The sequence below is a fragment of the Hibiscus syriacus genome, unplaced genomic scaffold, assembly GCF_006381635.1.
Source record: "Hibiscus syriacus cultivar Baekdansim isolate YM2019G1 unplaced genomic scaffold, ASM638163v2 tig00013680_pilon, whole genome shotgun sequence".
Lineage (NCBI taxonomy): Eukaryota > Viridiplantae > Streptophyta > Magnoliopsida > Malvales > Malvaceae > Hibiscus > Hibiscus syriacus.
The window spans coordinates 18,445-88,504 of NW_024062306.1; the positions used below are offsets into that span (position 1 = coordinate 18,445).

Genomic DNA, 70,060 nt, shown 5'->3' on the forward strand with positions numbered 1-70,060 from the left:
TGTCACAAATAATTCAGTGATGAAAGAACTTTGAGCTAATAACCAGGTAGCCCAATGTTATCAATGAGTTTGGTATCTGTTCAAGTTTAATAAGTATGTTTGAACACTGAACCAAAAAGGACAATAAAAATAATAGAAGAAAAAGAAGTTAAAGCAAGTTTCATGTTAAAACTCATCAGGAAATGCCATACACTGCAGTTCTTGATTTGTTTGCCCAAGTATATAGAACTCAATGACAACGTCAAATTTAGTCTTAGTTAGAAGGTCTCCAAAGGTAAAAAGAAATATTAATTTTTTAGCGAATAAAGAGAATATAAATGAAAAACTGGGAAACAAAAGGAGTACATAATGAACAACAGAAAAAGGAAGATGAAACTTTATGCACAAGTTTGTTCGTAGAAGAGGACAGAAGAATGAGTTTGTTTGAATTAATGTGTTGTAAAACCAGAAAAAGAAATGAATAATTCACATTTTGTGAAACCAAAGCTTCAACGGTGGGGTAGTTATTCACAAATAGATGAGATAACAAATGAGATAAAGAAAATGAAAGATGAATTAAAAGCTACTAAATAATGGGAGGAGCAGAAAGGTATTCTGAAAAAAATCAGGGATATATAGAGTATTTTGCAGATTCTAAGAGGCAAAAATAGAGATCAATCAAGTTCAAAGAGCAATCAAAAGACTCTAAATTAGGTGAGAGTATCTAATCCAATAATATCAGAGAGTAAGAAACTAGTAATGGTTATTATAATGGATAAAAAAGGTAGGTGTTCTTATCAAAGATGGACAACAGCATGGGTGGCACTAGCCATTGTGCTAATGCTCTAGAACAAAATAATAAGGAGAAGAATTTCCAAAATTTCCCTTTTGGAAATTCTAGAATTGTGATGCCAAGACCAAAGGTGAAATTACAAATCTTTGGTGGAAGTAATCCCACGAGTTAGATTAAAAAATACCAAAAGTACTTCAATCTATTCAGCATTCCAAAAGAAAAGAGATTAGAGATGAATTCAATGTATTTAGCAAAAAGCAAGCATATTATGATCATTTTCGAATTTAGTAAAAAGCAAGCATTTAATTTGAGTTAGCTTTCACAATTATCGTTTTCTAGAACTTAATTCCTTCGATTTTTTCCATGGAGAATATTATGGGAGTACAGGGAAATCAAAATTTATAATAACCAATAACAACTTCTATAAGAGAAACAACAATCGAAGATAAAAGAACAATCTGAAAGTTATTCTTTAAAGGAAAAACAACTAACCATATTGGGGTTTATGCAAACAGTGAACGACAACACTGTGTGAACCTAATTGCATTCCCTTCTATTTCGTAAACCCTAAAAGCTAGCAATGGCTAACTCTGGGTAATCACTCTCCTGAAAGCAATAGAAAAAAGAGATTAACATTGCATACAAATATACTCGAAAGCATGAAACACGAAGAACCCAGATAAGATATGAAAAATTTAAGATAAAACCAAAATGAAAATCAAGTAATCGAGATGTAGCTGGTGATTTTGGACCAAAAAAGCTTCAAAATTACAATCAAATCTAAACATATGAAGTCAACAAAGGATAAAAAATATTTGGGAAGAAATGATGGAACTTTACAGTCAGGGAAATAATAGGAAGAGAAGGCGATGAAGAAATAGATTTGAGAGAAGATATACTTCAAAATTTGAAGAGATACAGAGAGACGATGAAAGAAAAAGAGGAAGAATATATATAAAAAAAAGTACAGAGAGAGAGAGTGGCGTGTCTGAGAGGAGGCTAAAGTGTTTTTTTGAATTTTTAAAAACTTAGTATCACGCTAATTTAGTGGCGTTTTAAGCACAAACGCCGCTAAATACTCGTGCTTTAGTGGCGTTTTAAGCACAAACGTCGCTAAATACTCATACTTTCGTGGCGTTTTTTATATAAGTGCCGCGATGGAGTAATACTTTAGTGGTGTTTGTGCTTAAAACGCCACTAAAGTACGAGTCTTTAGCGGCGTTTATAGAAAAATGCCACTAAATCACGAGTATTTAGCGGCGTTTTTCGCTAAAGTACTACTCTATAGCGGCGTTTGTTTAAAAAACGCCGCTAAAGTATCATTTTGTGGCGTTTGGATTGTAAACGCCGCTATATGTTTAAATTTTGTGGCGTTTACTCTCCAAACGCCGCTACATAACAGTTTTGTTGTAGTGTGTGTGGTCATTAGAAATCGGATATACAACGAAACGAACATCGACAGTTCATTTGCGAAGGCAAGGCAAAGTAACTGCTCGATAGCGAGCGGCTCAGTGGACAACAACCTTGCACCCTTAGATGTGGAAACCCCAAATTCTTTTGATTTGAAATACTTCAAGAACCTCTTGAACAACAAGGGTCTGCTCCACTCGGATCAGATACTCTTAAATGGCGGATCCACCGATTCGTTGGTTAAAACATACAGTAAGAACGTGAAGGCATTTTATTCGGACTTTGTTACCGCAATGATGAAGATGGGAGATATAACGCTGCTCACCGGATCAAATGGTGAAATCAGGAAGAATTGCAGGAGGCCTAATTAGTTATCTATACCGTAATGTTGAAAGCCAAGCTTGATTTAATATTCAATCTCTGTGGCATAATATACATGGATAGAAATTGTGTAGAAGTCTTATGGATTATTGAGAAAGTTCATGAAGCATTATGATAAGATAAAATAATAAAAAGATAATATAAAATAAAATAATATACGAAATTGTGAGTTAAATAAGTTTAATAAAGTCGTGAGAGTTTGTGTAAACTAGCAGCTACTAGTATATTGTAAAAATATTTACACTTCTATTTTGTGTGGTAGTAATTATACTAATATTTGTTAGTTATAAACTCATATTGTGTGTTCATTATATGTTTTTAACAAATGGTATGAGAGTTTACTTCAATTCTACGTTATTAAAAAATAATAATTATGATTTAATTAAAAATTACGAAATTGGAAAAACAAATTATGTTAATTGATGTATTCAAATAAATGTCATACTTGATCTATAAGATTGTTGAGATTTCATCGAAGAAAGATACGTCAAGCTTGAAAATATATCAGTAGAAGTAGTTTTAATTAGTGAAGATAAAAGGACAATGAAGGAAGATCATAAAAAAATAAGAAGAAGCTTTTTTTTTTTTTCCGAAGAGTAGATGAATATATCTTTTAAAAAATTTGGATGCGAAAACCGCAAAACAAGTCTTCAAAACGTAGAAAAAGCTAAAACAATTATATCTACATCCACTTAGAACAATGTTTGAGATTTTGAAAACGAAAAGTTTAGAAATAATCAATGAGTACGTTAGTTGTGTGAAAGTTATAGTAAATAAAATGAAATGAAACCGAAAAATTCGTGATGAAGTCAAAATGATGAAAAATATGTTACAGTCGTTAACATGAAGATTTTACCATGTAGTTGTAGTTATTGAGGAATCAAACGATTTCTTTTATATATAGTTAAAAGTAAGTTGAACGTCAACAAAGGTGAAGTCAACAATAACTACAAACGAGACAGAAAAATTTAAGGTGGATATCATGGAAGATACAAAACTAGATGAGAAACACATGGATATGACAATCAATCACATGGAAGACTCCAAACAAGTGAAAACTATCAGACACCTATCTATGGACAAGGTTTTAGAGGCAAAGACGAATTTCAATAAGAAAATTAATCTTAAGTACATTGTTATAATTGCAACAAATAAAGTCATTATAGTTAAAAGTGTAGATCATGTCTTAAGTATGAAGTCATGCAACAACAATTGAAGAAAATGTAAAGAAAATTAAAAATTCAAGGAAAATATTTGATATTTTGAACATTGAGTCGGTTCACGTGTATGGTCAAAAGGAGTTATTTATGGAGTTAAATAAAATAATTAATGGTCGAGTATATTCTAGGATGACTTGTACGTAGAAGTTAAAGACAAGTGAAAATTATATGATTACTCAAATGAATGGAGAAAGGAAATGTATATCAAATGTTTATTATGTACCATTTTTGAAAGACAACGTCATCAATCTTTGATAACTTTAAAAAGTGATATAAAATTTATATAGAAAAAAAACAAAAATAGAGAATTAATTACTCAAGTTGATATGATGCGAAATTATCTCTTTGTTATTGACTTCGAATATATAAATTAAAAGATATAGTTTGAAAGAAAATCTCTTACACATGAAACATCTGCCATCTTAAAAAAATTTCATCTAAAATCATTCCCACAAATATACGAGTATCGAAAATCTACCTCTATTGTTACAATCATATATCCCATCATCTCTAAAGCTGAAATCTTATATCTTCTGTCAATATGTCATGACGTCGAGATACATTTATTGAACTTTCATAGTTGAGATGTCTTCTTCATAACCGATTGCCTTGGGCTGTCTCCATATTAACCGACTAAATGAGCTCAGATGTCTTTGCTATCTAAAGAAAATGAATATGCCTCCACCTCTAGACACCGTTGAGTTACTTTCGTCGAGATCGAAAAGCCTTCACCCCAAGCTTACGACTTATATAAACCATTCAAGAGGTTGGAGAGCCCCTGCTCTAAAAATAGGAGTGATTCCGTTGCGTTTTAACTAGTGTTGAGGTGTCCTTTGTCCTAGCGAGAGATATCACGACTCTTTTGTTTCTACCAAGATAAGATGTCTCAATTATACTAGCTTAATATAAAAAAGTTGAAGTTGCCTTCACTACACCTGTTATGTATTTTCATAGATTGAGTTGCTATATCTAAACCGATCGAAATAAGAAGCTTTTGGGTCATGACACAAGGCCCAACATGTGGACCTAAGTGAGTTGATCTTATATTAAGTTGTTCTATGCTTTTGGATATTGGTGAAGGGAATCGAGCCTTTTTAGCATGATTGCCATCGAGTCTAGGGCCTAAAGAACACATTTATAATAATAATTATTATCATTTAAATTTAAAATGGTTGATAATTCCACCTTTGGCCTAAAGAAGTCGATACCGAAATTTGGTGAAGTCCGAATAGTGTTGCTGCTAAAGCAGTTGACTTTACAAACAACGCAACACAAACACAACTCCAGAAAAACAAACTGAGCAGAAATGAACTCAACGCAGCTTCCACAGACGCGTGGGCGCGTGTTATCCCCATCCGAGATGACCAAATCCCGACCCGGCGCAGGAGATCTTGAATTCTTTAATCCAAATTTACCACTATCACCATCAGACTTCACTCCAGCTCCGGGATCAGGCCGGTCCGGTTATTTTCTCCTTTCCCCCCTGTTAATTTCAGTTTTGCGGTTCCAAATTTTTAATTAAGTAATTTATTAAAAATGAATTTGATTGGAGCAGAGAAAGCGAAGAAAGATGCGATTAGGAAGGCGGGGAGAGTGTCGGATTTGTTGGTGGAGGTCGTGAATGGCGGTGTGCAAGAGCCGTTTATAAACGAGAAGCGAATCGAGGCGAAAGTTCGTGCTTTGGCTTCAACCATTGCTTGTTTCATGAAGCAGACCGATCAATGGCTTGCTGCTTCTCACGACATTAACACTGCTGTTAAGGTTTTTTTAGCCTTTTTTTTAATCGCACTCGTCCTTCACTCTTTTTACTTAATTACGACTGGTTTCTAGGAAATTGGAGACTTCGAGAACTGGATGAAGAGCATGGATTTTGATTGTAAGAGTATCAACGCGGCAATTCGCAACATCCATCAAAGATGACATAAGAATACGAGTACGCGATTTTATTAATTCCTTACATTTCTTTTTCAAGTTAGCCTCAATCAAATCATAATGTACCCTCGCTACTACTACTGTTTGTTTCTGGGAATTAAATGGGATTCTGGTATTTACTTAGAGTACATTTGACGATGAAAGTTGAGCTTGGAAGTTAGAAGGAACCATAGATCATAAACGGTTTGATGCTGGTTCTCTTGGGGTATATGAGCATGGCTTAATATGTCTATGTGATTGCTTTGCAAAAAAAAAATGTTACTTCTATGTAATTCTGGGGTTCTCCGTTCTCACATCCTATTTGGGAATGTGTTTTTTAACGTCTGGAGCATCTTCCACAAGCGGGAAGAGCTTTTTTTCTCTTCTTTTCTTTGGATTATGTTAATTTATTCATGATGTTTTAGTAAAAGACTGGTACAGTAACATACTCTCCGCGTGCGTTTGGTTCACGTAATGTAAGATTACCGATCAGAGTAAAAGATTATCAGGGAATATGATTACTAGGAATGTTATATTTTGTGTTTGGTTGATTTAGCGGGAATGTAAGATTACCGTATTTGGTTAAATGAATAAAAGATTATTGGAATGTATATTTAACTAAATTATCCTTATTATATATTTGTTTTTTAACAAGTTGGAAAATATTTATATATATTTTCTTTATAAAATTTAAATTCATAAAATTTATATAATTTTTTTTACAAAATTGAAAATATAAAAAAGTTTAATGAAAGGGTAAAAATTTTATTTTAACCCCTGAACTTTATATAAAATTTTAATTATAGATTTTTTTTGTAAATCTAAAATAGTTTAAGGATAAATTTGTAATTTAACATTCGTATAATTTTTATTATTCAATGAAAGAATAAGAATATTTAAAAAAATTAAGGGTATTTTAGTCTAAAATGTCGGTAATCTAACAATACTTAAGGAAAAGGAGGTAATGACATTCCCGATAATATACCCAAAAAATCCACTATTGATCATGTAAAATTACTGTGAATGACATTCCCGGTCAACCAAACGGAGAAATGTGGATTCCATTCCCATGTGAATCTAACATTCCCCCAACCAAACACACCCTCAGGGTGACCTCAACCATACATGTAAAGTTACATAATAAATGGCTTGTGTTGGATAATCTTGGAAATTGCTACATCTTCTACTTGGACTTAGGGGCTGTTTGTTTACTTCAAAATGATTAAGCGTTGAATGATTCAAATGTTGAATGATTCAGAAGTTCTGTATGAATTAGCTCTGAATGTGACATGCTGTTTGATAATGGCTCTGAATCATTCAGAATGTACTTCTGTGCTGAATTATTCATCACTGTTTTGCTGAATCAGTCAGCACTGAATCATTCAAAGGTGAGAAACAAACAATCTGAATGCTGAATTCAATGTGAAATAATTATTGCTACATAATATCAATAACCTCGTACCTCTCTCTAAGATTAAAATAAATTACATATTTTGAGCACTTTGTTTATATTTATAGCTAAAGAATTGCTTGTTTTACTATCTTGAAGAAAATGAAGGATATTGCACCTACTATACGGATTGTGAAAATTGATCTCCATCCTTACTTCTCCTTTTATCATGGGTCATTTGCTAACTTTGCAGGCAGGCAGGCTCCAATTGAAGTCCATGCTTCTTCTGACAAGCTTTGCTTTCTTACTGAGAGTCCTCCGATTTCACTTGTTCGTTTGATAACAAAGAAAACTATACCATTAGATATTTCTCGAACTCCAGTGCTTGGTCCATTGGTGGTGGGTGTTCCCCCCTAAGATTAAGTCGCAGGAACAGTTTGCTTGTGGTATGTGCGTGTGGCAGTGATTTGCTCCAGCCAAGGTGGTGAGATGTAAAAAAGATCTCTAATGTTCATGTACCTTGCATCCAATTTCTCCTTGTTGGAAAATCAATGTGACAACCAACTATTTGCTTCCTATATGCAAATGACAGCGACAGTGGATCATTTTCTTTTTCAGAAGCTAGCAAAGTTCTTTAGGCATATATATACAAATATAATAGCAGATAATGATTAATTGTCTCATACTATTTGATTTGCATTAACTAATGATTTGGAAGTAATTATCACTTTGGGTGTCGGAGGGTGAGTGTGTGATCAAAATGGCCAATGTTTAGGAATTCATAAATATAATAAATTAACTACTGCTGACTAAATTTGAAGTTGATTGATATTGTTATACCGTAATAACCAAGAGGGTGTAGTTTCAACGTGCAATTTCTTCATCTAAGACTTTAAGGGACAAATAGTACCACTTAAGGACAAGAATCACACGTGTCACGAAATCATCATATTGAGCTTCTTATTATATATAAAAAGAGGATTATCTTTTGGGGGAAATGCCCTTCTCCTCATCCAGTACAAATAATGAGCGTCAAGGAAAACATAGATAAAGCAAGAAAAAAGAAACAATCAAGATCAAACATCTTTATACTAATCCTACTACTCTTCTTTCTCCTTTCCACTTCATAATATAAAAGGCCTCTTCAAAAATGAACTTCCTAAACAAAAAGGTTCTACATTTCAAGCAAATACTCAAAACACGAAGTTTTCTTCCTCTGCTCCGACTGATGGTGTTCCATCTCCCATTTCTTGGGCAGCTGTCGCCACTGAATCACTTATGTCAAGCAGATATTGCAAACGTGACAACTTTTCAGGATCCGGACTACTTTTTGCATATACACCAAAAAGATCAGCTACTTCCTCTGGAACCTCCCATGATAACGGCTCGGAAGTCACTGAGGAAACCTACAAAACAAGCAACAAAGAACCTTAGAATCTAGCCTCTAGGCACTAATTGACCTTGTTACAAATACAAGTATGTTAACAAAAACTATTGCACATGAAACCAATATTCAATGTTCCTTTCCACTCCCTCTCGGTTTCTCTGCCATAATAGTGCCACAGCTTGAATAAGTGAATTGGACAATCTAGTTCGTGCAAGTTCATGAACAACCCCTTTTGCCTTCTGAGGATTAACCTTGAGATCTACTGGGATTTTCTCAGACTTCTTCCTCGTTGAACTCTCCAGTGCCTGATGAGAAAATCTCAGCTACAGTTTTCTTGAAGAGGTTTTCTCGCAAGCTCTCTGAGATCATGTTGTCTAAATCAACACCTGATTCCTTAAGTTCCCTTATGTGCGATGTTGAGTCTCCCTTGACCAATAGATGTTTCGATGGCAGCTGCCATTTTGGTAGTTGTTATGCTCTTTATTATTTTTTGTGCAAATTGTCCAGGCAAGCCAACACTCTTCTGCAGCTCATTAAGCTGCTCAATCCTAGCCTTTGTTAACTGTCCATCAGCTAAAATCACCTCAGCTTGTTGCCTAAAGGCCTGCTCTGCCAGACTACGATGGACTTCCACTGTCTCCTCACTCGTCAACCCAAGGATCCCACCAAGCTGGTTTAGTAGAGCATACTCCGAATCATACTTCTTTGTGGTTATTTGAGCACCAAAAGGAATCCTGGTGACCTCTCTTGTCAGACAATATAGCAAGTATGTCTTGTAGAGATCCATCTGGTCTGTTTCAGAGAGGTCATCTTTGAGTGTTATCTCTGTTTGGCCAGGCTTGCCCAACTTTTCCGGAAGTTCCTTGTTAGGTTTTATTTTCCCAAGAGTCTGAAAGGATTCCCATTCATCCTCATCATCATCTTGTTTTTCTTCCTCTTTAACAGGTTCTTCTGGTGGAGCATCAGAAGATTCCCCTTTGATGTCTGCCACCAATTCTGTGACAACCAAGGTGTTAAAGGCAATCATCTTCTTAAGTTCTTTTGTGGACTCTGTACGATTATCAGCTGATCGAGACAGTTTCGCATAGTTCAAGAAAAACTTACGGACCTGGGCACATATATGATGATTTCAATCAGAGAGATGTTAAACCTAAAGCTGAAATTTAACAAAATGAAAATAACCATTGACGCAAAATAATCAGTGTGTACTCACAGCCTTGCTGGCAATTGACATAGTTGCTTCTCTAGTTAATCGCAAACTATGTGCAGCTTTCCTCACAGCGTTCTTGACATCAGCATCATAGCCATCAACACCAGAAGAAATAGCATCTGTCACAGCCTGAAGCATAATTTATAATTAAAAGAAGAAAAGGAAGGTCAGCAAAAAGACACACCTAACAGTATGTTTTGGTTCCAATAATCCACGTGAGATTTTTAATTGTTCCCAGTTTTCCATATCAACATGACAATCACAAAGACTTCAAACATTTAACTGGTGCATAATAGTTACAGATGTGCTGATGCCACCAATAGTTCCAGTTTTTATCCAACCTCCAGAACTAATGATACAGTTCAGCTGATATGATGCTAGTGCAATATTAAGTCTGAGCATGTATTTATTCCAATTTCAAGGGTAGAACATACAGCAAAGAAATAACCGTTCAGTCCAAATTCTGAGAAATCTAGTATTATCATAATGAACATCTAGGCCGAGGAGACACAACTTTACCTTCTCAAACAAGCTGCCACAGATATCTGAGTGAGCTGCATCAACAGTTTGCTGAGGAATACAGAGCATGACTCGCACCTTCAGCAGTGCAGCAAGATCACTATCATCCAGCTCCCCATCAGCTACAACATTTTTGAAGCTTTTTCCGGTAGATTTCTTGAAACAAAATAGACATTTCAGATACTCCAAATAATATGCTAATGTTGGAAACAGAAACATGATACCCTAATAGGGAGGACAAAAAGTCTCGGCTTTTCCTTTTTCCCAACCCCGCTTCTAATACCTTCATGGATCTCACTAGCCTTTTCAGGGTCAAAGTGCAATTCTGCACAAAGATTTTGGAGCCATCTCTAGGTCACTACTCTGAAAAGCCTGTGAAAGTCGTTTCTGATATACTTTCGAAGTGACATCAAGTATGATAGCTTCTGCTTCTTTATTACCCAAACCAAGTATGTTCCTCAGTTGGTTCAATGCAGTGAGCTAAAGATTGAACACAGACAACAAACGAAACAAGCATTAGACAACTAAAAGACAATGTGCAGACAAATTACAAAGATAATGCACCAAAACCTAGTAAACCAAGACAAAGAAAGACTCTTATCAGCCAGTATATGCACTAGCAAGTTTAAAGTTTTCATGCATTCGCGATTCATAAGTTGAATCAACAAAAAGGAGACCAGACTGAGTTCCCATAAAATTAACAGTTATATATGGGCAATAAGAGAAGCCTCCTAGGTTCGATGCTCTTAGGTTTTGTCAAGAGGTGGGAATAGAGAAACTAAAGGGAGGCAACCAGATGTGCTTTGCTTTCATGTGCATTGAGAAAAAAAGTAATTCAGAGTAATATCCTGGATATTTTAAACTTCACCAGAACCTTCATATTTTCCATGCTACCGAAAGGTCAGAAAGTTTCAAAGTCACAAAAAAATAATAACCATACCAGTTCTACAACTATAGTAAAAGAAAAGCTTATAGAATTTACACCTGAACATACATAGAAAGAATAATACCAGCACAAACACCAACACATAAAATAACTATGCAGGTTTACTGTTCCAGCCTCCTTTACACCCTTCCTTTGAAATCATTACTGTCGTAACCGGTTTTCGTCCGGGCACGAAATATTTATTTGGCGAGAAAATTGATGTGAATAAATGGTTTTGAAAATAATTTGGGAGTCGCCATCGGCCTTTTGGGTCAGGTAGGTTGAATACCTAAAAATTATCTTTTAACAGAGTTTTTAAGAAAACATCAGTTAAAAGATGAACTGATCTGCGTTTATAACCAAAAATTCTTTCTTTTTAATAATAAAAAGGGATTCGTCGGTTACGTTTAGGGAAGGATTAGCACCCTACAACGCCCAAAATTGATACTTTTTAATTATAAATTGTCTCTTTTATTAAAAATTTAAAAATTCAAAATATATTTAATTTATAATCCTATTATTTCTAAATTATAATTATATATAAAAAATATTTATTTATTTAAAAATATCAGAAAAGGACTTCTAGGTACCTTAAGACAGCTCTTTTCTTCGATATATAATAATTAAATTTTTTTATAATATTTAATTTTAAAATACCAGAATAAGACATCCAGTTGTATTAAGACTGCCCTTTTCTTTGATATTGAAAAAAAAAATAAATATTAAAATAATTTATATAAAAAATATAAAATATTTATATATATATATTTATATGACTATGTAATAAAAAATATTTAAATATATTAACAAGTAAAATTAAAATAATAAAAATACAATTATATATTTAAAAGCAGTAAAATAAATGAAAATATTTAAAATTAGTGACTAAATTATAATAAAATTAAAATTAAATACTTAATCCTAATTAATTATTTAAAATTATAGGGATTAATCATGCTATTTTCCTTATTTATTAATTTAGTGACTAAAATAAAATTATATAAAATTCGAATATCAGATTAAAATAAATTAAAAATATATACTCAGGATTAAAATATTATTTATTAAAATTAAAGGACTAAATCTGTTATTTACCCTAAATATATTATTTTAATATAAATGACTAAAATAAATAAAATTAAAATTAAAGAACCGAATTAAAAGGATTATAAATTTGATTTAATGACTAAAATGTAAAGATTACAAGTTATGATGGTTGCGGACGGGATTTAATAATTAAAAATTACACAAATAGCCCTCCTTGAAACGACGTCGTTCGGGAAGGGCTATTTAAGCCCGAAACCGGCTAGCCCTTTGGGCCAGCTCTCTCATTTCTCCCTTTATCATTCTCTCTCAAACTGAGAGAGAATGAAAACGCTCTCCCTTATCTCTAGCTTCCCTCATCGGAGGGAATGCCGGTCACCGGGCGGCAGCCGTCTGCCGCCGTAGTTACCACCGCATCCGGTGGCCGAAAAAATTTATTTTTACACCACAACGTAGATCGGACCGTCCTAATGACGGTTCCGGTGCTCTTTTCTCCTAAATAGCTCCCGATCGGAGCAAATCTAAGAAAGTACCTTCGATTTTCGAAGGTTTTGGTGACGTTTGAAAAGGTCCGGTGGTCGTGGCTTCCTCGGTAAGCTTCTCTCCTTTCCTTTCTTTTTTTTTATTTTTGCTGGTTGTTGTGTTGTTTCTGGTTGTTCTATCTTTGCAGGTTGGGTGATGGCTTTATAGCCATCACCGGCGCTTGTCTCGGACCGGTCAGAAGGGTGGAGTTCGGTGAGTCACCGAGCTATAGTGGTGACTCACTCTAGACTTCAACGTGTGCGGTTGCTCTGAGTCTTCTGGAGTCTTCATCGGAGGCGTGGCACTGGTGGAGCGTCGGCAATGGTGTTGGCAGCAGAAGAGGCGTCGCGTGGCCTTCTGGAAGCTACGGCGGCGGCTGGGACGTGTCCCTAGGGTATCATCACCCTAAGGTTTCATGTTGGAACCATCTGGACCTTTGGATCTAAGTTAGATCCAACGGCTGAGAAGCAAGGCGGCGGCTGGCTGAGATACAAACCCTAACCGGGTTTAGGGTTTCTGCTTTTGCTTCTGGATCTGGGCCACCAATTTTGGGTCACTGTTGGGCCATCTGGGCTTCGGGCTATTGGGCTTTGGGTTTGTAAAATGTAATTTGGGCCTGTAATAATATTTATTAATAATAAAATAATAATAATTATAATTATAATAATAATAATAATAATATTAATAATATTAAAATGAAAAAATGAGTATCTTGAGCTGCCCCTCTTTGCTTATTCTTGTGTTAATAAGAATAGAGCAAAGACGAAAAGATAATAAGTTTTTTCATTTGACTTCACTTGATTAATATGGAAATATTGAATAAATTCTTCTCTTTCTTCAGATGAGTTCTTCTCATTATGAACTTTCCACTGGGGATGATGTTGACCTATTTCCTTCTGTGATAAAGTCATTCAAAAGGTTGAATAAGCTCTTCTCATTATGAACTTCTTCTCCTCTTTAGATGAGTTCTTCTTATTATGAACTCTTTCTAGCAATACTGATCCATCGAATGATGAAATCGAGCAAAAATTTGAACAAATTCTTCTCATTATGAATTCATTCTTTCTTCTTCAGATGAGTTCTTCTCATTATGAACTTTCTCTGGAAAAGCTGATCCATCAAGTGATGGATTTGAGCAAAAGGTTGACCAAATTCTTCTCATTATGAATTTCTTCTTCCTTCTTCAGATGATGAGTTCTTCTCATTATGAACTCTACCTGGAAATTTTAATCCATCAAATGATGAATTCAAACAAAAGGTTAAACAAATTCTTCTCATTATGAACTTCTTCTTCCTTCTTCAGATGAGTTCTTCTCATTATGAACTTTTTCTGGAAAAGTTGATCCATCAAATGATGAATTCAAGCAAAAAGTTGAACAAATTCTTCTCATTATGAATTTCTTCTTCCTTCTTCAGATGATGTGTTCTTCTCATTATGAACTCTACATGGAAATTTTAATCCATCAAATGGTGAATTCAAACAAAAGGTTGAACAAATTCTTCTCATTATGAACTTCTTCTTCCTTCTTCAGATGAGTTCTTCTCATTATGAACTTCTCTGGAAAAGCTGATCCATCAAATGATGAATTCAAGCAAAAAGTTGAACAAATTCTTCTCATTATGAATTTCTTCTTCTCTTCTTCAGATGAGTTCTTCTCATTATGAACTCTTCTGGAAAAGCTGATCCATCAAATGATGAATTTGAATCTTTGCTAAAAATCTTTGAAATTCCTGTCAAAATTCAACATGGATGAGAATGAATGAAAATGCACCTATTTTTGCAAATGCCTAAATATGATGCATGAATGTTAAGTTATTTGATTTCAGATTGGTGAACTGAGTATTTCTTCAGTTGTAGAAACCCAATAAATCTTTCTTCTTCAAATCAGAGAATCTATCATCTTTGACAAATGTAGATGTAGATATAATGTCACAAAATCTCTTGAGAATAAAACTCAATAGTATAGACTCTTGAAAAGCTCGCACTTATGCAACATGTTGATTCTGATAACAACTCATCTGATTATGAAAAGATCTTTCAAGATGATTTCGCAGATATCGATAGTTCTTTTGATACCGAGAAAATCTTGAATTCTGATTCTGATGAGGAGAGTAAACTGCTATACTTGAAAAGAAATGGGATTCTCAGAGGCTGAGGCTTCAATAGCCATGAAGAGATGTGGTTCATCATCAATTGCAAAATTGACAGATTTTATATGTGCTGCTCAAATGGCTAAGGCTGCTGACGCATTTCTTCCGGTAAAAGATAGGAAACCATTATGCAATGATCCCAATTACAAGAAAAGGCAAAACCTGGGTTATGATTTTTGGGAAAGGAATAAGCAGAAGAAGCTTGAAAAGAAGCTTCTTAATGAAGACGATCATGCAGTTCATCTTTTAATTCCAATAATTGGTTCTATGGTTCCTACCGAACCAGATCAAATAACTCAAAGAACACTTCCAGAAGATGCTATGAGCACATTCATCTTCTAAATTTAATGATTGGTTCTGTGGTTTCATACCAAACCAGATCAGATAACTCAAAGAACACTTCCAGAAGATGATATGAGCACATTCATCTTCTAAATTTAATGATTGGTTTTTGGGGTTCATACCAAACCAGATCAGATAACTCAAAGAACACTTCCAGAAGATACTATGAGCACATTCATCTTCCAAATTCAATGATTAGTTTTTGGGGTTCATACCAAACCAGATCAGATAACTCAAAGAACACTTCCAGAAAATGTTATGAGCACATTCATCTTCCAAATTCAATGATTGGTTTTTGGGGTTCATACCAAACCAGATCAGATAACTCAAAGAACACTTCCAGAAGATGTTATGAGCACATTCATCTTCCAAATCTAATGATTATTTTTTTGTGGTTCATACCAAACCATATCAGATAACTCAAAGAACACTTCCAGAAGATGCTATGAGCACATGGAACTTGTTCCACTTGAATCTGATGAGGTGGAAATGCTTCTAGGTTTCCCTAAAAAACCATATACAAGGATCTGTATAGAGACATGTTCCATGGTGGTATCAAAGTCCTGTCTCTTTTCTCTGGGATCAATGATGCAGAGGTTGCCTTTTACGGTCTTGGCATACTTTTGAAAACATATGTGCAAGAACTGAATGATGATCGGTTGGAGCAATTGATGAGTAGTTTTAACGGCCTCGACCTTGTTGTCGGTGGCATCCAGTGTAACAACCTTATTGGAAGAAATAAACATCATTCATGGGCTTGAAGATTCTTGTTGGTGCATTTACTTGCAAGGATTGCTACAACAAACTGTCTCTTCTGCTGCTCCAATATATTCCACTCTTTTCGAATCACGGAACGATTTAGTTGACAGTAAAACTTGTCATCTTCACCTTTTGGAATACTGTAACCAATGTTACCCTATATAACCAGAGTGCAAATAATGACTTGTTCATGGCTTTATGATGGTGATGATTTGCTTACTTTGTATTCCATGCCTTTAAAAGTATTAACATAAAGTGATATTCAGAAATCTTTAATTTATTTCAAAATTATGTTAATTCATAGAAGAATAAATTGAATTTTTGAAAATAAATTGAATCTCAAATAAATTGAACTTGGAATTTGTTAATAAATAGATAGAATTGTACTCAAAGTTATGGCAAGCATAAGAATGATAACAATTCAAATGACTCAACAAATTATTAGCATAAGTATTTCTAAATTAATCAAATTGACACAATTTAGTGTAATGATGTAAGCTTTTGTCTAGAAGATCTCAAACGTTGTCAAAATGCTTGTAGATGTGAAGTTTCTCCCAAACTGTCAAAATCTTAAGAGGGTTCAATTGCCAGATGTCTAATATCAACATGCATTTGAGCCGCCCTTTCAGGTTTTCAACTCAAATCCTTCTTTTGGTTACAAGATGCCCTTTGCGGGTTTTCATCTTGACACCCTTTTTTCTTTTTTCTTTTTTCTTTTTTTTCTTTTTATTTTTCTTTTTATTTTTTTTTCTTTTTCTTTCTTCAAGCATAATATTTCTTGACAGAATCCGAGTTTATTGGATTTTTCAGAATTTTTCCATCCATTTCTGCCAAGATCAACGCTCCTCCGGAAAAGGCCTTTTTTACAACGTATTGCCCTTCCCAATTAGGCATCCATTTCCCACGGAAATCTTTATGTATAGGCAAGATCTTTTTTAGTACTAGATCACCCTCTTGGAATTCTCTTGGATGTACTTTTTTGTCATGAGACTTCATCATCTGTTTCTAATACATCTGTCCATGGAAAATAGCTTTCAATCTTTTCTCCTCAATAAGGTTCAATTGATCAAATCTAGCTTGGATCCATTCAGATTCATCCAATTTTGTTTCTCTCAACATTCGAAGCGATGGAATTTCAACTTCAATTGGTAAGACTGCTTCCATCCCGTAGACTAAAGAAAAAGGTGTTGCCCCCGTAGATGTTCGAACAGTGGTTCGGTATGCATATAAAGCAAAAGGTAACTTCTCGTGCCAATCTTTGTAAGTTTCAGTGGTCTTTGTAATAATTCTTTTGATGTTATTATTTGCTGCTTCAACTGCCCCATTCATCTTTGGACGATATGCCACTGAGTTTGCATGTTTGATCTTAAACTGTGCACAAAGTTCGGTCATCATTTTGTTGTTCAGGTTCAGAGCATTATCTGTAATGATCCTTTCTGGTAGGCCATACCGGCAAACTATCTCTTTCTTTATGAATTTGCAGATTGTGGACCTCTTAATATTGGCATATGAAGCAGCTTCAACCCATTTGGTAAAATAATCAATTGCCACAAGGATGAAGCAATGTCCATTCGATGCTTTTGGTATGATTGCACCAATGGCATCTATTCCCCACATAGAAAATGGCCAGGGTGCTGTCATTACGTGTAAAGGAGATGGGGGTACATGAATCTTGTCTGCATATATCTGGCATTTATGATATTTCTTTGCATAATCAATGCAATCTGTGTGCATGGTAGCCCAATAGTATCCATATCTCATTATTTTTCTGGCCATGGAAAGACCATTTGCATGTGTTCCACATATTCCACTGTGTACTTCTTCATTGCTTCTTCTATACATAATCTCGCCATCAAGAAAATATCCAGCAGCCATTCTTCTCAAAGTTCTTTTATCAATTTCAGATGCATTTTGTGGATAACTTTGATTTTTGATATATTGCAGGATATCATGATACCATGGTTTACCATCTACCTCTTCTTCCACACTATAATAATGTGCAGGAATTTCATATACTTGCATTTTGATTGGCATCATATCAACTTTCTTAGTTGCCTGAAACATAGCAGCTAATGTAGCCAAAGCATCTGCCATTTGATTTTCTTCTCGAGGAAGATAATTGAAGGTGACTCTCTCAAATTCTTTCACTAATTCGAGGGTAAAATTTCGGTATTCCAACAATTTGGGATCTTTTGTTTCCCATTCACCTCGTAATTGATACACCACTTACGATGAATCTCCATATATCTTGAGACATTTGATTTTTCTTTCTATAGCTGCTTTTAATCCCATGACACAAGCTTCGTATTCCGCCATGTTATTGGTGCAAAAGAACTCCAGTCTACTTGTAAAGGGATAATAAATATTTTCTGGAGAAATTAACACTGCCCCGATTCCTCGTCCCAAGGCATTGGATGCTCCGTCAAAGTAAAGCTTCCAAGATGCAGATGTATCATTTGTTCTGACTTCTTCATTCATGGATATGCAAAACAAATCTTCATCGGGAAAATTGAAACTCAAAGGCTGATAATCATTTGATACACGACTGGCCAGAAAATCAGCTATGACACTTCCTTTTATCGCTTTTTGGTTGACATATGCAATATCAAACTCAGATAATAACATTTGCCATCTAGCCATTCTGCCTGTCAAAGCTGGTGATTCCATTAAGAATTTCAAAGGATCAAGTTTGGATATCAACCAAGTAGTATGGTATAACATATATTGTCTGAGTCTTCGAGTAGCCCACACCAAGGCACAACATAATTTTTGTATTGGTGGATATCGAATTTCACAATCAGTAAATTTCTTGCTCAGATAATAAATAGCTTTTTCTTTTCTTCCAGATTCATCATGTTGTCCCAGTACACATCCCATCGAATTTTCAAAGACCGTCAAGTAGAGAATTAATGGTCTATCAGGCATTGGTGATACTAAAATGGGGGCATTGGATAAATATTTCTTAATAATATCCAAAGTTTCTTGACATTCATCATTCCAGACTTCAGGATTGTTCTTTCGAAGTAATTTGAACACTGGATCACATTTGTCAGTTAATTGAGAAATGAACCGAGATATATAATTTAATCTTCCCAAAAAGCCTCGAACTTCTTTTTTTGTATTGGGTGGTGGAAGATCTTGAATTGCTTTTACTTTATCTGGATCAATCTCGATTCTTTTTTTGCTGACCACAAATCCCAAAAGTTTCCCGGAAGTTACCCCAAAAGTGCATTTAGCGGGGTTGAGCTTTAATTGATATTTCCTCAATCTCTGGAAAAGCTTTCTCATATTTTGAATATGTTCTTCTTCAGTTCGGGATTTGGCAATCATGTCATCTACATATACTTCAATCTCTTTGTGCATCATGTCATGAAACAAAGTTATCATGGCTCTTTGATACGTTGCCCCTGTATTTTTCAATCCAAATGGCATCACTTTATAGCAGAATGTGCCCCACATGGTTACAAATGTTGTTTTTTCCATGTCTTCAGGATTCATTTTTATCTGATGGTAGAGCACAAGGTTCTTAACCTTGAGGTCATGGGATCGAGTCCCACGGAGGGCATTTCATAATTCGGAGGTCTCTTACGGAAGCTGCTCTCAACCTGGTGTTGGGGGTGGCCTACTATCTTATCTCCTCCTTACTCCATATATATGGGAAAAAGGGACAGCCATTTCTATATCCTGAAAAGCCATCCATGAATGAAAACCATGCGTTTCCTGCAGTATTGTCCACCAAGGTGTCTATGTGGGGTAATGGAAAGCTATCTTTCGGACTAGCTTTGTTGAGATATCTTTAATCCACACACATTCAAACTTTCCCATTTTTCTTTGGTACGGGAACAATGTTGGCTACCCATTCTGGGTATTTAGCTGCCTGTAGGAAACCTGCATTAATCTGTTTCATTACTTCCTCTTTGATCTGTAACAACATTTCTGGCCTCATTCGTCTGAGCTTTTGTTGGACCGGTTTATATTCTGGATTGATTGGAAGCTTGTGCATCACTATATCTGTACTCAAACCAGGCATATCTTGATAAGACCAGGCGAAGATATCTTTGAACTCTTGAAGAAGATTTATCAATTCTTGTTTTATCTGGATTGTTAGAGTAGTACCAATTTTCACCTCTTTCATTTCTTCATTTGTTCCCAGATTCACATTCTCAATCTCTTCTTTGTGAGGTAGAATTTGTTTATCTTCTTTTTCTACCAGTCTTAATAATTCAGTAGGAACATCACATTCCAGTTCATCCTCACACCCATTGATTTCTTCCAGACATATGGGATGCTCTAAATTTATCTCTTGATTAAATTTAGGAATAAACATGCTATTAACGTTGTGACACCTGCAAATTTAAGTCGGACATATTTCTGAAAGAAATATAGTAAATTTATGAAATAAATAAATGCAAAAATGTAAGAAAATGTAAAGAATGATTGCCATCTGAAAATTTTAAAGAAAATTTCTTATATTTAACCTAATTTTCTTTACAATATAACAAAAAGTTTTCATACTTTTGAGCTAAACATAAAGATTAGTTCTGAATATTACTATGTGTTAATATTAAAAACTATAGGAAGGTCTTCAGTGGTCCAATTGTTGAGTGTTTCTCCAGGAAAACATGGGCGAATCCTATCCAAGTATTTGCCAGTCTTATTGTCATTCATGATCATGTTGATAAATAATTCATTCATAGCTTCTTCAACTATGCTTTGATCTTTCGTCAACTTTCCTTCTTTAAAGGCCTCAACAAGCTGTTGTTCTACATTAATTGTTCCCCCTGATCTTAATGTGGTCTTCAATTGTGGGAAAAACATGTGTTCCCAAAAGATTTCTTCTCCTTTCAACCTTGCCTTTCTGTCTTCACATCTTCTTTTCATCTCTTTGTTCTTTTGCTGAAAATTGGGCTTAAATCCAAGCCCAAAACGATCTTTCTTCATCTTTATACTTACAGGAACTAAAATCCCTTGAAGATTCTTTCCTAAACCTTTCCCAGCTTTAGCTCCGATGCCTAAAGTTTGTCGTACTGTCATCTTGGTATAATCAGTTAATCTGGGATATGGAATTTTGCTTCCTTCTGCAATAAAGGTTGCATTGACAAATTCAAGAGCTCTGAAAGAGCATTCAAGAGCATCATCATTGGTTTCAATATATGGAACATCACTTGTTATAGACGCAATGATTTCTTCTTCAGCTCCGACGCATATTAGTTGTCCATCAACAACAAATTTCAATTTTTGATGTAATGAAGAAGGAACGGCTCCTGCTGAATGAATCCATGGCCTCCCTAATAAACAATTATATGTAGGGTGGATGTCCATCACCACAAAGTCAATATTGTACACGATTAGTCCGATTAACAACGGTATTTCCATTTTCCCAAGCACCTCCTTTTGAGTACCATCAAAAGCTCGTACTACATTCTGATAACTCTTCATGTGTGATTTATCCACAGGCATTCTTTGAAGTGTGACTAGAGGCATCAAGTTGAGAGCGGATCCATTGTCAATCAATACTCCTGGCAAAATATGACCATGACAATGTGTCTTGATATTCAAAGCTTTTACTGACCCCATTCCGCCTTCAGGTATTTCATCATCCGTGAACGTTATGTAATTGTCAGCGGCTATATGTCCCACAATTCTGTCAAGTTTATTGAGGGATATATCTTCAGGGATAAATGTTTGGTTGAGCATTCTCATCAAAGCATTTCTATGTGCTTCTGAATTCATCAATAGATCAAGAATAGAAATTCTCGCTTGTTGTTTGTGTAGTTGTTCAACCACACTATACTCACTATGTTTCAGGAATTTCAAAAATTCTTGCGCTTGTTTTTCTGTTACAGGCTCATTGAATGCTGGAAGGGATTCATCATCAAATACCTTTTGGGGTAATACCATGGCTTTTCCTTTTTCTTTCACTTGTTCTGAAGCATTGGATGTTTCGGGAGAGTAACATCTCCCACTTCTTGTAAAGAAACCGACTTCACTCACTGTTTCAGATGTCGAACCCAGACTCTGTATTTTCTCTTCTGTTTTTTCTAGAGAAACAGATCTTCCTACCATTAAAACATTAGTAGTATAATTCCAAGGTACTCTGCGAGTATCCTTGTATGGAAATGGTAGAGGAGTGGTGATAACTACTTTCGGCTTTATTGGTGCAGGAATCACCGTAGATGATTTCACATTAATGATCACAGGATCACTTGTTCTCTGACTAGGTTTAGAATCCTCTGATGAACAAACATCATCTTCTTTTTTCCCTGGTTCTTCTTCAAAGAATTCTATCTCTCCGCTATTCATCAATTCTTGTAACAAATCCCTAAACTCAGGACATATTTAAATTTCATGCCCCTTCTCTTGATGATATTCACAATAATTCTTGCCTTCATTATGCTTTGGCCTGAATTGTTGTGGAATTATACCGGCTAAAGAGAGTTGTTGAAATACCCAAACAAAAGGAGATTTAATTTCAGAAATGTCAGTTTTTGCTTTCTTTCTGTTCTCTTCCTGAATTGCATTCACATTTTTATCTCCATGATTTGGAAATGGATGATTTGATGTAGATGGTGAATTGAATTCCAACTTTCCAGTGTTGATCAAATTTTGAACCACCCTTTTGAATGCCAAACAGTTTTCAATAGAATGACCCGTAATTCCTTCATGGTAAACACAGTGTGCCTTTACATCATACCATGGAGGGAATGGTGGTTGTATGGGAACCAAAGGATAAGGCTGTATGACATCTGCTTTTAACAGCGAATCATAGATCTCAGCATATGGTACTGGTAAAGGTGTAAAAGACAACCTTTCATTTTCCTTTCGAGATCCTCTGGACTCTGCTCGATTAGTGCTTGTTTCCTATTTCTTAACCCTTGGCTGGGTTATTGTAACACTTTTCGATGAATCCTTGTTGTAAGAGTTTGCATTGTTGATTTCATTCTCTTTTTTTCGGTACATAGGTCTTTTGGAACTAGACCCTTCATTTGATTCAATTTTGCCACTTTTCAAGACATTTTCAATGAGTTCTCCAGAAATGACCAAATCTGCAAAATTTCTGGTTGCATTCCCCATTAGATGATTTAAATAAGGAGCTTTCAATGTATGGACAAATATTATTGTGGCCTTTTTTTCTGACAAAGGTGGTTGAACTTGGGCTGCCGTGTCACGCCATCTCTGAGCATACTGTCTGAACGTTTCATTATTCTTTTTCTCCAAATTTTGGAGAGTCCATCTATCAGGGACCATGTCTGTTACGTGGCGGTACTGCTCTAGGAATGCTTTAGCCAGATCTTTCCAAGATCTAATGTTGGCTTTGGTCAATTGAGTATACCATTTTAAGGCTGGTCCTGTCAAACTATCTTGAAAGCAGTGAATTAACAATTTCTCGTCTTTCACATATCATGCCATTCTGCGACAAAACATAGTAATGTGGGATGAAGGGCATGTGGTACCATCATATCTATCAAATTCGGGAGCTTTGAACTTGATAGGGAGAATTAAGTCTGGAACCAAACTCAACTCACTAGCGTCAAATCCATAGAATGATTCAGTTATTTCCACGGATTTCATTCGTTCTTCTAAGTTCTTGATCTGTCTGGTCAATTCTTCATTTTCTTTTTCTTTCTCATTCAGCTCATTCAAATCTGGGATTAAATGTTCAGTATTAAAATCCCCTATTTTCACATCTGATATAAGTGGATTTTTGCTTGAAGATGCAGGATCCACTTGTCGATTTTCATGTGGTTTGGCTTCTTGAAATGCTGATGTGCGGGCATTGATTTGTATAGGTGTAGTACCATAATGATAAATTGGTTCTGGTGGAAAACCTAAAGGATACATAGGTTCTTGGTCGAAAGATACAGGATTTTCATGCATTTTTCCAATGATAGCCTGCCTTTTAAACATGTCTTCTATCATGCTGTCTTGTGAATTTGCAATACTGGCTTCAATTTTCTCCAGCTTCATTCTCATTTCTGCTTGTTCTTTATTATGTTGTTCCTCAATACGTTGTATTTTATCCTCCATAATTCTCTTAGTAACTTGTCTAGTACCGTAGTGATGTTGTATTTCTCTTTTGGCCAGAATAACTGCGATTGAAAAATCTTCTGATATTATTACATTTTTTTTCAAATTTTAATTAATGAATTTTATCTTAATAATAAAAATTATACATAAAGAAAATCATGAAATGAATAATGAATGTATGCAAAATGTATGTATGCAAAAAAGGTATTGATCCCAAAAAGTTAACTGTCATAGAACAACTTTCATCGGCATACAAAAGTTTCTTTATAATAGTTCATAACTACAGATAAGGCGTAGCTTTCCTATTAAGCTCTATAATTTCTTTCATTAGCCATGACACCTTCTTTCCGAACTTATAAACTGGATCCACGTAATGCTCAATTATTTTAGCTTCAACAGCTAGTTCCCCAACATATCTAGCAACTTCGCTCATTTGTACCATGTCCTCGAATACCATATTACTTCTTTCTTCACTTCTTTCTACATAGAAATCAGTTAACTTTTGCCATTGTTCATTAGTTCCTTCAAGAGTTTGCTCTAACTCAGTGATTCTGACTTGACAATTGTGCAGAGTTTTTTCAAGATCTCTAATACGTCTTCGCAGTGAAGCACTTTCCTCATTACTTTCTTTGAGATCATTAGGTCCTAGACGAACCTTTTCTTGAAATAATGACTCTTCAAGTTGCAAAATGTAAGCATTAAACTCTGCATTTTTGTTTCTAGACTGATCCAGATCTTCTTCAATTTTTGTTCGTGCTTCTTGCGTTCTTTGATTAAGCTTCTGGATTTGAACATTCTTGTTTCTGCATCTTTGCATCCAATTGCTAGCCATTTCTTGCTCTACCTCAAGTTTGGTGTTGAAATTCTTTCTTTCCAGCTCCCATTTTCCTTTTTCAATATTGGACTCTTCAATCTTTTGGCCTCTGACTTCAAGTTCGGCAATCAGATGGTTCATTTCAGATTCAAATCCCTTGAACATGATATTTTTTTCACCTTCAAATTTATCAAAGATGTCATTCTTCATCTCTTCTAAATCTTTGGCTCGATCCCTTTCTCTTTGCATTTCATTCATGATCTCGCGGTGTTCAGCTTTGTGTTTTATAATTCGCTCTCTTCTGTCAACCTCAAAATCTTCCATTTTTTGCTTTCCTTTCTCAAGGCTTTTGAGTAGACGGCTATTCTTTCCTTTCAAATCTTCAACTCGACTTTTCTCGATGTTCAATTCTCTGGTCATTTGTACTGTTGATCGGCTTGGTCCTAATACTTTCCGGGATTTATATAACTTCTGGTAATTTTTCTTTAATGCTCTGAATTCACCATCAACTTTTTCTTTGTTTTCTCTCAACATTGCACATTGTGATGAATGAAAGTCAATGTCAACACCCAACATAGCTTTATCTTGTCTCATTTGCTCTAATTCTCTTGACCAGCCTTCTCTTTCTGCTTTAAACTTAGCTCTCAGGATTTCAATCTCTGATGGAACCACCTTAATGCGATCTTCCATAGAGATATCCTCAGTTTGGTCTGGTAGAGGAAAATTTTCATTTTTCCTGACAGATCTCCATTCTTCATAATCAGGAGTTAACATTTCTTTTGCTGCTTTAGCTCGGATACAAAAAGTTGTTTTCCAAGCCGTAAAGGCTTCCATAATATTTCTTTTATAATTTTTGCTGTGGAATGCGAACTCAGATGAATGTAATCCAGCAGTGACAGGTACAAATTGACGACCTTCATACTGTCTTATGACCAGAAGTGGTGCATATCCAATTCCTCCCCACAATCCGAGCAGCATTATCCAGTTGTAATCACCACATTTGTAAAAGAATTCCCTTTGGATTTGCCACGGGGCTCGCCAAATAATGTCATTGCTTTGCAGATTTTGAAAGGCATTAATCCACATATCTTTCTTAATTTCTTTCGGCCATTCTTGCTCCAGAAATTCTTTTAATGGTGAGTAATCCGTATTAAAGCGCCGGTATGAAACCTTTTCTGTCCTCCAGAAATGGCTACGGATCCAAACATATAACAACTGGGTACACCCTGAGAATCGTCCACCTTCTAGCTTTCTACAAGCATTTAATGATCTGAAAGTCTCTGCTAGAATTGCAGAAGCATGATTAATCTTTTTTAGTAGCTGCTCAAACAAATCTACTACTGCAGCTTCAATATATCCCAATACTTTTGGGAAGATGACCATACCATACATACCCAGAGCAAATAGATCGAATCGTACTTTAGTGTCTGGATGACTCTGAATAAGTTCTTTAATGTTAGTCCAAGCAATGCCTTCGCTTTCGCCTTTTTGTTTTGTACGGGATGCCACCCATTCTTCTCGTACTCCGGCAATCTTTGCTAATTTAACTCGAAAGGGTTGAGTTTTAATTGACTTTGAATAAATTCGATTTTCCAAAGCCCCTTCTATATGTAGCAAAGTTGTGTACTCTTCAATAGTAGGGACCAAGTCCTCCTTATTGAGAGTGAAGCAATTGTACCCTGGATTCCAGAATTGAATTAGGGCTCGAAGTAAGTCATCATCAACTTCGACATAGAGCAAATATGGGATGTCTCCGTAAGTCTGATAAAACTGCAACTTTTTGTTTGAGTCCCAACTTTCCCAAATGCTTCGCAAATCTTGCATGTCATTTCTTTTTAGCGAAACTGGAGCATAACTGGCCAAGTCCGATACATAATCATCTTGCAGACTGTCTCCTCCTTGTCTTTGTAAGTCCTCAGCCCATTGTCTTACTTCTGAGTTTAGAATTATTTGATTTGAACACTTTTTATCCATGGATGAAGGCTTTCCAATGAGACAATTAACACGAGGATCAATGCCTTTTATCCTGTATGATGCTATGCAAACAGAAGAAATAAAGAACACACAAAAAGAAATGAATTAGTTTACATAATAAAGAAATTTAATAATAATATCTACCTAAATATCTTTATTTAAACATGCTTTTTCATAATAATTTAAATAATTTAAATTTACATGTAATTTAATCAGTAATAAATAAATAAATTAAAAGGAAAGTTAGAATTCATTTTTCCTGTGTGTACACCTATTTTGGATAAAATTTTGGCATGGCTTCAGATTGGAAGAGTTTCTAGGGTTTATTATATGTAAGGTTTCAGATCTAAGAATAAAGGTACCCGAATTGTCCTTGTTAGTGCCCCCTTGGGTTGCTAACCCTCAATCCTAGTCCATCACAGACTAAAGTGAATCGAGTTCAATTCGAGGGGATACATTTCTCTATGCCTGACACGGAGAATAAATTCTCACGAAGACATAGAGCATATGAACCCCGAAAGTTACTTGCTAGGTCTGACACGGAGAATAAATTCTCACGAAGACGTCGCTTTCACTCCCACTTAAAAGGGACAAACTCAATTATAGAGCTTTATGTTATGCAATGCAAGTGTTGTGTGTGAGGAGAAATGTTCAAACCTTTGACAGAAAAAATAAATAATGAAATAAAATATTTGCAAATAAATTGAAATATTAATAAGAAAATATATAAATACTATGAAAATAATAAGTACATAAAAAAATTTGAAAAGAAAGAATTATAAATTAAATATATGAATTTTTAATTTTCTAATTGATAGAGACAATTAATAATTGGTTTTAAAGTTTGACCAATCCCCAGCGGAGTCGCCAAGCTGTCGTAACCGGTTTTCGTCCGGGCACGAAATATTTATTTGGCGAGAAAATTGATGTGAATAAATGGTTTTGAAAATAATTTGGGAGTCGCCATCGGCCTTTTGGGTCAGGTGGGTCGAATACCTAAAAATTATCTTTTAACAGAGTTTTTAAGAAAACATCAGTTAAAAGATGAACTGATCTGCGTTTATAACCAAAAATTCTTTCTTTTTAATAATAAAAAGGGATTCGTGGTCGGTTACGTTTAGGGAATGATTAGCACCCCTACAACGCCCAAAATTGGTACTTTTTAATTATAAATTGTCTCTTTTATTAAAAATTTAAAAATTCAAAATATATATTTAATTTATAATCCTATTATTTCTAAATTATAATTATATATAAAAAATATTTATTTATTTAAAAATATCAGAAAAGGACTTCTAGGTACCTTAAGACAGCTCTTTTCTTCGATATATAATAATTAAATTTTTTTATAATATTTAATTTTAAAATACCAGAATAGGACATCCAGTTGTATTAAGACTGCCCTTTTCTTTGATATTGAAAAATAAATAAATAAATATTAAAATAATTTATATATAAAAAATATAAAATATTATTTATTATAAATATATATATATGACTATGTAATAAAAATATATTTAAATATATTAACAAGTAAAATTAAAACAATAAAAGTACAATTATATATTTAAAAGCAGTAAAATAAATGAAAATATTTAAAATTAGTGACTAAATTATAATAAAATTAAAATTAAATACTTAATCCTAATTAATTATTTAAAATTATAGGGATTAATCATGCTATTTTCCTTATTTATTAATTTAGTGACTAAAATAAAATTATATAAAATTTGAATATCAGATTAAAATAAATTAAAAATATATACTCAGGATTAAAATATTTATTTATTAAAATTAAAGGACTAAATCTGTTATTTACCCTAAATATATTATTTTAATATAAAAGACTAAAATAAATAAAATTAAAATTAAAGAACCGAATTAAAAGGATTATAAATTTGATTTAGTGACTAAAATGTAAAGATTACAAGTTATGATGGTTGCGGACGGGATTTAACAATTAAAAATTACACAAATAGCCCTCCCCGAAACGACGTCGTTCGGGAAGGGCTATTTAAGCCCGAAACCGGCTGGCCCTTCGGGCCAGCTCTCTCATTTCTCCCTTTATCATTCTCTCTCTAACTGAGAGAGAATGAAAACGCTCTCCCTTCTCTCTAGCTTCCCTCATCGGAGGGAATGCCGGTCACCGAGCGACAGCCGTCTGCCACCGTAGTTCCCACCGTCGGCCACTGCATCCAATGGTCGGAAAAATTTATTTTTACACCACAACGTAGATCGGACCGTCCTAATGACGGTTCCGGTGCTCTTTTCTCCTAAATAGCTCCCGATCGGAGCAAATCTAAGAAAGTACCTTCGATTTTTGAAGGTTTTGGTGACGTTTGAAAAGGTCCGGTGGTCGTGGCTTCCTCGGTAAGCTTCTCTCCTTTCCTTTCTTTTTTTTTTTTCTATTTTTGCTGGTTGTTGTGTTGTTTCTGGTTGTTCTATCTTTGCAGGTTGGGTGATGGCTTTATAGCCATCATCGGCGCTTGTCTCGGACCGGTCCGAAGGGTGGAGTTCGGTGAGTCACCGAGCTATAGTGGTGACTCACTCTAGACTTCAACGTGTGCGGTTGCTCTGAGTCTTCTGGAGTCTTCATCGGAGGCGTGGCACTGGTGGAGCGTCGGCAATGGTGTTGGCAGCAGAAGAGGCGCCGCGTGGCCTTCTGGAAGCTACGGCGGCGGCTGGGACGTGTCCCTAGGGTATCATCACCCTAGGGTTTCCTGTTGGAACCATCTGGACCGTTGGATCTAAGTTAGATCCAACGGCTGAGAAGCAAGGCGGCGGCTGGCTGAGATACAAACCCTAACTGGGTTTAGGGTTTTTGCTTTGGCTTCTGGATCTGGGCCACCAATTTTGGGTCACTGTTGGGCCATCTGGGCTTCGGGCTATTGGGCTTTGGGTTTGTAAAATGTAATTTGGGCATGTAATAATATTTATTAATAATAAAATAATAATAATTATAATTATAATAATAATAATAATAATATAAATAATATTAAAATGAAAAAATGAGTATCTTCAATTACCATTTCGAATCCTTTGCACTGCTCAATACTCTGTAGAAGAAAAGGAGCCGCCCCTCCCTCTCTCCGCCTCCAAATGGGAACCTTTTCGCAAGAAGAAGGTCGTCATGAGGGTCGGCTACGTCGGTACCGGCTACAGAGGTCCTTATTCGCCCTTCCCTTCACTTTTTATCATTATATAAACATAACCCAATCATTGAAATTTGTTTTCAATCTGTTCCCAATTCATCATTGACACTGTATTTTCTTTTTTCTTGTCTTTTACAGGTCTTCAGTTGCAGCGAGATGAACACGAACTATCTAGTAAGCTGCTCTTCCCCCTTTTTTTCTCCTTTTCCTCATTGGTTGGAATTAAATATATCTGTTTTCTTTTAAAAATATTGTCTAATTTCTTCTTTTCGGATAGCTTGAAAAAAAGGGTTTTTTTTTAAGTTTGGAAATTAACTAGAATGAGGTCTGGAACATACTAAAGATTGCAATGATGTAATGTAGCTATTGAAAAAGAACTGGAAACTGCAATTTTCAAGGCTGGAGGAATCCGTGACAGAAACTACGAGAATCTGCACTATATTGCCTGGGCCAGAAGCAGCCGAACCGATAAAAGTTTTTCGTTAGCAATTTGCATATGATTGATTTGAGGTTGCTGGCGCTGAAACTTGTATTGTCTATGGATATTTTAAGTTCACTCTTTGGCAACAATGATCTCCTTTGATACATGCATCACAAAGGCTGAGGAAGAAATAATAATTTTTCCAAATGATTCATTCATCCAAGTCTTGGAAAAGAAGACCAGAACAGCAGCAGACTTGCGACGAATTTTTGAATGGGATTCTGATCTTATTTGATCAACATGTCTTTTGTATATACAACCGTTTGTCTCTTATCTTTCCAACAGTTCTTGAATCGCATCAATCTGATATTGGAAACTCAAGATACGTTCATTTTAGTAAAGACACCGCATGCATAAATTCATATATGAGACTAATACGTGATTTTATAAATATTACGAATTTTCAATATTTATATTGATTATTTGTAATATAATTTAATATAGGATGATACATTATATTTTAAGATTAGATTTATTATTTTATTAGGAATTAATGTTAAGTTAAAACATTATTTTTAGTTATTATTATTTTATTAGGAATTAGAGTTAAAACATGTTTAGTTTGTTATTATTTTATTCATTAGTTATTTAGGATCTTTGAAACCCATCCGCTATATAAAGGAGACTTCATTAAACTTTCTAAATCAGAATTCCTTGATTAATAATACAACGAGAGTTCTTTTTGCAAGTAATGATTGTCTTGTGCCTTCGAAGCTTATTCTTCTGGAGTTCTTTCAAGTTCTTGTGAGTGAGATTAATCTTCACACTCCAATTTGTATTTTCATCGCGACTAGGAGGGTTGGTTAGAGCCATATTATCGAGTTTGTCTTTTCATTGCGACTAGGAGGGTTCGATAGGACTCTTAGAGCCATATTATCGAGTTTTCCTTTTCATTGCGACTAGGAGGGGTTCGATAGGATACTTATCCATCTATTTTTCACAAATCCATCCTCACCATCATCATCTTTACCGTTCACCTTCATAAGGGAACCACCTTATACTATTCATCTCCCTTTTGTTCTTCATCGAGTCTAGAGCTTTCTAGGTTTGATCCTTCAACAAGAGCAACGTTCATTAACCCGTCACCGCTTCCCTATCAATTGGTATCAGATTTGGGTCGATTCTTGGAAAGAATCAAGCAATCTTGCTTGTTCTTGCACACAAAATTGTCAAGGTACCCCAACGGAGCTAGTTCACAAAATATTCATCGTTTCATGTTCTTTTTATTTAATTTTAATTTAGATTCAAATCATTCTTTTAGTTTGATATTTAAAAAAAATTATAAAGCCAAAAAAAAGTCATAAAAAATTGAAAAATTGCAAACGAATTTATTTAGAGCTAATTTTATACATATCTCATATTCATCCTAAGAGTAATCTTCAGTCCAAAATTCACCCCAATTGGAGTTCATTAGAGCCTTCAAATACATCGTTCAAGTTTCATCGGCAAATTCGGTCTAGAATCTTGTCGAATTTCTTGAAAATTATACAGGAGGAATTTCGTGGTGAAATTTCCAGATTGAAACTAAATATATTGAAGATCATTAACACAAAAATCAGAATTTTGGAAGATCAATAACACCTTCGAACAAAGCAATCACGAAAAACAAATTGTTTGAGGACTCACCGTTCAACACAGTTTATTGGATACTACTGAAGATATTTGGTTCTAAAAATTTATATTCTACATACATCTAACAACAATCAAGAATTTTTCCAAAATTTTTGGACATCAGTAACCCCCTCAAAAACGTTGCTCAAGTTGACCTAGTTTTTTCTAGGTTTCTGGTTTGGTTTTTTTTTTCTTTGACTCTTAGTGCTTTAGGTTCTTTTGTTTTTCCTTTTTATTGTTCTTTTGCAATAGCTAACACATTATCTTTCTTGTGTTAGTAGGACTAAAGAGTTTGCACACTTCTTCCTTCTTTGCATTCTCGTTCTCTTGGAGTCTAAACCTTGTTTGGTCTCTTAGAGCTTTTAGGTTTTCTTATCGCCTTTGCTAATAATCAAACTCCGATACGAAATGTGGAAGACTATTTGGTAAAGTGAGTTTTAAAGAGTACAAGATCGATTTACTTGCCTTTTATTGTGTTACTTTCTTGGAGTGACTTGTGAGGTTTCTTTCTTTGTTGAATTTTCTTTCTTTTATTTTTATTTTACTTTAAATATTTCGTTAAGTGTTGTGATTTTCAGGATGTTTGAACCAGGACAATTTTTTAGATCTAATTGTATGGTTATATGTCGGTTTTTAAGCACTGAAGATACGAAATAAGCTGATATTCAAAGAACAAACTTATTCCATTCCCAATATTTGATACAAGGTAAACCTTACTCCATAATCATTGATAATGGAAGTTGTGCAAACATGATGAGTAGCTACTTGGTAGAGGCACTGAACCTACCTTGTCAACAACATCCAAAACCATATTGTTCGCAATGGATTAATAAAGAGTCTGAGATGAAAGTCACCAAACAATGCCTAGTCAAACTACAGATCGGCAAGTATTGTGATGAAATTTGGTGTGACGTGATTCCAATGCAAGCTTCTCGCGTCCTTCTGGGAAGATCATGAAAATACGACAATGATGTTACCTACTATAGTAAGGCGAACAAATACACTTTGAACCTAAATGGTAAACCTTACACTCTTAGGCCAAAGCCACCAAAAGAAATCCTGAAAGATCAAATGAGAATTTGTGAGGAGGTAGGGAAAGCAAAAAAAATAAAAAGTTGAGAAAGAGGGCAAAAGCAAAAGAGGTCATTAATTACAAAATCCAAAAGATGTTTCGTCACGAAACATGATGAAAAAGTGAAAGCAACATGGGACTGGCCCATACCATCTTCAATCACCAAGAGTTGTTAAATAGTACTAGGTGACCCTGAGTTACCACCTGAAAGCCCTAATCAATATATCATATCAATAAAGAGTCACAAGACTCTTGAAGTTGTCATCCATACTAAACACAACTCCTTTAAGTGAGTAAAAGACCTAGGTAAGCAAAACACAGTAGACGATTCACTACCACGAAGGTTTTGCAGTCCAAAAATCTCTTCCCGAGAATTCTTAATTCATAAACCACACTTAGGAGACTTAAGGGATTACTTTCACAAATCAGTTGACATGGTTTTTCAACACTCATTCTCGCCACACACGAGTCAAACCATGGAGAGAATATATGAAGCAATCATAAGGAAAGCCAACAGTAGCCGACTCTATGTTCAATTTCAACCTAAACATGTAATACCCCAATTTAGGGGCTAAAATTAAGAAATTATAAAGTGGTGGATTTAATTTGGTATTTTGAAAGAAACAGTGGGTTAAATTGCAAAATTTTAAAGTTGGCAGACCGTTTTATGAAGTGCAGGAAGTTCAGTGGCTAAACTCTTGGTTTAACCATTTTTAATTATGAGATGTTATAAACCCATAATTTCCCGTATATTTCTGGAAATTTTTCCAGTTTTTCCTCTCCCGTCAACCCCTCTTTCAACTCCGATCAACTCATCGTCCGACCTCCAATCGACGAGCCGAAACCACCATCGTGTTCGTTGTCAACCGAGGAACAAAACCCCTCAAACCTTTCGTCGTGAATCGTCTCCGTTTGTCGTTAATTTCAGTCGGAAGTATCGTCGGTAATAACTCAATTTCAATTGGTTTTTCATCGATTCAAGACGATCCGAGCATCCGTTTACGACACCTCCCGCACCATCGTGTTACTTGCATCGTTCCGAGTCCACCTGTGTCATCCTTGGTCTCCGTCGACGGCGGCACGTGAGGAGGTGAAGCGGTTAAAGTTTCCGATTTGTTGAAATCGAGCTCTCCACCGTTTAAAATTGTGAATCGAGCTTTATAAGTATCTCGAAATCGCTTAAATAATTTTTAGGAATTTTTTCGGGAATTTAGCACTGTTCACGTGCCCCCATGCGCCGCCACTGCGCTTGGGGAAGGAAAAAGTGACCAGTTTGACCGGTTTTGGAACTGTTTTAACCGGTTTGACCGATCACAACCAGACCTGACCCGTTGACCGACGTTGACCACTGTTGACCAAAACTTTGACCGGCTTTGACCGGGCATTAAACGACTTTTGACTTTGACCGAGTATACCTATCCTGACATTTTTCGACGTTCCAAATCCGATTCCGCAGTCCGTTTTTCAAAATTCAGACCCGAAGGCCTCGAAATTGGCAGTCAACCCCGTTGACTTTGATTTTGACCGAAAATTCCAAATTTCCGAAAAGTCATATTTTATGCTTTCGACGTCCTGAATCCGAAGTCCGTTTCACCAAATTCGAACCCGATAAGCTATTTTTATCTGATTTATCATCCGATTCGATCCGTTTATCGCAATTAAGCTCCGTTTCTGATATAATTTATGTTGATATGTATCTGAGGAATTATTGGAAGTTGAATTGAAGATCAAAGGCGTTCGAATGGAATTTTTATGGTCGATCAATATTTGCACGAAAATTGAGGTAATACTTTACTACCTCTTTATGCTTTATAGAATATTGTTTATATTGATAAATGCATGAACAATATAATGTTGGTCACTTTGGTTGAGTTGAATAATTTATACACTCGATATGATGTGGTAGAAATTTTGTAACTAATTACGGATCGAATGACTAATATAAGAGATTGAGGAATTGTTATATTAAATTACAAGTTTGTGATTAGTGATAAAGAAATCAACCATGTATCTGCAACTTATAATTTATTTTATCAAAGGTTAAATGTTAAAGGTACTTGGATGAAAAATTATGAGAATACTCCGGTAGGGTAAAATTACAAAAATACCCTTATGTTATAAAAAGACAAGATTTGAATATGGAAGTTAGATAAGAGGATTTTACAGACATATTGATCTGATAAAAATAATGATGTGCATAAGAAATGCTAGTTTTGCTTAGGAAATGATGATAACTGGTTTTTAGTCTTATGAGGGTTTGTGAAGGATACTAGAAGTCTGTTAAGGGAATCATTTTCAGATCAGAGAGTGTTCGAGAAAACAATTAATTATAGGATCTCCAAATTATAATTATTTTCGTTATGAGCTAATATTGAAATTATTTCATTAAGAAATTACGGAAATGCCCTTAAGAGGTAGAATAGTCTGAGTTGACTATGAATGAGAAAATACTTAGAGGATTCGTACTTAACTCAATTAAGTACGAATTTAATTGTTAAGATCCTGACTTAGTGCAGGAAAATTTCTGATATTCCGTTTGTAAAATCTGAGAAAGCACTTGACCCGAAAATATCCGAGTAATGAGTAAATACCTGAAGAATAATTTATCGGGGGTGTTCAATTGTCAGAATTGTTCGAAATGACTGAAATAAATGATAAGATTGAATTTAATAGTAAGATCAGACGGAAGGAAATGATTAAAATACACTGAATCTGTAAAATAACCAAAATACCCCTGTAATGGAAATGACCCAAGAATATCACCAAGCTCAGGAATGATTGGATATCCTCGAGCTCTGTAATGATTGGAATAAAACTGAACACCAAAATGACCAAAATACCCTTATGGCCTATACCAAGTAAATGTCTTGGATTAATTAAGGAATCCAAGTAAGCATAGGTGTTGGACTACCTTTAAAAGTAATAGAACACAATTTAAGTGAATAGATCAACCCTAAAGCTATGTCAATACTATAATGACATAGATATTACTTGAATGCGTGTTCTTTTTCTCAAGTTTGGCTCGATTATAATTTTTGAAGTACTCAGCCCAGCCCAACTCTATATCGCCTTCGGTACTAAGAAATATATATTCATTAGACAAATAAACCACGAAGACCAAATTGAATTAAACGGAAGTACAATATGTATACGAATTTCAGAAACGTCTGGATTACCCTAGAAAAACCCGAAATCACTGGAATGGACTTGAATGCTAAATGAACTAAGTAATCTCAAGGATTAAGGATTAAGTAAATGATGTGGATGAGTCTGGAAACGTTAATGAACATACATGATGTAATGTTCTTATGGACATTGAACTACAAATCAAGCACGTCAGCATTTCATGATATAGTGGAAGCGTGAACATGAAATAAAGACATTGGGAGATTTATTCAGCGATGATTCCGAAGATTATATATAGACTAGAATTTGTGGTATTAAAATGTAAATACCCTGTAATGACAATGAATTGACCAGTCGATAAGCATTAATTCTGGGAGATATTCATCTGAAGTTGTTTGATAATGAAATCAATCGACATAAACTGTAAATGTTCTGAATCTTCATTTATTCCTTATCAGCCAAGTCACATTCTGAATAACCGGTGATTTCGTCAGTTAATGAACTCTTCCCATGGTGATTCGAAATTCCAACATTCTATCGGCATACTGAAGATCTGTGTTTCTCTGCCTTATAAGATTATCGAGTCCCTCTAAATAATATCCATAAACTCTGGTGTGTTCCCTACTCACATGAATATTTTATCTAATTTTTTATTTGAATTATAATCTAATACTTGACATGGATTCTGATCTGATATCTGACATGGATTCTGATCTGATACTTGACTTGGATTCTGATATGTTACTTGACCTGATTTCTGATATGACACTTGACCTGATTTATGTTTTGATTTTTGATATATCCGTTTACGGACGATAAATTGTTATTTGGGGGTATTGTTGGAGGTTACTATATATACAGGTTCCTCGGCTTTATGCTCGGGGCCTTACTTGGTGTGTTGGTGGGTGTATGGTTCTGGGGAACCTACACATTATGGTGTGTTGGTGGGTGTATGGTTCTGTGGAACCTACACATTATGGTGTGTTTGGTTGGAGGGATTATTATGGTTTTTGATAAATTTTTTATGGGAGGGTGTTGTTGGAGGAAGTTATCGTTACCGTTACTGCAGGCTCCTCTGCTTTGTGCTCAGGGCCTTACTTGGTGTGTTGGTGGTGTATGGTTCTGGGGAACCTACACATTATGGTGTGTTTGGTTGGATGGATTAATATAGTTTTTGAAAAAAAGTATGTTTTGAACTGCCACTGTTTTAAAAGAAAAGATATGTATCTTTTCACTGGTTTTGCGGGAACACACTAGATAACCTATTCTGATATCCTGAATTTAGTCATCCGAAATATTTCTCTGAACTGAAAGCTCATTGTCCGTTACTACCTGAAATATCAGTAGGATCTCTGGTCAGCATGAAAATTTGTAAATGTTCGGAAACAATAAGGAAATATATATTTATCTGTATATGCATGTTCTTCAGCATCATCTGGTAGTTCTGTATTACTGAGCTTTCCGAAGCTCACTCGATTACTCAACATTGCAGGTTAAAAGAATCGTACCAGTGCATCTATCGACTTCAATAAGGGAGTTCTTCCGGCGTTTTTGCAGAGTATGGTACATGTGATTAGGGGCATGTAATTGTATTTTGATTTATATACGAGTCTGGAAATCTGTTTTATTTTTAAATATAGACAAATGATTTTATAAGTTTACATGTTCTGATAAAAAGTTTCAAATTTTTCGTTATTTTTACAGTGGGTCGCTCTGGTGACCCTAATGTGACAACCCAGATCGAATCGGGTTACCCACATCGGTCTGGGGGTTACATTTAGTGGTATCAGAGCTATGGTTTGAGTCAAAATTTTTCAAGATAGACCGGCCGGTCGAATGTCAAAATATGTCTGATCAGTACATGCCCCTAGACTACAATCGTACCTCTCTGAGCCAGAACTCCAGGGCTGAGTCCCTATCTGTAGCGAGTAAACCAAAGTTTCTATATGTTAAGGCTATACTTGTACAAAAAGGAATACCAGTAACATCTGTTTAAACGCTGTGAAGTACCTCACGATCCATGTGAGAGTTATTCATCTGAGAAATTCTGACTCGACTCCGGAAATAAAATTTGGATATACTACTGCACTATGAGCCTATTCTCGTGACAAAGACTGAATTGATTACTCAAGGAAATTGCTGTTCGGATTCTTTTATTGAAATGAGGAAAAGTTATGATATGAATGTATGCTCAGCTGGTTAAGGATTAGTGGATGATCCGTACTTTTGTAAAAGCTACTTAAAGATATGAGAGAACTGATGAAAGTTTTATTTCTGCAATTATGTGACATGAATGAATTTCGAGGACGAAATTCTTTTTAAAGATGGGAGAATTGTAATACCCCGATTTAGGGGCTAAGATTAAGAAATTATAAAGTGGTGGATTTAATTTGGTATTTTGAAAGAAACAGTGGGTTAAATTGCAAAATTTTAAAGTTAGTAGACCATTTTATGAAGTGCAGGAAGTTCTGTGGCTAAACTCTTGGTTTAACCATTTTTAATTATGAGATGTTATAAACCCCTAATTTCTTGTATGTTTCTGGAAATTTTTCCAGTTTTTCCTCTCCCGTCAACCCCTCTTTCAACTCCGATCTACTCACCGTCCGACCTCCGATCGACGATCCAAAACCACCATCGTGTTCGTTGTCAACCGAGAAACAAAACCCCTCAAACCTTTCATCGTGAATCATCTCCGTTCGTCGTTAATTTCAGTCGGAAGTATCGTCGGTAATAACTCAATTTCAATTGGTTTTTCATCGATTCACGACGATCCGAGCATCCGTTTACGACACCTCCCGCACCATCGTGTTACTTGCATCGTTCCGAGTCCGCCGGTGTCATCCTTGGTCTCCATCGACGGCGGCACGTGAGGAGGTGAAGCGGTCAAAGTTTCTGATTTGTTGAAATCGAGCTCTTCGCCGTTCAAAATTGTGAACCGAGCTTTGTAAGTATCTCGAAATCGCTTAAAATAATTTTTAAGAATTTTTCTGGGAATTTAGCACTGTTCACGCGCCGCCACTGCGTGTGGGGAAGAAAAAAGTGACTGGTTTGACCAGTTTTGGAACTGTTTTGACCGGTCACAACCCGACCCGACCCGTTGACCCGACCCGATCCATTGAACCGACCCGTTGACCGTTGACCACTGTTGACCAAAACTTTGACCGGCTTTGACCGGGCATTAAACGACCTTTGACTTTGACCGAGTATACCTATCCTGACATTTTTCGACGTTCCAAATCCGATTCCGCACTCCGTTTTTCAAAATTCAGACCCGAAGGCCTCGAAATTGGCAGTCAACCCTGTTGACTTTGATTTTGACCGAAAATTCCAAATTTGTGAAAAGTCATATTTTATGCTTTCGACGTCCTGAATTCGAAGTCCGTTTCACCAAATTCAAACCCGGTAAGTTGTTTTTATTTGATTTATCATCCGATTCGATCCGTTTATCGCAATTAAGCTTCGTTTCTGATATAATTTATGTTGATATGTATCTGAGGAATTATTGGAAGTTGAATTGAAGATCAAAGGCGTTCGAATGGAATTTTTATGGTCGATCAGTATTTCACGAAAATTGAGGTAATACTTTACTACCTCTTTATGCTTTATGGAACATGTTTATATTGATAAATGCATGAACAAGATAATGTTGGTCACTTTGGTGGAGTTGAATAATTTATACACTCGATATGATGTGGTAGAAATTCTGTAACTAATTACGGATCCAATGACTAATATAAGAGATTGAGGAATTGTTAGATTAAATTACAAATTTGTGATTAGTGATAAAGAAATCAGCCTTGTATCTGCAACTTATAATTTATTTTATCAAAGGTTAAATGTTAAAGGTACTTGGGTGAGAAATTATAAGAATACTCCGGTAGGGTAAAATTACGAAAATACCCTTGTGTTATAAAAAGACAAGATTTGAATATGGAAGTTAGATAAGAGGATTTTACAGACATATTGATCTGATAAAAATACTGATGTGCATAAGAAATGCTAGTTTTGCTTAGGAAATACGGATAATCGGTTTTTAGTCTTATGAGGTTTTGTGAAGGATACTAGAAGTCTGTTAAGGGAATCATTTTCAGATCAGAGAGTGTTCGAGAAAACAATTAATAAAAATACTGATGTGCATAAGAAATGCTAGTTTTGCTTAGGAAATGCGGATAACCGGTTTTTAGTCTTATGAGGGTTTATGAAGGATACTAGAAGTCTGTTAAGGGAATCATTTTCATATCAGAGAGTGTTCGAGAAAACAATTAATTATAGGATCTCCAAATTATAATTATTTTCGTTAAGAGCTAATATTGAAATTATTTGGTTAAGAAATTACGAAAATACCCTTAAGAGGTAGAATAGTCTGAGTTGACTCTGAATGAGAAAATACTTAGAGGATTCGTACTTAAATCGATTAAGTACGGATGTAATTGTTAAGATCCTGACTTACTGCAGGAAAATTCCTGATATTCTGTTTGTAAAATCTGAGAAAGCACTTGACCCAAAAATATCCGAGTAATGAGTAAATACCTGAAGAATAATTTATCGGGGGTGTCCAGTTGTCATAATTGTTCGAAATGACTGAAATAACTGATAATATTGAATTTAATAGTAAGATCAGACGGAAGGAAAGGATTAAAATACATTGGATCTATAAAATGACCAAAATACCCATGTAATGGAAATGTCCCAAGAATATCACCAAGCTCAGGAATGATTGGATATCCTTGAGCTCTGTAATGATTAGAATAAAACTGAACACAAAAATGACCAAAATACCCTTATGGCCTATACCAAGTAAATGTCTTGGATTCCAAGTAAGCATAGGTGTTGGACTACCTTTAAAAGTAATGGAACATAATTTAAGTGAATAGTTCAACCCTAAAGCTATGTCAATACTTAAATGACATAGATATTACTTGAATGCGTGTTCGTTTTCTCAAGTTTGGCTCGATGATAATTTTTGAAGTACTCAGCCCAGCCCAACTCCATATCGCCTTCAGTACTAAGAAATATATATTCATTAGACAAATAAACCACGAAGACCAAATTGAATTAAACGGAAGTACAGTATGTATACGAATTTAAGAAACGTCTGGATTACCCTAGAAAAACCCGAAATCACTAGAATGGACTTGAATGCTAAATGAACTAAGTAGCCTCAAGGATTAAGGATTAAGTAAATGATGTGGATGAGTCTGGAAACGTTAATGAACATACATGATGTAATGTTCTTATGGACAGTGAACTACAAATCAAGCACGTCAGCATTTCATGATATAGTGGAAGCGTGAACATGAAATAAAGACATTGGAAGATTTATTCAGCGATGATTCTGAAGATTATATATAGACTAGAATTTGCGGTATTAAAATGTAAATACCCTGTAATGACAATGAATTGACCAGTCGATAAGCATTAATTCTTGGAGATATTCATCTGAAGTTGTTTGATAATGAAATCAATCGACATAGACTGTAAATGTTCTGAATCTTCATTTATTCCTTATCAGCCAAGTCACATTCTGAATAACCGGTGATTTCGTCAGTTAATGAACTCTTCCCATGGTGATTCGAAATTCCAACATTCTATTGACATACTGAAGATATGTGTTTCTCTGCCTTATAAGATTATCCAGTCCCTCTAAATAATATCCATAAACTCTGGTGTGTTCCCTACTCACATGAATATTTTATCTGATTTTCGATTTGAATTCTGATCTGATACTTGACATGGATTCTGATCTGATATCTGACATGGATTCTGATCTGATACTTGACTTGGATTCTGATCTGTTACTTGACCTGATTTCTAATATGATACTTGACCTAATTTATGTTTTGATTTTTGATATATCTGTTTACGGACGATAAATTGTTATTTGGGGGTATTGTTGGAGGTTACTATATATGCAGGTTCCTCGGCTTTATGCTCGGGGCCTTACTTGGTGTGTTGGTGGGTGTATGGTTCTGGGGAACCTACACATTATGGTGTGTTAGTGGGTGTATGGTTCTGTGGAACCTACACATTATGGTGTGTTTGGTTGGAGGGATTACTATGGTTTTTGATAAATGTTTTATGGGAGGGTGTTGTTGGAGGAAGTTATCGTTACCGTTACTGCAGGCTCCTCTACTTTGTGCTCAGGGCCTTACTTGGTGTGTTGGTGGTGTATGGTTCTGGGGAACCTACACATTATGGTGTGTTTGGTTGGATGGATTAATATAGTTTTTGAATAAAAATATGTTTTGAACTGCCACTATTTTAAAAGAAAATATATGTATCTTTTCATTGGTTTTGCGAGAACACACTAGATAACCTATTCTGATCTCCTGAATTCAGTCATCCGAAATATTTCTCTGAACTGAAAGCTCATTGTCCGTTACTACCTGAAATATCAGTAGGATCTCTGGTCAGCATGAAAATTTGTAAATGTTCAGAAACAATAAGGAAATATATATTTATCTGTATATGCATGTTCTTCAGCATCATCTGGTAGTTCTGTATTACTGAGCTTTCCGAAGCTCACTCTATTACTTAACATTGCAGGTTAAAAGAATCTATCAGTGCATCTATCGACTTCAGTAAGGGAGTTCTTCTGGCGTTGTTGCAGAGTATGATACATGTGATTAGGGGGCATGTAATTGTATTTTGATTTATATACGATTCTGGAAATCTGTTTTATTTTTAAATATAGACAAATGATTTTATAAGTTTACATGTTCTGATAAAAAGTTTCAAATTTTTCGCTATTTTTACAGTGGGTCACTCCGGTGACCCTAATGTGACAACCCAGATCGGATCTGATTACCCGCATCGGTCTGGGGGGTTAAAAAACATCATATTACAAGACTAGTATGTAAAATAGGATTTCAAGACTACAAGAAATGAGTTCCTACAAAGAAGAAACCTTAACTCAAACGCATAAATACACATCACATTGATCCTGGTAAATGTTTCACAAAATTTCCTTTCAACGCATCTAATTATCTCTCTTTTGTATTTTCATATTCGAGGACTAATACTTTTGAGGAGTGGGGGAATGATGCATGCACCAGAGTCCATAATACATGCTTCTTTGGACTAATGTTTCTACTCGAACCTATTAGAAGAACAAAGTCTCGAAGATTTAAAGCATATCTATTCGGTAAGCATAATGTGAATGAATCATTAATCTATTCTAATGTTGCTCCCTTTAATGTTTCAGATTCGAGGTCGAATATTATTTAAGAAAGGGAGGATGATACATGCATCACAAGGCTCACATCAAAGGAAGAATTAATAACTCTTCCAAATGATCCACTCGTCCAAGCCTTGGAAAAGAAGACCAGAACAATAGCATAATTGTGAAGACTTTTTGAATGGGATCCTGATCTTATTTGGTCAACATGTCTTCTGTATATACAACTGTCTATCTCTTATTTTTCCAACGGTTCTTGAATTGCATCAATCTGATATCGAGAACTCAAGATACGTTCATTTTAGTGAAGACAGCGCATGCAAAAATTCCTATACGAGACTAATAAGTGATTTTGTAAATATTACGAATTTTCAATATTTATATTGATTATTTGTAATATAATTTAATATAGGATGATGCATTATATTTTAGGATTAGATTTATTGTTTTATTAGGAATTAAGGTTAAGTTAAAACATTATTTTTAGTTATTATTATTTTATTAGGAATTAGAGTTAAAACATGTTTAATTTGTTATTATTTTATTCATTAGTTATTTAGGACCTTTATAACTCATCCCCTATATAAAAGATGCTTCATTAAACTTTGTAAATCAGATTTCTTTGATTAATAATACAACGAGAGTTCGTTTTTGCAAGTGTTGATTGCCTTGTGCCTTCGAAGTTTCTTCTCCTGGAGTTCTTTCAAGTTCTTGTGAGGGAGATTAATCTTCACACTCCAATTTGCATTTTCATCGCGACTTGGAGGGTTGGTTAGAGCCATATTATCGAGTTTGTCTTTTCATTGTGACTATGAGGGTTTGATAGGAAACTTAGAGTTATATTATCGAGTTTGCATTTTCATTGAGACTATGAGGGTTCGATAGGACACTTATCCATCTATTTTCCACAAATTCATCATCACAATCATCATCTTTATCGTTCACCTTCATAAGGGAGCCACATTCTACTATTCATTCTCTTTGTTATTCATTGAATCTAGAGCTTTATAGGTTTGATTCTTCAACAAGAGCAATGTTCATTAACCCAACACCGCTTCCCTATCATCCTTGAAATTGGAGATACTTGAAGATGCTTGGAAGGGAAACCCCAATGGCATTGCTCTGGCTAACTACGTTAAATCTTATCTTCCTGAAAATATTAGAGTCTTCGGTATATTACCTTCGCAAAGGTGAGAGCTTCGGTTTGTTGTCTGCTTCTTTTTAGTTTCTATTGGAATAAAGTTGTTAATTTTCACGTCATTTGTTTTAGTTTTGCTTCATTTTTTACATAATTATTTCATTTTTATCCCCCTTCTTTTAGGAGTTTTGATCCAAGAAGAGAATGCAATCTCTGGAAATATTCGTACCTTCTACCAGCTGAAATCATTGGAATAAAGAGTCACTTCACAGATGCTGAAACTATTTATCATATATCAGACTTCAACAGTGTATTAAATTATTTTGAGGTATCAAATGTTCTCTTTCTCTTACCCTTGTGCTTCTTGCCATCGTTGACTCACGTTTGCTTGTGATATCAAGTTGTATTTGTTAATTGCTTTTTCTTAAAGGAGAGGGCATTCTGAATGGAATCAGTTGAAAACCACCTTTAAGCTTTTGTTTCGCTAACATTTTGCCTCACATTAGACATGTTTATTTTAGTTCATTGTTCTCTTATGATTCATTTTTCTGGTGTGTGTTTTGACATATAATTTTGGGGGATAATTTAACACTTGTTCATGTCTATTATTTCAGTTATACTAGAAATTGCTCTCTTATCGATATTTATATCTTTTGGATACTTTATAGGGTGAACACCCTTTCCATAATTATACTCAAAGAGCCAAGTACAGCAGACGAGTTCCTCCTAGGCAAACTGCCAGAAATGGCCGTCCACCAAGAGTTAAATCTCATAGAGAAACATCAACTTCTGAGTCGGATGAAAGTGATGTAGAGGAAGATTCCATGATTGATGAAACAACTACAGTAAATAGTGTGGAAATGTCAAGTGGTATCGATGAACTTCTGGCTGTCTCTAGTGACAATCAGGGCACTGGCTTGAAGGATCAAAAGCCCAAGGTAGTTAAAGCAAGATGGTTATATGAGCCTGACGAGTTGGATAGAATAACCGCTTCCCACTTCAGAAAAAAATTTCGATGTTTTTGTGGAAAGCTGGAGAATTCAATGGGATTTGATTACTGATGAGTGTTTAAAATCGTTAATCTTTGCTCGTTATTTCTTAAATTTTGTGGAATTATTGCCGCTGAATTGGTTGTATTATACTTGTTTTTGTACAGGTCATTCCTTTCAAGAATTTGTGATAAAACGGGTGAATTCTGCATTTTTTTATTATTTGGTCACAACTGGAGACATGGGCACGACGCAGGCTGACATGGCGGTTTCTAGAAGGTCCAGTCAGTGACGGCTTCTAGAAGACTTTCTCCGACGTCTTTTAGAAGATTGACGAGCAGAGTTGCATTAGGAGACTAGTTTAAGTTTGAATTTAAATTAAAAAACAATTATCTTTAGGATTATTTTATTTGTTTTCTTTGTTTATCCTTTAGACTTTGAGAGGCTATAAATACCCACTTGGGGTAAGCCTAAACTCATCATACATATTACATTCTTCTTTTCTCTTTAGTTTTTATAAAAGTTTTCTCTTTTTACTTTTCAAGTTTTTTTCAATTTTTTCATTTTTTCAAGCTTTGTTTTTTAAAATGCTAAGTATGACTTTTGTCATGCTTAGCTAAACTTTTCATAAGCCGAGAGCTGTCGCGATGACTCAATTCCATCGGGAGAATTGAAACAGACCCTTAATATCTTCAGAATATCTCTCTCAATCTTTGTACTTATTTTTCAAAATCAAAACAGTTTTCAAAATCAAAGATTAACTTTGGTCAAGAGGTTGTTGCTATTAAATGTGTGGGAGGAAGATTCGGCTTATAGAAAGCAATTTGACTTCTTGGGAACACACTTGGCGAGATAGCTTCGTCAAGAGGGAATTGAGATCGGAATTGACGGTTATCGAAGCAACAATCCGAGTCAGACGCCATGAACTTAAACGGTAATTGATCTACAACAATTGATGTTGTTAGAATCAATTACCGAAGCCGGAATCAAAGATTGCCTTGAGTATTCGATATACAAGATAGAGTCACGGGATAACCCTTGTAGACAAAGCAACCGACGTGAATCCCGAAGAGAAAACCTTATTCGATGATCATAAGGAAATTGAGTCAAAGCGAAGCTTGAGGCTACTTTTACCGTATTTATTCACAATCTTCATCTTCTTATTTTTACTTTAATTGCTTTTACTTATTTAATCGCTTTTATTATTTTAATATTTTCTTACCAAAATTCTCTTCCATTTTTACTGTTTCACGCCTGGCATAAATAAATCATACAGAAATTTATAATTTTCTAAGTCCCTGTGGAATCGACTCTTACTTCTCTATATTACGTACTTCTTTTATTTATTGATTAAGAATAAGGAATTTATTTTGACATCGAAAACGACAGTTGTCAATTACATTGAAATTTCCATTTGGGGAGTCTTTCATGTTGTATCAGGTAAAGCCTTTTAAATCACTGAATTAGGATGTACGTTGCTTAGGGTGGCATGCACTTTTTTTGCATACTGTTTGACAAAGTCTATAACATTAAATGCTGTATATTGTGCAGATCAGCAAAATGGTCGGAACTGCCATAGCTGTGAAGCTCAAGTTGCTACCGAGAGATATTCTAACATTATCACTAGCCAAGTTCTCAAGGTTGTCCTTCCACTTGCTCCCTCTGAAGTTCTAATTTTGAGGGGGAACACATTCATATTGAGGAATATACCTGGTAGTGTAACAAGAACTGAAATGCTGGCAATGGTTGAATCGGAAGAAATCCTCAAGGAAGTCGACAAGTTCTACGCATCTGTAATGTTGCCACAAGTTTCAAAATTCTTGGACCCTTCCAAATCTCCCTGGAAAGAAGGGTCGAAAATTAAGATTTTAACACGGGCATTCCCGATGTGGAGTTGAATGACGTCAGGAATGCTTGGAAGGAGTGGAAGGAAAAGTTGCCGGTTAGGCAAACAACTTCTGCATCAGAAGTGAACCTATAAAACAGTGTAGTGCTCACACAAGTTGATAATAAAGTGTTTTTCCGAGGTGATGATAATGGCCTAATCATTCTTTGATTCTCTGTCAGATCAGATGAATCTAAAATCCTGAAAGTGAAGGGTATTGAAGTTGGAGTTATGGCTTGGTCGGAGAACTTATTTGAGGTAATTGATGCATGAAGGGAAGATCACAGAAGTTCGGAAAAATGGGAAGGTTCACCGACGTTCTGCTAAGCTAGGATAATGCATACCCTTTTCTATATTTGGACCTGCAAGGTTTAGAATATTTGTTAAGAGTGCTAAATTTTGGTAAAGAGCTCTGTTGTGGTTTATGGTTTGAATATTTTTCAGGAATGTATTCCACCCTGTTTGTTTTGTTGTTCCATTTGTGGAATCCTTCAAGGAATGCCAAATCCTAATTCTTGTTTTGCTAATTTAATTTTTATATATTTGAATGGATCTACAAAACTAATATATATCAAGTGATATGTTCACAACACACCATGTGAATTTTCTTAATGAAATTCAGAGGGAACTAAAGAGATTGATTATTCTTAACTTTAGTAACATACATTATAGGTTACTCAATTATTAATTCAGTTATAAATATGTTATTTTTAAAATAGTATAATTTAATTGTTTAATTAAAATATTATTACAAATATAGCATTGATGGTTAAATATTAAATGAAATAATAATGTGATACAGTATAATAATAATTTTTATCCTCAAAACTTATATATTCTATCCTCAAAACTTATATATTCTATCCAGTTAGTCTTAATTTGAAATAATTTAATAAATTAAATCTTTCATATTTATAAATTATATTAATTTAGAGTCTGTTTGTTTCACTTAAAACAGTTTCTGGAAAATGAAATCTGGAAAATATTTTACAGAAATGTAAATCATTTTTCAGAAAACATTTTCCAGTGTTTGGATGGTACATTGTAAAATGTTTTACACTGTTAGGTTAATTTTTTGAAAACAGTTTTCAGAATCTGTTTTTAATAAAGAAGCATACATATTCTATATGTAGTTTATGAGGCTTACATGATCCATTCTTTCTACTTGTTAGTTCTTTAGACTTGTACAAGTTTATTCTTTTATTTGAGAGAGAAAAGCTTAGACATGATTTATTCTAGAGATGATATCATTTGGATTAATACATCAGGCTCAAGCCGAATATACAATGAAGTTGATTGCAAGGTTCTAGTATAATTAAAATGATTACATCTTTGCTCCAGCTACCCTGATTTTGAAGTTTTTGCCTTCGAAATCTATGGAAAATGATAGGCAACAGTGTGCAAATTCTCCAGAACAATAATCTAGGGAAACAATAAAAGACATGCATTTAACACCAAAGAGATATCCTTTATTAGAGACGACAAATATTATTGAATGACTATTTGTACACTATGTTTAAAGCAGCAAAACACACGGAAATCAATGGTATAGCATCATTCCAGTTTTCATTGGCATACAAACTATTTAATCGATTACATCATACTCATGATGCGCTGTTAAGGAAATGTGTCAATGCATTGTCTGTGTCATTGTCATACATGAGTAATGCTTCGGCCACATTGTTAGCTGAGAATCCCATTTCTCGCAGTAGGATGTAGCCGGTGATAAATTCCCGAACCTAAGGAAGTAAATAAGCAACATAACGATATAAGAGAAAGAAGATTCTTTAATGAACATTTTGAAAATGCCAGATGAATATCCAGAAGAATTGTTGAAACTACTCAAGCTAAAGCAATTGGACTAGTTTTTACCCATTACAAGGCTGCTTATTCCGTGCTTCCATAACATGATATAAGGGTACCTACGTCATGGGTCACTACATTTATGGTGCCAAAAGAAAAATAAAACAGAGTAGCTGAAAAGAAGCTGAGCAGGCCACATTAAACCAAAATTACTCTTTGGCTGGTCAATAAAATGCAGGTAGACAGGATTCTATTCGTTCACCATGAATATGTATCCCAATATCAAGCATTAGAAATTCTATAATCAAGTAAGCAATTCAAATCTAACATACATTACAAAAATATGATCAGGTAAAGAATACTTCATGGCAGACCCGACAAAGTTTTACGTTGTGGCTATAATTAGTCCATACGCTAGGTTCTGATAACAAGTAAACTCATTAGGTTTTCCTAGTACATTGGTGCGACAATATATGCCAACATACCTTGGTTGGATTGTCGCCATAATTTGCAACCGCAACCATCACTGCATCACGGCTGAGTCCAGAGGCAATTTATTTGCTCACCACATGGTCTGAATTTGCACCCTGCAAATTCAAATTATTGTTCTTTTTCATACAAGATAAACCCTTAAAGCTCAACAAATATGAACTAATTCCATCAAAACAACATCATTAAAGACAAAACATCGCACATACAGGTTAAAATGTCAATGAAATACATAAAAGAAAGTCAAAAACTGTAGCTGGAAAGTGAATAACAGCGTACCATTGAAGAAGTGGTTTCGGTTGGCTTTGAAGCAAAGTTTTCCAAGCCAAGCTTGCTCCAATTCATGCTTTCTTTTTTCCGCTTTAGCCAAGATTTTCCTCTCAAAGTCGAAATCAAACTGGAAATTGCTTCGAGGAATATCCGCAACTTGAGGAGATAATTGAGGCTGCAACAAAATGGCAAATTGATTAATAAGATAAACTTATTCATTGAATTAAAACCCCAAAAGGAAGCGACCGGAAGCTTACCAGAGGAGTAATAAGATACTCTGGTTTCAAAGAAACTCTAATGCCCAATCTAGCTGCCACAAAACATAATTAGGAAAAATGAAAAAAATAATAATAAAAAAGAACTTTTTAGGAGATATAGTTTACAAGATGTTGAAGGAGCAGAAGTCTGGTGGAAAGAAGAGGCTCGGGTTGCAGTAGGGAGAACGCCGTGAGCGGCGGGTTGACCACCGACCCTTGGGTATAATGGAGCTCCGTACATCGGATGGGTTGATGAAGTGGGTTGTTGTCGGTAAACCTGAGGTATGAACTCTTTCACAGGCTCGCTAACTACTTTCAGTGGAGAACCTAAGTTTGAAGGACCATCCCTTTGTTTTTTTATACGAGGGGAACCAGATGCACTTCTTGGTGAAAGGGGGGGAGCACTGCCAGTAGGAAACAAGGAAGGTAGAGCATTGCTTATTGTTGTACTTCCAGATGAAAAGGGAGAAGATGAAAAGAGAGATACCTGAGAAGATGACCGCCTGTCTCGCCGGTCAGTGAGGCCACTGGATCGATCGATTTTTCTATGTGGAGCAAGGGACGGGAGAACAAAGTTTCTTCTCGTTGTGGAGCAAGGGACATGAGAAAGATGGAAAACAACTTATCCTTTTCTGATTTTACCGTGTTTTACTTTTCCTTTTTCATTGACAGTAAAACAAAATACGTTGACCTTGGTGTTTTATAAGAGCCAAACACAGAAAAAAATGATAAGGTTTGTAAAATTATTATGTTAGTACTGTATAGATCATGCGTAGATATTGGGCTTCGCATACCGTTTGTTTTTTTAGAAGACAGAAGTTCTTCTAACGTCTGCGTGAGGTCTTTTTAGTGCAGACATAATTTTATGTCTTCAAAGGTCTTCAAATCTCTTTAAAGAAATTAAATTTATTTTAAAATATAGATTTATTTATTTTAAAATATGAAAAAATTTATTTTAAAATATGAATTGATTTATTTTAAAATATAGACTGATTTATTTTAAAATATGGATTGATTTATTTTAAAATATGAAAAAATTTATTTTAAATTATGGATTGATTTATTTTAAAAAAAATTATTATTGTAGTTGTATGGATTATTTAAATTTTATTATTATAAAACTAAAATTATTTCAATTTCAGTATTGCAAAACTCTCTTAAGTTTAAAAAAATCAATTTATTTATATTTCAGTTTATTTTAGCAGTCTGCAAACGTTAAAAAACAAACAGTCTTCTTCTTGTAGACTGCAGACTTTTGGTCCACCTCTTCTACTGCATATGCATGCAGATGTGATCTGCAAACCTTTTACCTCTGCAAAAACAAACATCACCTTAGCCTTTTTTCTTCTAAATTGCTTGTTATTCTCCCATAAATGTTATATTACTTTCCTGTTAAAATAATTGTTTAGCAATAACTTATTATTTCTTTATGATAGAATGTAATTATCTAACTGCTTTGATTCGATGAACTTGTTTGATTCGATAATATCATAAAAATAATTAAATTGATGAAATTTTTAAACATGAATGATTAAATATTTTGAATTGAAACTAAATTTGATAGAATATATAAAATTTGGGACTAAAATATTATTATACCATGCTATATTAGATACTTGTTTCAATTTAACGAAATAAAGGTAAAAAGCCAATGGCCATCAGCTATTAAAGCTTTTCTCACCCGATTTTGTACAAGCAGAAGAATTAGAAAGACAATCTTAGAACCCTTTTCTCCCAAACGAAAAACCCAAACAACCACTTTGCAACCAATCAATCCTCATGGCGAGTAACGGCGAAAGCTTTTCAGCAACGCCTCAATCGACGGCCGATAAGCCTGTCATTGTTAGGGTTAAGCGCAAAGTCTCTCAGTCTCATCTCGATGCTTTCTGTATGTTATTTCTTTTAATTCTCTCTTTTATCTTACCCTTTTTATGTTTTCTATTGCCGCCATTATAAATTTAAATGCAATTTTGAAACTCCAAGGAAACCTTGTGTCTGTAAACATTAATTTTTTCATATTATTATTTTTATTATTATTATTATTAAATTATTATTATTATTAAAAATGTATATATATATATATATATATATATATATATATATATATATAAAATATATAAATATACAAGGCCCAAAATTGGGGCCTAATTATAATCAGACCCATAAGGCCCAAGACACGGTGGCCCAATCCAGTACAGGCCCGAACAGCTAGCCCAACAGAACCCTAAACCCAACTAGGATTTCACACGTCCCAATCGCCGCCATCTCAAGAGTTTCCAGACACCTCTGATGCACCACGCGGCTGCCGTTTCCTCTGCCAGGTGGTCCAACCGACGCTACCGACGTTTTCAATGCCAGGTGCTTCAACCACCATGCCGCCGTCCTCAGCAGCTGCCACGACCCCTCCACGCGTCGTCATTCTTCGGTGAGTCACCACAAGTTCGGTGACTCACCGAAACCCATCTTCATGACCGGTCCGAGCAAGGCTCCATGGTGGTTATAAAAAGCCACTATACCTGCGAAGGAAAAGGGGAGCACCAGAAAATAAAAAAGAAAAACGGAGAGAAGAACGAAAGACAGAGAGACACAATAACACCACTACAACAACAACCAAGAACACCCGAGCAAACAGCAAGGTTCCAAATACCAACAACAAGCAACATATTGAAAGCAACTGAGAGTAACGAACGAGGGAAAGAGAGCAAACAGTCTTTGTTAGATCTAGGAAGATTTATAGGGTTTTAGGAAAAAGAGAGGTCATATTTGGCCTTAAAGTAAAAAAGGGGTCATTCAGGGCTATTTTATCAAATTTCGGCCACCACGTACGGTGGTCGGCGGCGGTGTCGGAGCCGAAGTACGGCTGTCGGCCGATTTCTGATCTCTCCGGGCGAAGTTTTTAGAGAGAAAAGAGAAAAAAATTTCTCTCTGTTAGAGAGAAAATGAAAAAATGAGAAATGAGAGAATAATGGCCCTGTGGTCGGTTTAGAGGTATATATAGCCTCACCAAAACGCCGCCGTTTTGGTAAGGGTATTTCTATAATTTCTCACAGGGGTAAACCCCATCCGCAATGCTCCAAGTTTATGCACTTTACAATTTAGTCACTGAAATTGACTTTTAATCAATTCAATTTAGTATTTAAATTTTATTTTAACATATTTTAGCCATTAACTGTATTTATATACATTTAGGGTAAATAACCGATTTAGTCCCTTATTATTTAATTAATATTTATTTTAATCCCGTATAATTATATAGGTTAAATTACATTGTTAATATTTATGTTTTATAATATTTCGAATTGGAGCTTTTAATTTTAATAATCGATATTTTAATCATTGATTAATAATTAAGAGTTAAATTACTATTATTAATTATATTTCAAGTTATGTTCATTAATTTAGATAATTTATATTTTAATACTATAGTTTTTTTATTTCATTTATTTATTTATTTACAATGTTATTTTATTATTACTTTTAATATATGTAAATTATTACCTTCATTATTTTATTATATATATATGTATATATATATATATATATATATATATTGGTTTAAATAATAATATTTATTTATTTTTAATATCAAAGAAAAGGGCAGTCTTAAAATAATTAGATGTCCTATTCTAATCTTTAAAAAATAAATAAATATTACTTATAAAAACCAGAAAACACATATTGTTTTATTAGAGAAAATTATTATTTTTAATATTTAAATATTAAGAAAGGATAGTCTTAAAGCAACTGGATGTCCATTTTCTAATATTTTTAAATAAATATTTTACTTTTATCAATTATATATATTAGTAGAAATGTTTTATTAATATTTATTTATTTTTAATATTAAGAAATGGGCTGTCTTAAAGCACCTAGAAGCTCTTTTCTGATATTTCTAAATAAATAAATATCTTATTAAATTAATATATTTTCTTAAAATTATAAATTTGAAATAACCGAATTATAAATTAAATATATCTTTGAATTCTTAAATTTTTAACAATAGAAACAGTTTATAATTAATAAAGTACCAATTTTGGGCATTGTAGGGGTGATAATCCTTCCCTAAATGTATCCGACCACGAATCCCTTTTTATTTCTAAAAAGAATGAATTTTTGGTTAAACGCAGATCAGTTTATCTTTTAACAGATGTTTTCTTAAAAACTTTTTTAAAAGATAATTTTTAGGTATTCCATCTACCTGACTCAAAAAGGCCGATGACGACTCCCAAAAATATTTTAAAAACCATTTATTCACATCACTTTTCCCGCCGAGTAAAATTTTCGTGTCCGGGTGAAAACCGGTTACGACAGCTTGGCGACTTTGTTGAGGATTTGGTCAAACTTTAAAATCAATTATAAATTATCACTATTAATTAGAAATTAAAATTCATTTATTTAATTTTTATTACTTATGATTTTCATAATATTTATTATATTTTTTATTTTTACTTTATTTTCAGATATTAAATTTTTCATTTAATTATTTGTCAAAAGTTTGAATATTTCTCCTCACACACAACACTTGCATTGCATAACATAAGCTTTCTAATCAAGTTTGTCCCTTTTAAGTGGGAGTGAAAGCGACATCTTCGTGAGAATTTATTCTCCATGTCAGACCTAACAAGTAGCTTTCGGGGTTCATATGCTCTATGTCTTCGTGAGAATTTATTCTCCGTTTCAGGCATAAAGAAATGTGTCCCCTCGAATTGAACTCGGTCCGCTTAAGTCTGTGATGGACTAGGATTGAGGGTTGACAGCCCAAGGGGGCATCGACAAGGACAGTTCGAGTACCTTTACTCTTAGAACTGAAACCCTGCATATAATAAACCCTAGAAATTCTCCTGACCTAAGACTGTACTGAACCTCTGTCCATAGGTATACACAAAGGAGAAATAAGCTTTAGTTTTTAATTTATTTCCTTTTGTTTTTCTGAATAAATGCATGTGAACTAGAAATCATGCGGTTAGGTTAATTTCTTCCAAACAAAGCATGGAACTAGAAAGCATGAAGTTAGGATTTATACATTGATAGATAGATTTTTTCATTAGTTGGTACTAACTATTTTTTTCTTCTTTTCTTACTTTCTTATTTATTTATTTTACTGTAATTTATTTATATTATTTTCTTTTGTTTGCATTGCATGATCATGGCATAACCAAAAGGTGTTTACTGGAAAGACTGTTCATCATATTGGAAAGAAATCGTAAATGGACAAAAAGTTTTATGATCAAACAAAATATGATGCGGCCAAGAAAAGACATCCTAAGAAAACTCCAAAGATAGAGGCAAGCTATGCACCCAAAGATCGTATGCCCATTGAAGAGCAAAAGGAGATACGAGAATAAGAGAGCAATGACCAAGATGATCGATAGAATATCTGTTTTGGACAAAGGAAAAGAAATTCCTGCACAGAAAGAGAGAAAGCTTAATGAAGATAATCCTACAATTTCATATATGCAAGGGACTTCTTATCCTAACCAATTTAAGAAGTTGCAGACAATCATTATATATATTCACAAGTTGTCTGGAGATATTCAGGAAATGGTGACAACTGTAAAAGCTCCCAGAGATGAGAAGAAATCATATAATCTGAAATCGACGAAGTTTAGTCTGATCCCTACTTCTAAAACTCAGGTTCAATCCAAGAGAAAATGTGGTTCTCATTTTGATACTATCCCTATATCATATAAAGAGTTGTATGAAAAACTACTTGAAGCACGAGAAGTGGCCCCGTACTACATAAAACCGTTCCAACCTCCGTATCAGAATTGGTATGACATTAAAGTTTATTGTGAGTATCATGCCGGAGCTCAATGACATACTATTGAGAATTGTCTTGCCTTCAAACATCGAGTCCAAAGTCTTTTGGATCATGGAACCTTACAATTTATGGTAAATGATCGACCTAGTTTGGTAACCAAAGGTCCTGCTAGATTAATACCAAAAGTCTTCAAAGATAAGAGTATCAGTAGGGGCGCCCAGAGAGAAGAAGATTTGCTAAGGTTTGAAGCTCAAATACGTCATTTGAAGATTGAAAACGATAAATTGAGCACCAAAATGGAAACCATACATGAAGATTTCCAGAAGGTCAGTCAAACCTTTCAAAAATGCTAGTATAGGAAACACCCTAGAAGAGTGGATAACAGGGGTCACCAAACTGAAAAAGAATTGCAACATAAATGAAGGACGAGCCAAGAAGTTTTCTCATGATTTACGAGTTACAGAAGAAAGACTCAATACAATTGTCATGGAATCGAGAAAATATCAAGTCAACAATCAAAGGTTGAATAGTGCTATGACCAACATGAAAGCATCATATCAGATTCATAAGCTTGAGATCGATACTGAATTAAAAGCCACTATGGCCAAGAACAAAACATTGAAGAAATATTTAGATGATTATGGAGATCTTGTACGAAAACTTTTTGAACACAAAGGTTCTCTCACAAGGGAAAATGAGCAACTCCGAGAATTGACACAGGAGATGAAAGAACACCAGAATGTCATGGAAGAAGCTGCAGTCCAGACAAGCAATATGGCCCATAAGCTGATAAACTAACTTGGTTTTAGAGAAGAAAATGGGAAAGTTATTCCCTATATGTAAAGTTTTATTGAAGTTAGGACTGAAAGCTATCCCCTACATGTAAAAGTTTTGTTTGATGTACCGAAGCTTTTGTGTTCAATGAAATCTGTTCTAAGATGATCACTCTTGAGTAACACCTTTTCATACATTTTCATTTTGCATCTTTTCATTTTTCATTTTGTATTTATACTTTTATGTTTACATTTTTTAATTGCACATTTTGCATTCTTATTTTTGGCATTTATGCATTTTCGCATTTACATTACATTTTTTTATTTAAGTATTGTTATATACTTTAATTATAAAAACATGTAAATAATTCATGAAAGGTTATGTAACAGTAAAAAACCAAGACCATTCATATTACTTTACCATCATCATAAAAACAATGAAGCAATCTTATGAGGGACTACAAGATTAGTGGCCAGAATAATTGACAGGGTTACCTCAGGATACAAGGAAAGAAGCATCACCAGATGGATCAAATCAAATTATTCAGTGTGTGGCAGCTGATAAAGAAGAGATAATTGCTAAAGAGCAACCATGCTATCAGAATGAAGAGTCAAGAAAGATAACATACCCTGGGGCATCCCAATTAGACCCAAAGAATAGCCTCATTAATTATTCACAATATGAGGAGAGATTCAAGAAGATGAATGAAGCAATCAGAAATATGAAAGATGTTATGCTTCCCACAAAGAACTAGAAGCAAGAGAGCTCAGCTTGGTTCTAGATTTGGTTATTCCCCATTATTCAAATGCCTGATTTTGAGAAATATGATGGCACCAGTTGTCCCTTAATCCACCTGAGAATATTTTGCAGAAAAATGGAAGGATATTTAAGTTCTGATGATCTGTTAATTCACTCTTTCCATGATAGCCTCGTTGGCCCAACAGTAGTTTGGTATAATCAGTTGACCCAAGAACAGATCAAGAGATGGGTTGATTTAGCTGATGCATTTTTGGGACAATATATGTATGTTAAAGGCTTAGCTCCAACACGTATGGATCTTCGAAGAGTAAAGAAGAAAACCAATGAAAGATTTCAAGAATATGCCTTAAGATGGAGAGGAGTGGCAACACAAGTTCAACCTCCCATGTTAGAAGAAGAGATATCACGTATGTTTCGTGATTCCCTTCTAGTGCCTTTCTTCGAGTTAATGCAGGCAAACCCGACGAAGGAATTTGAGAATCTTGTGATAAGTGGAAAATTAATTTAGAATGTAATCAATGAAGAAAACTCAAAAGTCACATCCAGGAGCCTGACGGATCAAAATGCAAAAGCTGATCATGTGAATGAGTGTCACATCTAGAGTCCTCCCAATTGCAAAAGAAAAAGAGCAAGTAATTGTTCGAATCAACCAAAGAAAGTCATGCGATCAAGAAAAACTTTGGAAGTGTTCCAAACTTCCATTTCAGACTTGTACCCTCATTTGGTTAAAGGTCAATACATCACACCAAGACCAACTAAAGTGACACCAAACCCTTCTGCTCATAGCTATGATCAAGATAGTGTTTGTAATTTCCACTTGGGGGTAAAGGGGCATTCTACAGGCAATTATAGGCCACTGTTAAAAGAAATTGAGATGCTTGTTGACAAAGGGGTTTTGACACCAGAAATGATCAAGAAATGGGGGGCAAATGAGGAAAAGAACCCTGGTCCAAATACACACCCAACATTATAGGAATAATGAGGCATGATGCATAAACAAGTGGAAGTGTTATCTACCACTGTAGTACTTTATATTTTCAGCATCTTGTTTGAACTTGTTTTTTTGTTCCTTTTTCCGCCTTTTTTGCAATAAATAAATGTGTATTGCTTTTATGGTTATGAGCAAGGAATCAAGTTTTAACCTTGAGATTATTGAGTATCAAGTAGATTAAATATTCTTTTTAATTTTTCAAGAGTTATAGATCTCTGGCAAGTGGTAAAATTATATCTTCCATATCCCATCCAACGCCAATTACTCGACCCGTACCAAAACCAAATTCTGACACTACAATTATCTGAGACTCTGAAGAAATGTCTCTACCTGTTTTGAGACACTCACTCTAGATGTTTATCTTCTCAGGTAAAATTGGTTGATGACACTACATTCCACCATATATATGACTTCATAAGTCACACATTTGTCCTTCCAAATACAAAACCATCATAAACCAAAAAAACCTCAAAAGAACCAAACTTTCAATTATCCGGGAATCTTCCTGCAAGAAGAGACGAGATGAGGCATCATGGACCAACTTATCGAAGATAATTTTGATGTGATTGGGACATACTCAAAGAAGAAGGAAAAAGTGATTGATTGAAATAAATATATCATGCATTAATTATATTTTTTCATGTAAATAAAGTTAATCTTGAATATTCATCCCCCTGTGGATACCTCTTTTTACAAAGGTTTATATGTATGAGATGATGAACGGCATTGTTTCATTTATCCTTTAATATATATATATATATATCCTTTTTTGTCCTCATTTGAGCCTGAATGATTTTTCTTCTAATTTAACCCTAACCAAGGATCACCCTCCACATTGGGGGGTAAAGTGAAGGATATTTTCCCACAAGAATAAATTGTCAATACAGTTTTATTACGAAGACAAGTTTCCATGAAGTCAAGAAAGTTTTGAACTACAAGGTATGTCAAATACAGAGTGCTTGAAGATCAATCCAATCAAGAATAATGGAAAATCTCCAAAATACAAAGAAAAAGGAGGTGCTCAAAGCAATTGTAGTATTATACTCATCCGCAAAGAAAGAAGAAGGAAAAAACAAAACAAAACAAAAAAAAAACAAAAAGGAAAAGGAAAAAAAAAAAAAAGGAAATTGAATCAAGATGGGTGACTTATTGAGCCTCAAGTTACAAGGTTGATCAAGTACAAACAAGAAGAGCAAGAAATGCTGGAGATATGAGAAATGGAAATGAATCCAAAATTTGGCAGTCTAGAGGGATCCAGATGATGGAAAAATCCCCAACAAAGCAGATCCAAGTTAAGCAAGGCAAGGTGAAGGCATCAGAATGAATTGATCATTGGTTTGATTACCTTTAAACACTTATTTGGTCTTTTTTATCCCTTTCTTTCGTAACCATAAGCCATGGCCTACGTTACGTACCTGAAAAGTCCATTCTAATCATACATGGATTTCTAAGTGAAAGAGAATATCTTCATATTTCATTCCGCCTCTCAAGATTGATTTTTATTTGTAAAAATTGGTTTTTAAAATCTTTAATGCATGATATGAAAAATGATAAAGGGGGTTCAAGATGTAAATTTTTAAATAACATCTTGAAACCAAAGGAGGATTTGAGTTGAAAACCTAAAAAGGCGGCTCGAATATTGAATGGTGCAACAAACGACATGAGAGATGATCTTAAGCTCTTAAATGAAGCACCGCACATCTTAAAAGACGTTCCTGAGATTTTGGAATCAAGAAGTATCTCTACAAGATGAGCATGACAACCATTTCTTCAAGTTAGTGGAAGCCCGAAGCGACATACTGAACCAACTTGAAAGAACCTACTTTACCAAAATCAACATACACCTCAAATCAATCAATAATTTTGACACTTGCCATAGGACTATGATTTTTGAATGATTTAAAAGTGTAGTTGATTTATTTGATATTCATTAAATTCATGTTTATGATTTGATTATTTGTGAACCTGAAAGGGTAATACTTTACAAATTCTTTCATTCTTCAATAAAGAAAGGAGAAAAAACATTTTCAAACAGGACAGTCTCAAATGAGGAAGGTCCTTGAAGCAATTGTTGCTTATTCTACCTCTGTTGTAGAAAAAGAATGAACGAGGCCAGAATAATGAAGCACTTCACATTTTTGAAGGCAAGTGGTCCAAGAAGCCAGAAAGTCTGGAGAATTGAACTTGTGACACTCTCCTATGACATTATTAGCAGCTCATCAAGAAAGAAGTTTATCTCATGCTGAGGGCGATAAGCATCACCAGACAGATTATTTTCCCCAACCATCAATTCATGTTCTCTAGAAGATTACATCATAGAGCCATGAACAAGTCACTACCTGCACTCTGGTTATACCGTGATGCTGGCTCAAGTTTTGATACATCATTGCTACTTCTTCTATGTCGATCATTTTCTTTGTCAAGATGATATCCATTATGTCCTTCAGAAGATTGCTGAATTTGAATTTGAGGACTTATGGCACAAATAAGACATTGGAAGAATCTACCCTTATAGGCATTTTATATAGGGTAACATTGGTTACAGGATTCCAAAGTTGAAGATGACCAGTTTTACTGTCAACTAAACCATTCCATGATTCGAAAAGAATGGGATATATTGGAGCAGCAGAAGAGACAGTTGTCGTAGCAGTCATTGCAAGAAAAGGCACCAACAAAAGTCTTCTAGTCATCTCAATGATATTTATTTGTCCCAGTAAGGTTGTTACATTGGATGTCTGACAACAAGGTCGAATTCGTGAAATCTACTCATCAATTGCTCCAACTGATCAATATTCATTTCCTGCGCATCTGTTTTCAAAGGTATTCCAAGCCAGTAGAAGCAACCTCTGTATCATGATCCCAGAGAAAAGAAGGACATTGAAACTTAGAAGCATTTCCACTTCATCAGGTTTAAGTGAAACAACTTTATTCCTTCCAACCCATACCAGATTCCATTTTGACACTCATCAAGAACATACTTTTGGACACTCGAAGTTGACTCATCGTCATAAGCTTCAAGAGACTTACGGATCTTTCTGTCAATTTGGCACTTCCTGTATATATTTGTAAACAGTTCAACTTTGTTCTAGGAGCCCATAAAGTCCACTATTTTGTGTCAATGAAAAAGCATCATGTATGGTGCAAGGAGGAAGCAGAATAAAAGGAAATCTGTTCTCAATGGGCAGATTATGAACATAGCCCTTTTAGTGTAGTAGCATGAAAATACTTCGAATCTACAAATTCTGGCTCTACATCAGTACTGTGATATTTCGGTCCAAACACCAACTGGAGCAAGTTCCATGTTCTCATAGTAGAAATAAGAGGCCCAATAGCATCTTCTGGAAGTGTTCTTTGAGTTATCTGATTTGGTTTGGTAGGAACCCTTAAACCAATCATTGAATTTGAAAGATGAACTTCATGATCGTCTTGATTATGAAGTTTCTTTTCAAGCTTCCTCTGATCCTTCATTTTCTACAAATCATAGCTCGAGTTTTGTCTTTTCTCGTAATTGGGATCATTGCATAATGGCTTCCTATCTTCTACTGGAAGAAGTGTATCAGCAGCCTTAGCCATTTGAGCAGCACATATAAATCTTTCAACTCTGCATTGATGAATCCGGACCACATCTTTCCATGGCTATTGAAGCCTCAACCTCTGAATATCCTATTTTTTCAAGTATAACAGTTTATTCTCATCAGAATCAAAATTCAGGATTCCCTTGGTATCAGAAAAGCTATCAATATTTGTGAAATCATCCTGAAAGATCGCTTCATAATCAGATGAGTTGTTATCAGAATCAACATGTTGCATGGGTGTGGATTTTTGATGAGCCTGTACCACTGTATATGTAGTCTTGCTATTGCATCAAATTACTTTTAGCATAAATTAGTTTCTCTCCCACAGAAAAGTATATTTTAGAGATGGCCTTCACTGAAAGATGATAAGCCACTGTGTCAGCCTGGAATGGATTACCAAGCTATTTATACTGCTCTGTCTGACTAAATCCCTCCAGATACAGAAAATGGTCACCTTCATCAGAAGACATATATCTCAGACGTTTTTGTCAGAATGATTGAGTACTTCTTAAGTTTTTGTGACAACATGAAGAGAATTTCTCCAGTTACTTGACAATACTACTGTTTAGTGACACCAGAATGAGAATATTCAAGATAAACAGATTTGGGGCACGAATAAAGCTACAAGTACCTATAACAGTTCATTGTTAAAATTAGACCTCGTGGGGATCATGACATTTCAGTCAAACCGACATTGAGAGTGAATCAGAAGCAGAATATTGAGGCATCTTGAAAGCCCATTTCAACCATAAATAGAATGGTGGGGCATTTTGAAAGCTCATAGCAATATTAATATTTGGGCATTCTTGGAGGCTCTTCTCAGCAAGAAGTAATGTTGAGCATACTTTTAACATCTGTATCAGCAAATGTTGGGGCATTTTCAAGGTTACTTCAGATAGATCTATGTGGGGCATTTTGAAGACTCAGATTAACAAGAAACCAATGTTAGGGCATGCTGAAAGCCCCTTTCAATCAGAATAGGAACGTTGATGCATTTTGAATATGTAGAAGCAAATGATGGGGCACTGAAAGCCCACATCATCATGTGTTAAAAATCATTGACTTGAGCAGATATTTCCAATGAGACAGAAAGATATGAAGAATGAAAATGGTGAAACAATAACAGTCAATCTGACTACACATAATTGCTTCGTTCATCAGGCAGTTGCATTAGGGTCCTGTTGTGAATAAATATTTATTCAGCAGTATGGTTTCAAATACCCAATCTTCTTAAACCATGTGTCACATGACAGTGTATTCTTTGTTAAGCTACATCACGGTTGCATGAATAAAGATGGCCCCCTTGTAGACCATTTGATCCAAGGATCAATTCCTCGAGTCCTCGAACTCTGAATTTGGCCTTTTGTGTGTCGATGATAATTGAAAATATTTCTTTAAGATTCCTGTCAGTTAGTTTCAACCATACTGTTGAGGTTACGAAGCTGTTTTCACATCATTTTGTTTACTTGATGACATTGAAGAGAGAAGCTCATATATATTGCTCTTTCCTGTTATTGGGGTTATCATTTCCAGCTAGACTGAACTGTTTTCATCTATTTGGTTTATCATGTGCGTTTCATCCCCAACGTCAAGAATTCTACGGATATCTTTCCATACATGACTCTTATAGTGGGTGTGTTTCTACTTCTTGCAACGCTCATTACAGAAGAAAGCGTGATCAATACTTTTTTTCCTTTGCCCGAGATGATATCAAGATCAGTTAGTGTCTTTTATTCAGTTCGACACTAGCATATTTTGTGAATTTGATCAAGTTTTGGTCTTGAAACACACCAATATTTCACTTGTATTCCCATTGAGTTTTGTTCTCAAGTGATCTTGTGACATACAAAAGCCTTGAACAAATATACAAAGAGTTTCAATGATTGAGAAATCTGAGCAGAAGACACAGAAAAGGATGAATGTGTTGTCAAGTGTTTTACATCTGAGCAGAAACCACATGAGATGATGCATGTGTTGTCAAATGTTTTTACGAACCAGTTATTCTGATGTTGAACCAATGTCGTGATCATATTTCCATTTTTGATCCAAGATGAAGTTTGTCTTCTTCAACTTCAAGATTATAAGTGAGATATAATGAAGATTTTTTTCCATAGAAGGAGAGTTGAAATTTTAACAACAAGAAACTAGTGGAGCCAATTAATGTTGAATGACAGGATGTTGTTAAACATCTCGACATGATATGGTCCAAGTTGACTTATTAGAGATCTGATTAGATGTGAAGACATGAAAGGAATTAGGATAAATCCTCCTTATGATGTGTTTCAAGAGCCAAATCAGAACAGACTCTACTCTCCTAATTAATCTCTGCAGAGTTTGACATATCTACATCTATACTCTTCAAAGATGGTAGATTCTCTTTTCAAAGATAAAAGCTTTATTGAATTTATACACAAGTCCAAGCAGAGAAAATTGGTTTTATCCAAGACAAAATGGGGCATCAAAGTCATAGTTCTGACTACGGCAAGAGTTCCACAAATGAAACATTTCTTCTGAGACTTAAATGAAGCAAAGAAGACACAAAGATACAGATTGATCAGATGATTCTACAGAAATGCAAGCTTTATAGCATAAGTTGCTACACTGATATCCAGAGGTGACCCTGGAAATAAATGATCAAATGAAGGGAGACCAAGTTCACCACTTTGAAGTCAAATGAAGATTGCATCAACATTCATGCATTCATAAGAATATCATTTACACAATAGACAATGCATTACATTGATACATCTGAGTGCATTCAAACATGAAGTTTTACAGATCTTCGGAAGAACAAGAAGATTCATGGTAAAAATTACCTTACAAGAAGAAGGTATTCAAAACCGCAAATACAGGAATCACGCAAACATCTGAAGAACATATATACGTAATCCACAAAAATGAGCATTATCTTGAGATTGGGGCATGTTACCCAATCAACATGTTATTTCGAAAACTAATGAGAAAATGATTTCCATAATTTCTCATTCAATCTTTTCTAAAAATGAAATTGTTGAAAAGTAAGAAAACGATTTCCTTCGTTTTTTTTACTTAGTAAACTATTTCCCACATCTGTAAGTCCTACAGTGCATGATGTTTCCAAAAAGCCTTCGGGAGCTTTTGATGTTTTCAAAGCCTTAGGGTCATCTGTAAGTCCTACAGTGCATGATGTTTCCTAAAAGCCTTCGGGAGCTTTTTTATGTGTTCAAAGCCTTAGGGTCATCTGTAAGTCCTACAGTGCATGATGTTTCCAAAAAGCCTTCGGGAGCTTTTTGATGTTTTCAAAGCCTTAGGGTCATCTGTAAGTCCTACAGTGCATGATGTTTTCAAAAAGCCTTCGGGAGCTTTTTGATGTTTTCAAAGCCTTAGGGTCATCTATAAGTCCTACAGTGCATGATGTTCCCAAAAAGCCTTCGGGAGCTTTTTGATATTTTCAAAGCCTTAGGGTCATCTGTAATTCCTACAGTGCATGATGTTCCCAAAAAGCCTTCGGGAGCTTTTTGATGTTTTCAAAGCCTTAGGGTCATCTGTAAGTCCTACAGTGAATGATGTTTCCAAAAAGCCTTCGGGAGCTTTTTGATGTTTTCAAAGCCTTAGGGTCATCTGTAAGTCCTACAGTGCATGATGTTTCCAAAAAGCCTTCGGGAGCTTTTTGATGTTTTCAAAGCCTTAGGTCATCTAAGTCCTTCAGTGCATGATGTTTTCAAAACCCTCGGGTCATCTGTAAGTCCTTCAGTGCATGATGTTTTCAAAACCCTTCGGGTCATCTGTAAGCCCTTAAATGCATGATGTTTTCAAAAAAAAAACCTTTGGGTCATCTGTAAGCCCTTCAGTGCATGATGTTTTCAAAAACCTTCGGGTCATCTCTAAGCCCTTCAGTGCATGATATTTTCAAAACCCTTCGGGTCACCTGTAAGCCCTTCAGTGCATGATGTTTTAAACATTTCCATCCTACTCAAAATAAGTCAAATGAAAAAATTATTGTTTTTTTTTCGTCTTTGCTCTATTCTTGTTAACACAAAATGAGCAAAGAGGGGTAACTGTAAACATTAATTTTTCATATTATTATTATTATTATTATTAAAATTATTATTATTATATATATATATATATATATATAATATAATATACAAGGCCCAAAATTGGGGCCTAATTACAATCAGACCATAAGGCCCAAGACACGGTGGCCCAATCCAGTACAAGCCCGATCAGCTAGCCCAACAAAACCCTAAACCCAACTAGAGTTTCACACGTCCCAGCCGCCGCCATCTCAAGAGTTTCCAGACACCTCTGATGCACTACGCGGCTGCCATTTCCTCTGCAGGTGGTCCAACCGACGATACCGACGTTTTTCAATGCCAGGTGCATCAACCACCACGCCACCGTCCTCAGTAGCTACCACGACCCCTCCACGCATCGTCATTCTTCGGTGAGTCACCACAAGTTCGGTGACTCACCGAAACCCATCTTCATGACCGGTCCGAGCAAGGCTCCATGGTGGTTATAAAAAGCCACTATACCTGCGAAGGAAAATGGGAGCACCAGAAAATAAAAAAAAAAATGGAGAGAAGAACAGAAGACAGAGACACAACAACACCACTACAACAACAACCAATAACACCCGAGCAAACAGCAAGGTTCCAAATACCAACAACAAGCAACATATTGAAAGCAACTGAGAGTAACGAATGAGGGAAAGAGGAAAACTTACTCTGCTCACCGGAATCGATGTAAAACCGAAGGTAATACCTACGGTCTTTTTAGATCTAGGAAGATTTATAGGGTTTTAGGAAAAGAGAGGCCATATTTGGCCTTATAGTAAAAACGGGGTCATACGGGGCTATTTATCAAATTTCGGCCACCACTGGCCGCGCGGTGTCGAGCCGAAGTACGGCTGCCGGCCGGTTTATGATCTCTCCTGGTGAAGTTTTTAGAGAGAAAAAAATTTCTCTCTGTTTAGAGAGAATGCAAAAATGAGAAATGAGAGAATAATGGCCTGTGGCCGGTTTAGAGGTATATATAGCCTCACCAAAACGACGTCGTTTTGGTGAGAGTGTTTCTGTAATTTCTCACAGGGGTAAACCCCATCCGCAGTGCTCCAAGTTTGTGCACTTTGCAATTTAGTCACTGAAATTGACTTTTAATCATTTCAATTTAGTATTTAAATTTTATTTTAATATATTTTAGCCATTAACTGTATTTATATACATTTAGGGTAAATAACTGATTTAGTCCCTTATTATTTAATTAATATTTATTTTAATCCCGTATAATTATATAGGTTAAATTACATTGTTAATATTTATGTTTTATAATATTTCGAATTGGAGCTTTTAATTTTAATAATCGATATTTTAATCATTGATTAATAATTAAGGGTTAAATTACTATTATTAATTATATTTCAAGTTATGTTCATTAATTTAGATAATTTATATTTTAATACTATAGTTTTTTTATTTCATTTATTTATTTATTTACAATGTTATTTTATTATTACTTTTAATATATATGTAAATTATTACCTTCATTATTATTTTTATTATAAATATATGTATATATATATATATGTTTAAATAATAATATTTATTTATTTTTAATATCAAGAAAATGGCATCTTAAAACACTAGATGTCCTATTCTAATCTTTTAAAAATAAATAAATATCTTACTTATAAAAACCAGAAAACACATATTGTTTTATTAGAGAAAATTATTATTTTTAATATTTAAATATTAAGAAATGATAGTCTTAAAGCAACTGGATGTCATTTTCTAATATTATTAAATAAATTTTACTTTTATCAATTATATATATTAGTAGAAATGTTTTATTAATATTTATTTATTTTTTAATTTTAAGAAAGGAGCTGTCTTAAAGCACCTAGAAGCTCTTTTCTGATATTTCTAAATAATAAATATCTTATTAAATTAATATATTTTCTTAAAATTATAAATTTGAAATAACCGAATTATAAATTAAATATATCTTTAAATTCTTAAATTTCTAACAATAGAGACAATTTATAATTAATAAGTACCAATTTTGGGCGTTGTAGGGGTGCTAATCCTTCCCTAAACGTATCCGACCACGAATCCCTTTTTATTTCTAAAAAGAATGAATTTTTGGTTAAACGCATATCAGTTTATCTTTTAACAGATGTTTTCTTAAAAACTTTTTTAGAAAGATAATTTTAGGTATTCGATCTACTTGACTCAAAAAGGTCGATGGCGACTCCCAAAAATATTTTAAAAACCATTTATTCACATCACTTTTCCCGCCGAGTAAAATTTTCGTGCCCGGCGAAAACCGGTTACGACAGTGTCTTTTACAGGGTTCGAAATCAATGAGCGACCTTTGAAGCGCCCTTTTCTGATTTCAGAATCTATCGATATCGGAATTGTCCCAAAAAGGGTTTTCGTTCTTTTATTTTTAAAAAGCGAAATTAGGAAGGATCGTTCTTATTTTGCATATTCCGTAATTCAGAAATCTTCTAAAACTGACGCGTTTGTGTTGTTCTGTATAAAGAGTTGAAGAGTAAGAAGGTATTTGTGCGGCATGTTGATACAGTTGAAAGCTCTCGGGATACAGTTGATATTTTGCAATCTTTTATAGTATGTAGTGATCATATGCTGTTAATAATTGTACTGTCATTTACTTCTGCTTGCAAGTAAGCTCTAACTGTGAGTTTCTTTTACAGCCAATTCTGCTGATGCTTTTAACGGTTGTTGGAACCGTCTTTCGGTTGAGCCCCGGAATTGGGCTTCGACTTGAATTGATGTGGACTATAGTCGCCACCGACCACTTTAAAACGAATTTAGGTGGGTCGGACACCATCTTACCTGATTTGTGTTGTACCAGAAACGTGTCGGGTTCGGGAGTCGGTTACGGTTGTCTTTCGGTACCAATTAATTTACCGGTTGTCTTTATTTGTGAAAATTAAAATTAAAATTTAAAAAACTCGATTCAAATAATTACCTTTGATCGATTGGAATTATCACTGAAAATTCCAAGAAAATGTTAGATGAAAAAGAATAAACAGAAGAAACAATAAATGAAATATATGTACAAAATGGATGAAGAAGGAAAAAGAAAATAATAAAATAATAAAATAAAAAAATAATAAAATAAAATAATAATAAATAATAATAAAATATTAGTTAAAAAAACAAACAAATAAATAAGAATAAAATTAATAAAAAAATGTAGTAAAGTAAAATAAAATAGAAAAACAAAATTAAATTAAAACCATGAAGGAAAAATATATAAATAAAATAAAAACATAGAGGACGAAAATGGAAGAGTCATAAACATTATTACCCAAATTCGAATGTTAATAAATATGGCACAGTATATAACAGAGGACTAAATTGTAAACGAGAGAAAACAAATGCCCAAAACAGAACACTAAAACTCCATTAAGTGATTAAACGACCAGATTACAGAGTATGGGGGACTAAAAAGGATATTATCCCCTTATTGTTCAAAATACGGAAAGTTTGAGGCCAAAACGACGTAGCTTCGCGTTTGGTATATAACTCTTATCACACGGCTTATTTTCCTCATATGTTATCATTTTCTTCCTTACCTCAAAACCATAGAAGAGAGAGAGGGGAGTGAGCTCTCCCAGAGGCTTCGACCGAGCCCAGAATCCGGCGAAGTTCCACTGCCTCTGCCGCCGTTCTCTGCCGGCGAGTACCGTCCGCCGGCGCGGAATAGAAAAGGCGTCACCTTTCGACGCATTCTTCAACCCCGGATACGTATCCGTGGTCTTTTCCTTGGGTCTGTTGTGGCCTGATGATGGTCACCGTGGGTTTGTGACTCTCTGTTTGGCTATGCGTGGCCGTTTGTTCCCGTTGTGGGTTCTGTTGGTTTTTTGGATTCCCCCTTCCATTGTTGATCTGTGGTGGGATATTTATACCCCCACCGGTGCTGGTCAGTTTTCGATGATAACGGGGTCGGTTGTTGGTCGGGGATTTCGGGATGGGTCAGTC

General features: G+C 34.8%; 2 protein-coding genes, 1 long non-coding RNA gene and 3 pseudogenes across 3 annotated transcripts; 4 read left to right on the forward strand and 2 right to left on the reverse strand.

Annotated features, from left to right (window-relative positions):
- LOC120206339 overlaps positions 1 to 2,553 on the forward strand; it is a 7,522-nt pseudogene extending 4,969 nt beyond the window's left edge.
- Positions 2,554 to 5,014: 2,461 nt separating this feature from the next.
- On the forward strand, positions 5,015 to 7,659 carry LOC120206301 (annotated as a pseudogene).
- Positions 7,660 to 8,277: 618 nt separating this feature from the next.
- On the reverse strand, positions 8,278 to 10,489 carry LOC120206281 (annotated as a pseudogene).
- A 19,297-nt stretch (positions 10,490 to 29,786) lies between these two features.
- On the forward strand, positions 29,787 to 30,344 carry LOC120206303. Its single transcript, XR_005524100.1, has 3 exons — positions 29,787 to 29,923; positions 30,050 to 30,085; positions 30,275 to 30,344. It is a non-coding gene; the product is annotated as an uncharacterized LOC120206303 (long non-coding RNA).
- A 14,145-nt stretch (positions 30,345 to 44,489) lies between these two features.
- On the forward strand, positions 44,490 to 45,577 carry LOC120206282 (putative tRNA pseudouridine synthase). Its single transcript, XM_039205982.1, has 3 exons — positions 44,490 to 44,587; positions 44,700 to 44,826; positions 45,185 to 45,577. Exons 1-3 carry the CDS (start codon positions 44,490 to 44,492, stop codon positions 45,575 to 45,577), a joined length of 618 nt encoding a protein of 205 aa, XP_039061913.1.
- Positions 45,578 to 48,900: 3,323 nt separating this feature from the next.
- Positions 48,901 to 50,812, reverse strand: LOC120206302. Its single transcript, XM_039205992.1, has 6 exons — positions 50,697 to 50,812; positions 50,336 to 50,613; positions 50,210 to 50,262; positions 49,962 to 50,127; positions 49,679 to 49,780; positions 48,901 to 49,129 (listed from the first exon to the last, which is right to left on the reverse strand). Exons 1-5 carry the CDS (start codon positions 50,810 to 50,812, stop codon positions 49,725 to 49,727), a joined length of 669 nt encoding a protein of 222 aa, XP_039061923.1. The 3' UTR covers positions 48,901 to 49,129; positions 49,679 to 49,724.
- Positions 50,813 to 70,060: the final 19,248 nt, after the last annotated feature.

What these genes read in the sequence shown, in the direction of transcription:
- LOC120206302 (XM_039205992.1), bottom strand. Translation starts at nt 50,812, where the DNA reads ATGTCCCTTGCTCCACAACGAGAAGAAACTTTGTTCTCCCGTCCCTTG. An exon ending in TTCTGCTCCTTCAACATCTT is followed by an intron (nt 50,263 to 50,335) that starts GTAAACTATATC and finishes GTTTTGTGGCAG; the next exon opens with CTAGATTGGGCATTAGAGTT. An exon ending in CCGAAACCACTTCTTCAATG is followed by an intron (nt 49,781 to 49,961) that starts GTACGCTGTTAT and finishes TTGAATTTGCAG; the next exon opens with GGTGCAAATTCAGACCATGT.
- LOC120206282 (XM_039205982.1), top strand. Translation starts at nt 44,490, where the DNA reads ATGGCATTGCTCTGGCTAACTACGTTAAATCTTATCTTCCTGAAAATA. An exon ending in GGTGAGAGCTTCGGTTTGTT is followed by an intron (nt 44,588 to 44,699) that starts GTCTGCTTCTTT and finishes CCCTTCTTTTAG; the next exon opens with GAGTTTTGATCCAAGAAGAG. An exon ending in ATATATCAGACTTCAACAGT is followed by an intron (nt 44,827 to 45,184) that starts GTATTAAATTAT and finishes GATACTTTATAG; the next exon opens with GGTGAACACCCTTTCCATAA.